Below are 71,435 nucleotides of genomic sequence, written 5' to 3' on the forward strand. Positions count from 1 at the left end.
CTGTAACTTCCACAAACAGCCTCCAATTTGCCCGAGACTGAACATGGCAATGAACAATCATGCCCTTTAGCCAGTGAGGCACAAACGGTTGGTGAATGTTATATAATGTCACCAAAGCTGACCTCAATGGGACTTTTCTGTAGTTGGTCACAGCGCCGTCTAGTTAACTTTAACCTTCGGGAACTTTAAAAAACATGGTCAAAATAGCATTAAAGTTGGCCACTGTCATCACACCACCAGTGTGGCAAAGATGGGGTATGCCCTAGTGGTGAGACGTGTAATATAATGGTGGGCTCAGAGGGGATGCTGAGTCAGGGTGAGGTGCAGACGAGGTGACCGTTAGCGGTTTCATGTGTCGGGGTGGTCGACGTTTCTGTTCCGGGGACGTGCCCTGGTGCCCCTGGCTGCCGGCCAGGCCGGAGCGGCGCGGAGCTGCGAGGGCCGAACGACGCTGCTTGCAGCTTTAATTAGGCCCGAGCAGCGAAAGCGCTGCGAAGGCCTCTTGTTTTTGCTCTGTTTATTATTATTTTTTTTATTTATTATTCCGGTGCCGCTTTGAATGGCTTTTTGGGGACCTTAACATACCCCAAAACTCACAATATTTTGCATACTTGTCAGGCCTGGTGAAAAATTTGATATTTTAAAGGTCCCAAAAAAATCGCAAAGAAATTGGCTGAACAGCGCCCCCTAGAAAATGAAAAAAAACCCTCTCCATAAAGCTTAGTTTATCGTACCGTTATGAAATTTGGTACACTTATAGTACTCAATAGTCCGCACAGAAAAGTCTCTTGCAAGCATGGTCAATATCAAACAGGAAGTCGGCCATTTTGGGTTGAAATGGCGATTTTTTGCCGTTTTGGCCGTTTTTAGGGTCCGTTTCTGATTGGATTGCTCGATCATTTTTTGCACGATCATCTCAAAAATTCTGTAAAATTGCTCAGAAGAGATGGGCGAACAAAATGAGACAATAAAATTGACTTTTCTTAAATACTGAAGGGGCGGGGCCAGGCCTCGAAGTTTGACTACTCGCCAAAAATTTTTAAATTGCTATAACTTCATAACTGAATGGAATAGAGTTACCAAACTTTCTGTGGTCATTCGTCATCACCTCACAAAGTAAATTGAATGGTCGCATGATGACATCACACAAGCCCCGCCCCCTCAGGACCAAAAAGGTTAAGTTTTACTGTGAAAGGTCCCAAATTGCCCCATTTCACTAAATCACCACAAATTTGTAGCTGGTAACTCAAGACAAGTGGGGGTTGCTTGGTGTCACATTATGTGAGTTTTCGGCAGAGGGCGGGGCTGTGGCGGCGCGGCGAAGTCAGGCGTACCGCCGTGGCCTTACGTTTGCCTCCCATTTCGTCATTTCTAAAGATATCATCACGAAACTTCTTGTGAGTGATCCTAGTCTGGCCCCCCAAAAGATCTGATGTGAACATCCGGTGGGCGTGGCCTATTTTCTGAAATAGCGCCCCCTAGGACCATTAAAACTGTCAGCCCCAAGCCATGCTTTGACTGAGGATTACGAAATTTGGTACACTAATGTGGTGTCTCAGGACCTACAAAAAAGTCTCTTGGACCCAAGTGCAAAGTCGCACAGGAAGTCGGCCATTTTGGTCCAAGTACGCGATTTACTGGTTTTCGCACACCTTGTTTGGAGAGTGATGCTCCGTCGCCCTTTTCACCAATCTCCTTGAAACGTCTGCTATATACTCTTAAGACAAAGAGGAAAAAATTCAACCGTCGGATTTTTCAAAAGTTTAACTGTGTGGGCGTGGCTAAGCCTCAAACTTTGACCTGTCGCCACGCCACTCATTTTTTCACAGCTCCCTACTGGACTCCTTTTACCCAATCAGCAGGAATCTCTGGCAAACAGCAGTAGACAACTTGAGGTCACTTGGTATCCAGTACTGGCAGGTTTCAAAAAAAGGCGGGGCTTCAGGAGCATGGCAAAAATCGCCATCACGCCATGGAAGTATGTTTGCCTCTCATTTCTTCAGTTATCGTGATATTGCTACGAAACTTCTGGTGCGTGATCCTAGTCTGACCCCCAAGCGACATAGATATCTGAATTTAGTGGGCGTGGCCTATTTTCTTAAATAGCGCCCCCTAGGACCATTTAAACTAATAGCCCCAAGCTATGCTTTGACTGAGGATTACGAAATTTGGTACACTAATGTGGTGTCTCAGGACCTACAAAAAAGTCTCTTGGAGCCAAGCGCAAAGTCGCACAGGAAGTCAGCCATTTTGGTCCAAGTGCGCGATTTAGTGGTTTTCGCACACGTTGTTTGGAGAGTGATGCTCCGTCGCCCTTTTCACCAATCTCCTTCAAACTTCTGCTATATACTCTTAAGACATAGGGGAAAAAATTCAAGCGTCGGATTTTTCAAAAGTTGAAAGATGTGGGCGTGGCTAAGCCTCAAACTTTGACCTGTCGCCACGCCACTCTTTTTTTCACAGCTCCCTACTGGACTCCTTTTACCCAAACACCAGGATTCTGTGGCAAACAGCAGTAGACAAGTTGAGGTTACTTTGTCTCCAGTACTGGCAGGTTTTGAAAAAAGGCGGGGCTTTGGGAGCATGGCGAAAATCGCCATCACGCCATGGAAATACGTTTGCCTCTCATTTCTTAAGTTATCGAGATATCACCTCGAAATTTGTTGTGAGTGATCCTAGTCTGACCCCCAATAGAAATGGACAGCTAAAATTTGTGGGCGTGGCCATTTTTCTGAAATAGCGCCCCCTAGGACCATTAAAACTGTCAGCCCCTAGCCATTCTTTGACTGAGGATTACGAAATTTGGTACACTAATGAGGTGTCTCCGGACCTACAAAAAAGTCTCTTGGAGCCAAGTGCAAAGTCGCACAGGAAGTCGGCCATTTTGGTCCAAGTACGCGATTTAGTTGTTTTGGCACACGTTGTTTGGAGAGTGATGCTCCGTTGCCCTTTTCACCAATCGCCTTCAAACTTCTGCTATTTACTCTTAAGACATAGGAGAAAAAATTCAACCGTCGGATTTTTCAAAAGTTGAAAGGTGTGGGCGTGGCTAAGTCTCAAACTTTGACCTTTCGCCATTACTTTACTTGACTTAATAACTCCCATGTGCATGATCAGATCTTTTTCGAACTTTGTCTGTGTGATCATTGACCATATCTTTAAACAATGACAATGTGGACAGCTGACATCACCTAAGCCCCGCCCCCTGAATACAGGAAGTCTATTGTTTTATGCTGAAATGCCCATATTTGTCCCCTCTAATTTAGTCAACATGACACTAAGGTCATGCACGGTCTTCATGATGCTGTAATGACCATTCAGATCTGATAGCTTTCCAGATAGGGAGGGGCTTTGATGCCATGGCGAATTCTGGCGTAACGCCGTAACCTTACAATTCAATTTAATGGTGAGCTCAGAGGGGATGCTGAGTCAGGGTGAGGTGCGGACGAGGAGGCCATTTGCGGTTTCTGGTGTCGGGGTGGTTGACGTTTCTGTTCTGCCAGACGTGCCCTGGTGCCCCGGGCTGCCGGCCAGGCCGGAGCGGCGCGGAGCTGCGAGGGCCGAACGACGCTGCTTGCAGCTTTAATTATTTTTTGTTATTCCGTGCCCCCTTTGAACAGCTTTTTGGGGACCTTAACATACCCCAAAACTCACAATATTTTGCACACTTGTCAGGCCTGGTGAAAAATTTGATATTTTAAAGGTCCCAAAAAAATCGCAAAGAAAATGGCTGAACAGCGCCCCCTACAAAGTGAAAAAAAACCCTCTCCATAAAGCTTAGTTTATCGTACAGTTATGAAATTTGGTACACTTGTAGTACTCAACAGTCCGCACAGAAAAGTCTCTTGCAACCATGGTCAATATCAAACAGGAAGTCGGCCATTTTGGGTTGAAATGGCGATTTTTTGCCGTTTTTGCCGTTTTTAGGGTCCGTTTCTGATTGGATTGCTCGATCATTTTTCGCACGATCGTCTCAAAAATTGTGTAAAATTGCTCAGAAGGGATGGGCGAACAAAATGAGATAAGGATTCTGAGTTTTCGTATATGTTGAAGGGGCGGAGCCAGGCCTCGAAGTTTGACTACTCGCCAAAAATATTTAAATTGCTATAACTTCATAACTGAATGGAATAGAGTTACCAAACTTTCTGTGGTCATTCGTCATCCACCCACAAAGTAAATTGAAAGGTCGGATGATGACATCACACAAGCCCCGCCCCCTCAGGACCAAAAAGATCAAGTTTTACTGTGAAAGGTCCCAAATTGCCCCATTTCACTTAATCACCACAAATTTGTAGCTGGTAACTCAAGACAAGTGGGGGTTGCTTGGCGTCACTTTATGGGAGTTTTCGGCAGAGGGCGGGGCTGTGGTGGCGCGGCGAATTCAGGCGTACCGCCTTGGCCTTACGTTTGCCTCCCATTTCGTCATTTCCAAAGATATCGTCACGAAACTTCTTGTGAGTGATCCTAGTCCGGCCCCCCAAAAGATCTGATGTGAACATCTGGTGGGCGTGGCCTATTTTCTGAAATAGCGCCCCCTAGGACCATTAAAACTATTAGCCCCAAGCCATGCTTTGACTGAGGATTACGAAATTTGGTACACTAATGTGGTGTCTCAGGACCTACAAAAAAGTCTCTTGGAGTCAAGTTCAAAGTCGCACAGGAAGTCGGCCATTTTGGATCAAGTACGCGATTTAGTGGTTTTCGCACACGTTGTTTGGAGAGTGATGCTCCGTCGCCCTTTTCACCAATCTCCTTCAAACTTCTGCTATATACCCTTAAGACATAGGGGAAAAAATTCAACCGTCGGATTTTTCAAAAGTTGAAAGGTGTGGGCGTGGCTAAGCCTCAAACTTTGACCTGTCGCCACGCTACTCTTTTTTTCACAGCTCCCTACTGGACTTTTTTTACCCAATCACCAGGATTCTGTGGCAAACAGCAGTAGACAAGTTGAGGTTACTTGGTCTCCAGTACTGGCAGGTTTTGAAAAAAGGCGGGGCTTTGGGACCATGGCGAAAATCGCCATCACGCCATGGAAATACGTTTGTCTCTCATTTCTTCAGTTATCGTGATATTGCTACGAAACTTCTGGTGAGTGATCCTAGTCTGAGCTCCAAGAGAAATAGACAGCTGAATTTTGTGGGCGTGGCCTATGTTTTGAAATAGCGCCCCCTAGGACCATTTAAACTATTAGCCCCAAGCCATGCTTTGACTGAGGATTACGAAATTTGGTACACTAATGTGGTGTCTCAGGACCTACAAAAAAGTCTCTTGGAGTCAAGTTCAAAGTCGCACAGGAAGTCGGCCATTTTGGATCAAGTACGCGATTTAGTGGTTTTCGCACACGTTGTTTGGAGAGTGATGCTCCGTCGCCCTTTTCACCAATCTCCTTCAAACTTCTGCTATATACCCTTAAGACATAGGGGAAAAAATTTAACCGTCGGATTTTTCAAAAGTTGAAAGGTGTGGGCGTGGCTAAGCCTCAAACTTTGACCTGTCGCCACGCTACTCTTTTTTTCACAGCTCCCTACTGGACTCCTTTTACCCAATCACCAGGATTCTGTGGCAAACAGCAGTAGACAAGTTGAGGTTACTTGGTCTCCAGTACTGGCAGGTTTTGAAAAAAGGCGGGGCTTTGGGACCATGGCGAAAATCGCCATCACGCCATGGAAATACGTTTGTCTCTCATTTCTTCAGTTATCGTGATATTGCTACGAAACTTCTGGTGAGTGATCCTAGTCTGAGCTCCAAGAGAAATAGACAGCTGAATTTTGTGGGCGTGGCCTATGTTTTGAAATAGCGCCCCCTAGGACCATTTAAACTATTAGCCCCAAGCCATGCTTTGACTGAGGATTACGAAATTTGGTACACTAATGTGGTGTCTCAGGACCTACAAAAAAGTCTCTTGGAGTCAAGTTCAAAGTCGCACAGGAAGTCGGCCATTTTGGATCAAGTACGCGATTTAGTGGTTTTCGCACACGTTGTTTGGAGAGTGATGCTCCGTCGCCCTTTTCACCAATCTCCTTCAAACTTCTGCTATATACCCTTAAGACATAGGGGAAAAAATTTAACCGTCGGATTTTTCAAAAGTTGAAAGGTGTGGGCGTGGCTAAGCCTCAAACTTTGACCTGTCGCCACGCTACTCTTTTTTTCACAGCTCCCTACTGGACTCCTTTTACCCAATCACCAGGATTCTGTGGCAAACAGCAGTAGACAAGTTGAGGTTACTTGGTCTCCAGTACTGGCAGGTTTTGAAAAAAGGCGGGGCTTTGGGACCATGGCGAAAATCGCCATCACGCCATGGAAATACGTTTGTCTCATTTCTTCAGTTATCGTGATATTGCTACGAAACTTCTGGTGAGTGATCCTAGTCTGAGCTCCAAGAGAAATAGACAGCTGAAGTTTGTGGGCGTGGCCTATATTCTTAAATAGCGCCCCCTAGAGCCATTAAAACTTTCAGCCCCAAGCCATGCTTTGACTGAGGATTACGAAATTTGGTACACTAATGTGGGGTCTCAGGACCTACAAAAAAGTCTCTTGGAGCCAAGCGTAAAGTCGCACAGGAAGTCGGCCATTTTGGTGCAAGTACGTGATTTAGTGGTTTTCGCACACATTGTTTGGAGAGTGATGCTCCGTCGCCCTTTTCACCAATCACCTTCAAACTTCTGCAATACACTCTTAAGACATAGGGGAAAAAATTCAACCGTCGGATTTTTCAAAAGTTGAAAGGTGTGGGCGTGGCTAAGCCTCAAACGTTGACCTTTCGCCATTACTTTACTTGACTTAATAACTCCCATGTGCATGATCAGATCTTTTTCGAACTTTGTCTGTGTGATCATTGACCATATCTGTAAACAATGACAATGTGGACAGCTGACATCACCTAAGCCCCGCCCCCTGACTACAGGAATTTATTTTTTATGCTGAAATGCCCATATTTGTCCCCTCTAATTTAGTCAACATGACCCTAAGGTCATGCACTGTCTTCATGATGCTGTAATGACCATTCAGATCTGATAGCTTTCCAGAAAGGGAGGGGCTTTGATGCCATGGCGAATTCTGGCGTAACGCCGTAATCTTAATATTCAATTTAATGGTGAGCTCAGAGGGGATGCTGAGTCAGGGTGAGGTGCAGACTAGGAGGCCATTCGCGGTTTCTGGTGTCGGGGTGGTTGACGTTTCTGTTCTGTCAGACGTGCACTGGTGCGACGGCAGACCGGAGCGGCGCGGAGCTGCGAGGGCCGAACGACGCTGCTTGCAGCTTTAATTGACATTTGTTTCCTGGGCTCTTTGCAGCTGATCCAGGCAGACGTCTGATTCTTCTGTTCCTCCATATGTCAGTTTAGGCTCTTAGAATCGAGGGCAGGAGTCAAATCCATGGGAACAATAACTTTGGTTTTGTGAAGGATATAAATCCTACAAAGGAAACAGAACAAGAATAGAGTTATAAATGAGATCATTCCAGTGACTGAATCTGAGGGCGAACAGGCAAAGTCATTCAGATCAGGCAAATAACAAGCAAAGGTGAGAAAGAAGTTAAAATGCCAGATAAACGTCAGCACAACTTAAACCTTTTCTTAAAAGTAAGTGAACTATAAGGTAAAGATGCTGACAAAGAGATCAAAGACATGATCTGCACTGGGGAATTACTTATTTTGATCAACATCTTGGTTGGGATTCAAAATATACTAAACAAATAAAGGCCAAGTATTCCTTTAAGTTATTGCCAGTAGTTATTTCATACTAGGGCTTGTCACTTTATGTAGAAAAATGATGGAATTATAATTGTTTTGGTAAACATCTTTACACACATTCAAAGAATGTGTTGTTAACCACTCAGCTACATAGCGGAGAGTGGTTCATCAAACCTTTAAAAATGAGTTAGCCAATTTTATTTCCCTCTCTTTAGTTTTGCTCCTTTACCACAGGAGAAGGACATTTCTGTCTCTCCCTCCAAACATCTGCAGTTTGTTTCTCAATGAAACGTACAGTGTGTGTGTCAATGCCACAAAGTGCCGACTGTCAGTAAGATGCTAAAAAAGAAACAAAAGTAGCTCCTGATCAGTTTTCTCGCCTGATTAAAGCTTTGACAGATGTCGCTCTCCTTGCATCCATCTGCGGGTCATCTGCCTACCATTGTCACAATGTTGGATCCACAGAGATTAGGATCATTAGCTGCTGTTGTCTTAATGGAGCCAGTCTTAAGCCACTTAACTTCTGCTGATGAAAATACAATAAAAGCAGCTAGCATCTTGAATGCAATGTCAGAGAAATTTAACATTTTCTAATAGACATTATGCATTTTTGATTTTTCAGATCCAATTAGGTTAAACACAAAAAATTAAATATGTTGCAAAACACTATGGCTTTAGGACCAAACATTCAACAGCAATGGCAGTAATGGATTTAGTAGATAAAATATCATCAGTAATAGACAATAAAAATTTTATTTGTGTTTTTATTGACTTAAAGAAGGCATTTGATGTCATTGATCATTCAAGGTTACTTCTTAAATTACATGGGTATGGAATAAGAGGTCTGGCTCATCAGTGGGTTAATAGTTGTTTAGACAATAGGAAACAGCTTGTTCAAATAAATGATGCCAGGTCTGAATTGAAAGATATTCATTATGGTGTGCCACAAGGGTCGGTCCTTGGACCTAAAATATTCATATTGTTTATTAATGACCTTTTAAATGTATCTCATCTACTTGGCACAGTTTTATTTGCGGATGATACCACATTGTTTTATTCAGGATTAAATATACATGAAGTAACTCAAGTAATAAACAGTGAACTGACTAAAGTTAAAAAATGGTTTGATATAAATAGACTGTCACTGAACCTTACTAAAACAAACCTTTTACTGTTTAACAACAAAAGAAGCTGTGATGTATCTTTAATGATAGACAGAATGGAAATTCAAAGAGTAAAATAAACCAAATTTCTTGGAGTCATGTTTGATGAGAGTCTCACTTGGAAATCACACATCAGTTATACAAAGGGGAAAGTTGCCAAAGCTATAGCAGTATTATATTGAGTTAGGTTTTTACTCAATTGGTCTGGGTTATTAACGTTTTATCACTCACTGATTGAACCATATTTAATTTATTGTTTGGAAATTTGGGGAGTCACATGCAAAACTTTTACTCAACCTTTGTTCGTTTTACAAAAAAGAGCATTGAGGATCATTAATAACAGTAACTATAGAGATCACTCAAATCCATTATTCATTAGATATAAAATACTGAAATTTCCTGACTTGGTAGAGTGGAAAATATCGCAAATAATGTACAGAGCGAATACGAGTAATTTACCAACCAATATTCAGAAAATGTTTCGTAAGAGAATAAGTGGGTAGATGTTAAAAGGGGCTGATGTCTTTAAAAAACCTAAACTCGGAACCAAAATGAAGGAATGTAATATTCTGTAAATGGTATAAGATTGTGGAATGCCTTTAACAGAGAAATTAAAGAATCAAACTCACTTGCTATATTTAAAAGAATGTATAAAATCAAATGTATTAAGTAATTATGAAAAGGTAAATTAAAATGTCAGTGATTATATGTAAAAAGTAGAAAGGGACTGAGGTTATGTTGTGTATTTTTTACAGATAAATTTCTTTTGTAAAAAGGGGCAGAAATTATAAGTTTTTCTTCTATCTGCTCCTTTTCATTCAAATGTAATTTTTTTCAATATGTTTATGAACTGTTTTTGCTTGTGTTTTGAATTTTGAATGAAATAAAAGTATTTAAAAAAGTTCCTTTATGTCAGTAATTCAACTTAAAATGTGAAACTAGTACATGAGGTGGACTTATCACATGCAAAGCCAGAAATTTAAAGCCTTTATTTGTTATAATTGTAATAATTATGGTTTACATCTTATGAAACCCCCTAAATCAAAATCTCAGCCAATTAGAATAATATGAAAAGGTTCAACATTCTAGACTCAAAGTGCCAGTGGCCAGCTTTAATCAGCTAATTAATTCAAACACCTACAAAGGGTTCCTGAGCCTTTAAATGATCTCCCATTTTAAACTGGATTAATGAAATAAATGAACTATAATCAATTTTTTTGTTTCGCCTTCAGAGAAAATTAGTCCCTTTGCTAGTTAGTCTCTATTACCACAGCCAAAACAATGGAGACTTAAAACGTGTAAGAGATGTTATGAATCCATGCTTTCGTTCTTTTTTAAACACAGAAACAGTTTTGTTTACCTGTTTGTAAGTGACGCGCCACCATCAGCGTCAGCCTGAAGAAGCCGGCAGCCGTCGGCGAAACTGTATCTACAAACAGGTAAACAAAACTGTTTCTGTGTTTAAAAAAGAACGAAAGCATGGATTTAGAAAGACACAGCAAGAACACACCTAAGATGTTCAAAGAGATGTTATGAAGATACTGTTGGCAGAGTAATCCTGTACTTCCCAAATTTTTCAGTTTCTGACCTACAAATTAACTACAGCAGAGACTTGTGACACCATCACAAGCACATACTTCTAATAAGCCAATAATAAAAGCAGAATGACAACACAGCGATGACAACAGCTTCAATGGCATTTGGAGCTTCAACATAGTTTCCACGTTCAAACGCACACCACTGGGATCTTGCCAGTGTATTCGCATTCTCATTCAGGCTATTTTTATTTATCTGCACCATAGAATTAGATTCAGGGCTATACAGTCTTACATTTCAGCTCTATAACATGTAGGACAGTTGTTTTGATTTAAAAATCCAGAAACATTTATAAAGCCTGACACATTTCTCACTAGGTTTTGGACACCAGTTTTGCATACTTGTGGTCCCTTAGTGATACATTTTCCAGTTAACAATGTGGTTGACCATAGTGGGACCAGAGGGACATGTATGGGATGGTACATGACACACAAGCTTCAGAAAGCACTCTTTTTCTCTCCTCGAGTCCTGTTCGGCTGTAAAGAACTGATGTCCAGGTGCCGAAAACAGGCCTTACAGTTTTACTGTCCCAGGCGGAGTGTCATAGATTCAGCTACGATACAGTACCCGACCTAATAACCAAACTTTATTAGAAACGTTTTTGGTTGTTTTAAATCCCAACGGACACAGAGACGAAAATGAAAGAGAAAGGGGGAGATGGAAGGAAGAGGTGTGTCTGTGTGTGTGTGTGTGGGGGGGGTGGGGGTGGGGGTGGGGGGTGGGGGGGGATTTGCTTCTAGATCTGCAGTAGGAGAGAGAGAGAAATAGAGAGAGAGAGAGAGAGAGAGAGAGAGAGAGAGAGAGAGTGAGAGAGAGAGAGAGAGAGAGAGAGAGAGAGAGAGAGAGAGAGAGAGAGAGAGAGAGAGAGAGCAAGGGAGCACACAAAAATACAACAGAACCAAAATATCACTGTGCCAACAACATGAGGATAGATAACAGCAGCAGTGCATTTAGTGCCAACCACAGCCTTAGTTTATGTGTCAAAAACATGAGTCCATATTTGTGAGTGCACCATGTGAGCACCTGTGTGCATACACGTGCTTGTGTATGTAAGGTTTCTCTATAGGAGTGTCCAATAGTGAGTGTGGGGAGCCACAAACTTCTCCCCAAAGACCTGCGGAAGATGGAGAAGATCCAAGCCCCAGACATCCAGAGGACCCCCGAAGCCCGGCGACCCCAGGGAGACCTCCGCCGAAGCAGCCCCCACCTTTCCTCCCAAGTGGTGCAGATGATCACTCAGAAGGGGGGCGGCAGCCACACCAGAGGCAAACGAGATAATACTGCAAGTCCCCAGTCCCGCCTGCAACTGCCCACCCCAGGGCAGGCCAAGTTCAGAACTCAGTGGCCCAGTACCAAAGGGCGCCCAAACCCGGCGGAGAAAGATCAGGCTTTCAAGACAACTGTGGACAATGAACAGGATCTTGCACTGCTAGTTAATTTTATTTTTTGGCAGCTGTTTCTATTTCTTGAAACATATATGACATTTTTAATGAAAATGGATATCACATCAGGACCTTCTTAATGACGCACAGCAGGGTCCTGACTCCAACTTTGGTAAACACTGAGCTACATTTCCATGGGCAGGTGTCTTTTTCGTCTGGAGTGTGGAAATTCAATCTATTCACACAGTGATACTATGGAAACAGTCTTCTTCAAAAGGACAAAAATTAAACTCATCTTTACAGAAAATTTGGGTTAAAGTTAGCTGCGTTTAAAACTGGTATAAGACCCTATTAATACACCTTGTCTTCTAAATATGTGGGAACATGATTCTGCTAGTGTGCATTTGCAAGTGTGTGTATGTTTGGTTTCGTACTGATGCACAAGGTGTTCTGATTTAACTCTATTTGTGGAGGTGGTGAGCCCGATTTTCAGCCATGGAAAAATGTCAAACAGACAAGAGGAAGTGTCTAAATGACACACCTGACGTCACCTCTCCAGTTTATTTACCTAGTCTAACAACTATGGGGGCAGTAGGCTGAGCCAGATACACGTTACAAGAGGTAAGAGGGTTTACAACATTATATAAAGTCCTAGACAGTGACTGAAAGGAAAGGGAGCTACAGGAGACAGAGAGTTATGACTTAACCAAAAAGCTGACACAGATCTCTGCAGGCAGAGTCAGACCCTAAGGGGCACTGGGATGGGACTTGTCATTGTGCATTCCCAGTGTGACAAAAGCTGAAGCATTTTGCTTCATTAGTTTGTCTAAAGTAGGTGTTGCATAACAAGCTGTTTATGAAACATTTACTGTAAAGAAAAATACAGACTTACAAGGAAATGTAAAGAAATCTACAGAGATTGACTGTTGAGCCTGTTTAAATGAATGTGCAGAAGGTGTACACAAACATAAACGCACACTTTTACACATGTTTACCCTTGAATGATAACCAGATTATATATAGAACTGGTTTAATGCAGAAACCAGTTTTTCTGCTATTGCAGCATGTCAGGGAGTGTTTCTGCTCCCCAGGATTACGTGTCTCAGCAAAAATCAGCATGTTTACATCTACAAACAAAACTATTTTCGCCTGTTTAATTGTGGTGGAGAAGCATCTAATCACATCTAACACATTAAATATTAAATTAAGTGACTTGTCTGAGTGACCCATTAGTGCTTTTTAATCATGCAAATTGCTGAATTACTGCTGTAATGAATCACTGACACATTATGAATGATGGCTGAATGTGACTAAAAGCAACAATAATAATAAAATGAAAAAGTTAAGTGGACATCATTTGTACAACAGATGTGAACTCGTCACTGGACATTTCTTAGCTTTTCTTCAGGTGATGAATTCAGGCAGAACAAACTAAAATAAAAGCAGAAACTAAATAAAACAGTACTTTAAACAATACATCAGATATGTAATTGGATTGAGAATAACCAAATTTAAAGAAAAAAAATCACGTTTCAGAGACTGAAACAAGGGAAATCTCAAATGTATTTCCTGCTTTATAGTTTCAGCATGTAATATTAATCAAATATGTATAATTTGATAACAATACTCACTTTTTTATGTATTATTTTTTTAATTCTATGTCGTTTTTGACTCATCTCAGTGACTTTTATTCCCGTCTTTTTAAACTTTTATCAGATCTTAGTCATGAAATAAACAAAACATGTCTGAACAATTCACTGTCCACATGTGAAGGAATTGGATTTAACTTGGATGTACAAATCATGACATTATAAGCTGAACACGCCAAAATCAATCTCTATAAAATGTCTCCTGTTGCTTGAGAATGCAAAGTAATAGTTATTTGATACACCATTAGTATTTTTCTGATCTCAAATGTGTTTGATGAACATAAAACATGGTTAAAAGTGTTTGGCAAAAATAATAATAAAAAGAAAACAAACAAATAAATAAATAAACTGAGTTTCTCCAACTAGGAATAAAATAGGTTTGCAGGTAAATCTCCTACTCTGAACTATCTTATCAGTGCTTTAATTTCCCCAACACCAGTCATTTTTCATCTTGATCCATGCTTTTGTTTTCTTTTCTACCCAGTTTGGACAGAAGAACAATGGATGTGTCAAGAGAGACAAGAGGGAAAACCAGAGACTTGGAGTGGTGCAGGCCAGGTGGTTAGATAACTGAGGGTCAGGAGCAGAGCGTTCAACATGGCTGAGTTGCAGCGAGCTCTGAAATACCGCAGGCCAGAGAGACTGGGTGTGATCTCGGCCCACACCTGACCTCAACACCTTCTGTATCCGTCCACTGCACTGTTTCTATTGTACAGCACCAAATGTCCTGTGTATTCTGGGATATTCTTTTTATTACAGCATGTGTTGTTCAAGAAACTGGTTTAGAATTATTATTATTATTATTATTATTATTATTATTATTATTGTGTGCAAACATGCACGTAGGTGGAGTTCTTTACCATACATCTATACATTCATCCATTCATGGTCACAGCACGGGCCTTTACTTTAGAGGAAATGGGATCTTACAGCCTGCAAGCTAGCAGATAGTTAGATCATCATTAGAAAGTGATATTAAAATCAAGTGAAGTGGTAAAGACTTTATTATCACACTTCTACGGGCAGATTGCTTTTACGGAATGAGCAAAGGCTCATCAGAAAGAAACCTGAAAGATTATCCATCCATTCGTTATTCTCCGCTTATCCGGGGTCGAGTTGCAGGGCAGCAGCCTAAGCAGAGAGGCCCAGACTTCCCTCTCCCCAGCTACTTGGGCCAGCTCCTCCGGGGGAATCCCAGGTCGTTCCCTGGCCAGCCCAGAGACATAGTCCCTCCAGTGTGTCCTGGGTCTTCTGTTGGGTCTCTTCCCGGATGAATGAGCTTCTCATCACATCTCTGAGAGAGAGAGCCCAGACACCCTGCAGAGAAAACTAATTTCAGCCGCTAGTCTACGCGACCTCATTCTTTCGGTCACTACCCAAAGCTCGTGACCATAGGTGAGGGTATAGGAACATAGATAGACCGGTACAGTGCCCGCATCACTGCAGACGCATCACCAATCTGCCTATCAATCTCATGCTCCATCTTTCCCTCACTCGTGAACCCAAGATACTTAAACTCCTCCACTTGAAGCAGGACCTTGTCCCTGACCTGAAAAAGGCATCCACCCTTTCTCCGACTCAAGACCATGGTCTCGGATTTAGCAGCAAGATTAAAAGTGTTCTCATGTTATTTGTTTTTTGAGTCGGATGATAAAAACAACTTTTCATCAATCCAATAATTGACACTTCCACATCCCAAGTTCTTTACATCTGAAGCCCGTGCTGTTTTTGATGGTTGCACCTTTCCTCTTATGTTTGTGTGAATGTATTTTAAAGCACTGAGTAGAACTGCTGAGTGTAAAAAACGCTCCCATATAGAGACAGGAAACGTTGAGAAAAGGTTTAACCCAGGATCTGAAGGAAACTGCAGCAGAAAAGGTTGCTTTTCTTTTCTTTCTCTTTCCTGCTGTGTTTTTCTCCTCTTTCTTCTCTTTAGAAAAGCTTAAGTTTAATCTTTGTTCAGAGCTGCTCACAGTTGAAGGTAACCTGTTGTTTACAGATTAAGCCTTGTTCTTCCAGCAGAACATGCTGACCCAAATTGTTGAGGTCATAAGAGTAAAAAAAACAAACAGATGATACGAAATTGTTATGATCCTATTTGTGTGAATGTGTGTGTATTGAAAACACACACCTGCTTGGGTGTAAGGGAAAGTGTTCCAGCTCTGACCCTCGCAGCAGTCTCTGGGTCACTGTCATGTGTGAGTGTGAGGGGATCCTGTTGTGAGAGCAACGTATTGTGTTCCCATTTTATTTATTAGTCTCTTATATAAGCACCAGCGGGGAAGGGAACATGCTGAGACAAGAGTAAAGGGCACCGAGCGATGAAACACAAGCAGGGAAGGCTGTTTCTGGTGGAGTTAGTCAAATCTATACAATTAGGTGAACAAGAGTCAACGCAAGCTTTAACTTTGATTCGACTTTAATTATGACTTAGGAATTCATTTAGTCATTTTTTATTAGAATAGCCCAACTTTATTCTTACTGAATTCATCTGAAGTAAATAATAATAAAAATGAAAAAACTGAGTTATCCCTTTTTGGTTTTGCAAATGAACTTTTTATTCATCATTTCCACAAAGTAACAAAGAGGCTCGGACATCCCGCACTCCAGGAAAACTCTCCAGCTCTTCTTGCAGGATCCCAAGGCCTTTGCCGACCACAGGATCAATAATCTCTCAAGTAAAACCTGGATTTGCTGCACCCAAAAAAAATCGCATTCTCAGGTTGCATCCTAGTCAGATGCCAAAACCACCTCAGCTTAGACCTTATGGGGCTTCCCCAGGATGAAGGAACTCCTCATCCTGTCTCTGAGGCTGAACTCAGACATCCTGCTGAATAAACTTGCTTAATCCTCTTGTATCCCAAGATCTAGTGACCATAGGTGAGGGCTGAAGCTTGGATGGATCACTAAACCAAGAGCTTTACCACAACAGAGCTGGCTCAAAAACTTTGATGAAGCATGACCGATAGAGTCAAGGCACCTCGCCTGGATGAGGGAGACCAAATTGGAATCCATTAAAAAAGAAAATCCTGTTCAATTTTTTAATGCAGCCAGAGACTCTACAGCTCTTTCGGTGAGCAAAAGTTAGGACAACGACAAAAACAAAGTAAACAACATAAAGATGTCTGGTACCTGTGTGCATGCTCCATTAGGTAAACATGAGCTTGGCTTTCAGTGATTCCGGTCGGGGTTTTCCAGCAGAAAACCTGGCCTCATGCTGACCCAGCTGATGCCTCTTCTGAGGTCTAATTGGTGGATCACTTGCCAATTTAGCTTCAACTCACAACCCACCATCATGTTTTAATGTTTGCCTGCAGGACTTAACCCTTTCTGTTACAGAGTCTTAGTCCAGAACAGGCCAGTTATTGGATTGCTGAGATATCTTTTACAGACAGCAGGGAAAAAAGATAAAAGGAGGAGAAAACCCCCTAAAAGAGCTTAAAATGCTGCAGCCCTCCCTCTTGTTTCACCCCTTTTAGTCAGTGCTGACTGTAGCAGTGCCTCTCCCTCCCTTCCCCACTCTTCACTGTGTAGAATTGGGTTTACATAACACACTGCAGTCTGTGAAAGTGCAGCACACCACTGCTGATGACACAAGTCAGCATGCATGCACTTACAGTTTGAATTGGGGTGAATTTAACTATGAAATGAGTGTACGTAACAAACTAAAAATCATTAATGCACCCTAACCCTAACCCTACCCCCCCCACCCCCACCCACACACACACACACACACAATCACATCAGTAAAAATTTATATTCGGCTGAGTCCAGATGAGCCAAGTAAGGCAAGGCAAGGAAACGCCATCAGAGAAACTGAGCTAAAATATAATCATATAAAACTATAGTAAATAATTAGATGAAAGCTAACCTAAAAAGATGGGTCTTGAGCCTGGACTTAAAAACATGAACGTTCTCTGCGGCCCCGAGGTCCTCGGGCAGCTCGTTCCAGAGGCGAGGGCCGTAATACTGGAAGGACGCCTTGCCGTGAGTGTGTGTCCTGACTTCAGAGATGACCAGGAGACGCCTGCCAGAGGAGCTCAGAGGCCGTGAGGGTTCATATGGTAAAAGCAGTTCTGACAGATAAGAAGGCCCAAGACCATTAAGGCACTTAAAACCATTAGAACCTTAAAATTGATCCTGAAACATGCAGGGAGCCAATGCAATGGTTCTAAAACTGATTTGTGAAGGGTTAAGACAGTGGTAAAAGCTTTAATTATATTTGAAGGAGGATTTCAGCTTACTCTAGTAAATCCTCAAATAAGCATGTGATCTGCATGCTTCACTCTCTTAAAAAGGCATACTCTTCTAAACTATAACTACGGTTGGATTAGAGGACTACAAAGCCATGTTTTATGTTCCTGTTAAGTAATATATTAAGTGTGCAAACAAAGTCATTTATCCTTTATGAGGCCAGAGTAAAGAGTCAATAACCTCACTGATGCGTAGACAAACACGTAGAAATATGTATTGCATTACGTTTAAAAAGGATGTGATTTTACTGGACAAGTTTATTAATGTCAATTAGAATAATTAGATTTTTAAAGAGGACAAAATATGACTTTTTACTCTAAGTTTTTATAGTTCTAGACGATACAAAACACGTTCATTAACTCTTTAACTGCCAGATGTTTTCTGAACAGAAAGCCTGACTGCCAGACTTGTCCCTTAAAAAACACAATTAACAAGTGTAGTCGTCAATGGCAGCAAGCGGTTGGATTTAAAACGATTACTTTAGTCATCAATGGCAGTTAATGAGTTAATTTAGTGATGTCCGCAGTTTTATTGACATTTTCAGTATCTTCCAGAATGAGCCATTTCAGGGCTCTGTCACTTTAATGGCGATTACACATTAGCGTCGGCACAGCCCCAGAAGGTATCGAACGGCACCAGAATTTGGTTTTACACACAGGCCAGATTTGCGTTTTCGGTGCCGAGGCGACTCTTTTTCTCAGACCTTCTCCTCAGTGGTCAGACTGGGACTGAGGCGACACTACGGACTGATTAGCCGGCTGAAATTACGCCGACAGCCTCCGATCTGCGAGAAGAATGAGCCAGCGGGGGGTTTCCCGTGTGCGCGATTCATTTTCATGCTGTTGAGTAAACTTCTGTCTGTAGCACAGAGCTGCTGTTCTGGAGCTGCCGTATTAGTGTGGGAGTGGGAGAAGAGAATAGCTCTGTGCGCCTGTTCTCCGCATCGGAGCTCTAGCCCTGGGGAGCAGACTGCTGCTCAGGGGAGAAATCGGTGTGTGTGTGGCACACTATTATGAAGACGCAGCAAATTAATAAAATAATGTGGTTAAGAGTCTCAAAAGCAACACAGCTCATGCCCGCCTTTTGTTTGCCTTATGGAGCGGACTTGCCCGCGCGTATTAAACGCCGCCCACAGGCTTGGGGATTTCCACATTCCTGGGAAGTCCCTCGGAATTATATGTGAACACTACACAAACCATTTGAGACTGAACTCATGCCATCCAACCCGACCAAACCCCGACTGTGCCGACGCTAATGTGTAAGCGGCAAGCTAGAGCTAGTCACGCCCACCCATCCCTCACTCAGGCTGCATTAAGCTGAGAAGCTCCGACTTTGAGGAGTCTTGCACATGAGAGGTGGTTGTGTTCTACATTTCTTTTTGTGACATCACAAACAGGGACTTTTCTAAACAGTTTGTTTTAGGCACATAATTTCTAAAACTGAACAGACAGAAAACTTTTTTCCCCAAGTTTGGAGTTTTTCTAGAGGCAGCATAGATCCACATGGGAGCACAAGATGCAAAACTTACATTTTGCACAGTATGTCCCCTTTAAAATGTCCCACAAGGCACTAATTCTGAGATAATTATACCAGTGTGTACTAGTAATTAGCAGTGTTTTAAAATGAATTGTTTATATTTTGAGAACATGGGATGATACTACTGTTAACTGTTACTAAACCAGATGTGTTTCTGCAGGTTTGTAGTTTTCCTCTGGATTTGCAGAAAAGGTCAAAAAGCATCTTCCCTCCCAGAACTACAGCCCCTTTGTCTCCAATCCCAAATCCTATAATCTCCTGCCTTTCCTGTCAGGTGGGTTTCATCAGTTCCTTCAAGACCCCCACCTTCCCACCAAATACTTTCTCCATTGCTTTGCTCAAGGGCATCTTCCATTCTCAAGAAACTTCCAAGAGCTTCAAAGCTAAACCCAGCAGACGAGTGAAGCTGTATTTGTTACACAAGTGAAACAGAAAGGCAGCTGTAACTTCTGTTATTAACCCAATTTAATTTTCATCAACCAACAGCACTCAACTAATAAGTGTTTCGTTTGGAACCTGAACTAAACATAATGGTTCATATTCTCACAACAGCTGCATGATTCATTAAGAATATAAAAAACAAGGTCCCTGGAAGGTTCTAGTTACATAACCCAAGGGTTTATTTCTCACCTCTGCTGTACACATCATAAACAAACAAACACACAATCTCACACACTCACCCACACACAGGTAGTAAGAAAATTTACAAAAACAAATTGTGGCCATTTATAGGCCATGTGGGCTGAACACTGATATTACAGTGGGAATGAAAATGTCAAAAATAGTACACTATTCATCATCCTCTTCCTCATCCTCTTCATCACTGATGACATACTTCTTGGCCTTTTTAGTGGCTGTCTCTTCATCGTCTTCCGCCTTCCTCTTGACTGATCCCTCACCCTCCTGTGAACAGCAGAGGATGAGCTGAGATTATACAGTACCGACAGCGGCAGACTTTCTATAAAACTTTTCAGTGCTTTCATGCCATCGGGTAATGTTTTGTGTGTGTGTGTGTGTGTGTGTGTGTGTGTGTGTGTGTGTGCGTGTGTGTGTTGTTTGGAGGACAAACAGTCATAGTACATAGAAATGCACGCCAGTTAGAATGACTGTTGTACTTCATGTCTTCTGTTCACAATGAGGATGAGTGGTTAGCTTTTAACCACCAGTGTCTTGTCTCACACTGCCCCCTGTCTGTTCTCCAGGAAATTGCACCTACCTCATCACTGTCCAACTTCTTGGCCTTCATCAGCCTCTGGGCTTTATCATCATCAGAGCCTTCATCGCTGGAGGAGTAGATTCTTGCTCGCTCCTCTGAAGTGGGAATATTTTTATGAGATTTAAGTTTGTCTAATAAATAATCTAATGAAACAAAATAGTTAAGACATCCTGAATGAATTTTATGAAGCTTATGGTTGCCTTACCTCTCAGGCCTCCTCCTCCCTTGTATTTGCTCTTGATGGCTGCCAGGCTGATCGCCTCCTCGCCCTCCTCTTCATCATCATAGCGGTCTGGCTCCAGGTAGCTGCTGCTCAAGCCCCTCAGGTGCTGCTTCTCCCTCATTCTCCTCTGCTGGGACTCTCTGCGAATCGATGCTCGCAGCCGCTCCTCCTCTTTCTGCCAGAAGAAACACACATGGGAATTGTTTGAGGGACAGAAGGTGGCATTTCCACACTGAAACCTTCTAGGGAGAAAGTGCACCACCAAAGGCTGCTGAGGTTACAGCGGGTAATGAAAGTATTCAGACCCTGCCAATTTTTCAATCTTTGTTATATTGCAGCCATTTGCTAACATCTATTCATTTTCTCCTCATTAATGTACACACAGTACCCCATATTGACAGAAAAACACAGAATTTAAAACATGTATGCAGCTTTATTAAAAAAAAAGGCAAACTGAAATATCACATGGCCCTAAGTAATCTGACCCTTTGCTGTGACATTTAACGCAGGTGCTTTCCATTTCTTCTAATCACCCTTCTGGCCAAGGTTACTATATATATATATATATATATATATATATATATATATATATATATATATATATATATATATATATATGTACAGTGAGGAACATAAGTACTTGAACACCTTGCGATTTTGCAAGTTCTCCCACTAAAATCATGGAGGGGTCTGAAACACATTGTAGGTGCATTCCCACTGTGAGAGACAGAATGTACAAAAAAAATCAGGAAATCACATTGTATAAGGCCTAGTCCACACGTAGGCGGGTTTTTAAAAAAAACGAATATCCGCCCCTCCAAAAACTTGCATCCACACCACCTTGTTTTAAAAAATAACTCTGTCCACACGTACGCGGATAAATACGTTGTTAAGGACATGCCAGACCTGTAGGCGGCAGTACTTCCCCCGTTCTAAACCTCGTCCTTCGTCTGTGGTCTTCCGCAAGGAGCAGTAATTCCGCTTGCAAAAATAAACAAGCAAAAAGCGCTTGGACAATTGATAAAGCGAGCGCAGCTCTGAGGGCATCCATGCTGTCGGCTAGTGTAAACACAGGTCGCACACGTGATGTCAGCATTTTTTGTCGCAGAAAGTGACGTTGTGGGCCTTAAAACTCCGGTTTTGTCTGTCCACACGCAGACACCCAAAACGGAGAAAACGTAGATCTTCACTTTGGCCGGAGTTTTTAAAACGATCCGTTTTCGTGTGAAAAAACTCCGTTTTCGTGTGGATGACAGGCCAAAACGTAGAAAAATATCTACGTTTTGGCAGATCCCCGGCTACGTGTGGACAGGGTCTAATTTGTAAAGAATGTATTTGTTTTGCACTGCTGCACATAGGTATTTGAACACCTGGCAATCAGCAAGAATTCTGGCTCTCAAAGACCTGTTACTCTGCCTTTAAGAAGTCCACCTCTACTCTACTTAGTAATCTTAATTAGTAGCACATGTCTGAGCTCTTTAAAGACACCTATCCACTCCACAGTCAGTCAGACTCCAACTACTACCACGGGCAAGACCAAGGAGCTGTCAAAAGAAACCAGAGACAAAATCGTGGACCTCCACAAGACTGGAAAAGACTACGGGGAAATTGCCAAGCAGCTTAGTGAAAATAGATCAACTGTTGGAGCAATTGTCAGAAAATGGAAGAGGCTAAAGACGACTGTCAGTCTCCATCAGACTGGGGCTCCATGCAAGATCTCATCTTGTGGGGTATCACTAATGATAAGAAAGGTGAGGAATCAGCCCAGAACGACATGGGAGGAGCTGGTCAATGACTTGAAGAGAGCTGGGACCACAGTTTCAAAGGTCACTGTTGGTAGAACACTATGCCGTCATGGTTTCGAATCACGCATTGCATGAAAGGTTCCCCTGCTCAAGTCATCACATGTCCACGCCCGTCTGCAGTTTGCCAATAACCATCTGGATGATCCAGAGGAGGCATGGGAGAAAGTCATGTGGTCAGATGAGACCAAAGTAGAACTTTTTGGTCTAAACTTCACTCACCGTGTGAGCTAACAGAGACTGGGGGCTAGCTGGACTCAAACTACAGTAAACACAATTCAAGACAACCTCGATAACCTCTGATATATTATTATACCTCTGGAACAAACACAAGAGTAACCACAGAGAGAAAATCCTTCATAAGACTCAACTTTACCAAGGATGGACTAGAATTTGCCAGTAAACCTTGTCAGACACCCAACCAGTTCTGAAAGGGCAAACTTTGTACAGATGAAACTCTAAACAACAATCCAGACACAATCACACTAAAAACACACACACAAAACACAAGCAAACACACAAGAATCAAAATCTGCTGCAGTAAATGTGAATTCAAGTCTTTCTGCACAAGATTTTACACTAAGTGTTAAAAATAAACCTTTTTCTTTATTATAATCTGGTCAGTTAGATTAATGTCAAAACTGAGATTTGAATGCAAAGTGACTCCAAACTAAACGAGACAATCTAAAAAAATTATTTTTATTAACCTTTGTGTCAAACACAAACTGGCAATACCGCTTACTTTTCTACTTAGTATTTATTAGTTTACAGTATTTATTAATTTTCATAACCATCTATATCAAACTGAGACATGCAGGTGCAAGGGTAACTTCTTTGATAGCTGTCATCCACAGTGATCTTTGGCTGTCAGCTGGGTTCTTGTTAGCTGTTTTTTTTTGGTTTTTTTGCCCTCGCCTGAATAAGCTGTACTTTTAAATCAAAGCAGCTTTGCAGATTCACTCAAACTGTTATTAAGTTGTTCACTGAAAAACAACAGGCCCGAAATATAGGAAAATCCAAGTGTTGTAATTACCAAGTACACACACACACACACACACACACACACACACACACACACACACACACACACACACACACACACACACACACACACACACACACACACACACACACACACACACACACACCACGGGGTGTTTGGAACTTTAAGCACAGCAGTTGTGCAACTTCTTGTCTTGTCTCAGTCGAGGTTTAAAGAAGGGAAAACAGAAAACGATGCTATCAGTGATGTTGGTTTGTGTTGACTCCTGCAGTTCTGCAGACCTGCTGACTTTGTTTCTGTCTCACTGACTGACCTCCGTATATAAGCATGTTAGTTGTGCTTTTATGTAACCTGGCTCCATGCTTGTCAACAACTGGCCTTATGCAAACTTTTTTAGCCTCTGTAGAAACAAAAGAATTCCTGGACATGGTAGACAAAAGATGAGTAGAGCAGAACAGCAGAGAGGAACTGAAAGTTGTTACTTTGATCATTTCGTTGCGCTGAGACTCAGGATCTCTTCCAGCCATGGGAAGGATTCTGATCTTCTGTGTCTTCGAGCAGCGATCGGCCAGAGACAGGGTCATCTTCCTGTGGGTGGCGCTGTCTGTGGAGTGAGGCCTAAAAACAGAATAAATGGTAAATGGCCTGTATTTGGTATAGCGCCTTCTAGAGTCCTGGAACCCCCCAAGGGGCTTTACAACACAATCAGTTATTCACACACTGGTGGGCATGAGCTATGATGTAGCCACAGCTGCCCTGGGGCGCACTGACAGAAGCGAGGCTGCCGAACACTGGCACCGCCGGTCCCTCCGACCACCACCAGCAGGCAAGGTGGGTTAAGTGTCTTGCCCAAGGACACAACGAAAGTGACTGAGTGGGGCTCGAACCTGCAACTTTTTGATTACGGGACAAGCACTTAACTCCTGTGCCACCATCCTCCCTAGAACAACAATTACACTCCATAACAGCAATCAGGGGCAGTTTTTACTCATATTCCTTTAGCCAGGAAAAGGTTTTCAATATTCTTTCAGCACGTATCAAAGCTACATCATAGAATTTTTTCTCTAAAGTTGTTTCTCAATATGCTTACTCGTCTTAACGTTGGCCCAAGTACTGTTCCAATCTAAGTACTCTCAAAAGTTCCCGGATGTGTTCTTGCTTCGCTCATTGTATCGAGGGTGCATTAATGCATCCTTCTGCGGGCTTGGGCTGGCAAGGTATCCCATAATGGTTTTTGTCGCAAACCGATACCCCAAACAGAAAATGGCAGAGAGAAAAGCTCATAACTGTCATGTTTATAAATCAAAACTACAAATAATTCTGTCTAAACAGATAACTATAAAGTTGTATGTTATTGTATTTAATTGTGCGTAGCCTGTAAAATTTGATGTGTGTTTGGTTTTTTCATGATACCTCAAAGTGCTAATTAGCTAGCCCACTATCAAAATAAAAGCAGCATTGCCGTAAATAAATGTTTTAAAGAAAATAATAACATTTCTCTTCATTTAACAGTGAGAAATGCTTGTATTTGACCAGTTTTGATAAAAAGCTGACCAAACATTATACAAATATAATGTATTCACTCTGACAAAGAAACATTTTATCAAAAATGCTAGTGTGTTGAGGTTTGACTTAAGTTAGCACCTATCAATAAAACTTTATTCACACGAGTGCTCTCGCTCGCTTGCTTTTTTCATAATGTATTAATTGTTATTTAAGTAACAAACAAGACCTTTATTTTATTTCAGGTCATTTTTTAAAAGAGAAAGTCACCCCCAAATCAACGTTTTTTGCTGATAAACTATATAAATGAGTGTCTAATCATGCTGTAGACACGTGCAGTCAATAATTCAGCACTTTAGTGCATCTTAAATAAAATTTAAATATTCTGCCTAAAACTGTCAGTGCTGCACCGTCTTCAGGTAAAAACTCAGCACTACATTTGAAATCTGCCATTGTTATTGGCTAAAAGGTTCACTGTGACGTTAGCCGTTGCATTATGACATCACAATGTTGTTGTGAGCCTGTGTGTTTGCATCTATTAACGGCTCCACCCTCTTGGTCTGCCAGGCAACAACATTTGTTGCATTTTTCAAATAGGAAATAGAAGTGGAGTAAGACTCAGATAGGTTGCAGGTACAAACCCCCCTCAGCCTGTCACTGTCGTTGTGTCCTTGGGCAAGACACTTAACCCCCCTTGCCTGCTGGTGGTGGTTGGAGGGACCCGTGGCCTGTGTACGGCAGACCCGCCTCTGTCTGTGTACCATCACCTCCAGGGTGTGAATGTGTGTGGGAATGCATGAATAACTGATTGTGTTGTAAAGCGCCTTGGGGAGTTCCAGGACTCTAGAAGGCGTTATATCAAATTCAGAACATTTGGTGTACTAGGGTATTGAGAAACGGCCTAACCATGTAAACACAGAGCAGTTAAAGATAATAAAGACATGAAACACCAACACTTCTGTAGGTTTTGGTATTGAAATATCTTTGTGTTGTTTCAACACATAAACCGACAGTCAGAGATTCTGCTATTAGCTAGGTTAAACTCAAAATGGCAAAAGAAAAGAACAAAGCATCATCCGTTTTTTACAATGTGGAATTTGGGGCATTGTGCATCAACAACTATAATAAAACAAAGCTGGCGGAAGGAATAAAAACTGCAGGAACCATCTCAATAATACAGAGATTATTGTCATAGTGCATGAAAAAACTCTGAAGATCCCTGATAATGGGAAGAGAAAACATTTACATTTTCTCCTTTTAATTGTGAAATTAAGATTTTTTAACATCCAGGAATATCCATGATTTTCATGCAATCACTGTTGTAATTATGATAATGATGAATGATAAATGACCCGCACTTGTATAGCGCCTCTCAGAGTAAGGACTCCAAAGCGCTTTACACTACAGTGTATCATTCATCCATTCACACACTGGTGATGAGCCACAATGTAGCCACAGCTGCCCTGGGGCACACTGACAGAGGCGAGGCTGCCGAGCACAGGCGCCACCAGTCCCTCTGACCACCACCAGCAGGCAAGGTGGGTTAAGTGTCTTGCCCAAGGACACAACATCAGAATTCTCTGTCCGGAGCCGGGATCGAGTCTGCAAGCTTCCGATTACTGGACAAGCCGCTCAACCTGTTGAGCTACTGCTGCCCCATTAATTCCATGTTCCCCTTATGATTAATGCATTTGTACCAGGCTGTAATCATGTTTATTTCAGCTGTAAAGGTAGCATTTTAACATGGGAGTCAATGGGAACTTGCTGTTTTTGGAGCCAGCCCTTAGTGGACGATGGGTGAACTACAATTTTCTTCCATTGCAGTTTTCTCCTGTCGATAAATCCCAAATTTAAACTGTTTTACTTCTCTGTCTAAGGCTTTGCTTTCAGTACTTTTGTAGGTTAGAGCTTACATGAAAAAAAAATGTGCACATTGAGAAAAGCTCCTTGTTTAATGCTCAATCAAAACAGATCATAGCTTGTGTGTGTGTGTGTGTGTGTGTGTGTGTGTGTGTGTGTGTGTGTGCGTGCGCGCACGCGTGCCAGTGGATCAGGTCTGGAAGATGTCTAACTAGGCCCATGTGGCCTGTGAAGACAGAACATTCAAGTGGACTAGCGGGAGCTAAGAGGCTTAGAGGGTTCTTACTCAGAGGAACCTGGGCAGCTTGCACAAGGTGATCCGTGGACTTATGGCATAAAGAACATGTTTAAAAAGAGCCTGGATGAAGGGTGCCACTATTGCTGTTGCAGGTGCTCTAGGGTGGTGGTTTAGAGCAAAATACATGAGAAGTAGCTATTCAAAAGAAATAAATGCCTCTGTGTGAGGCTAAGATCCTAAAAGCAGGCTGCCACTGATGCTGCATGTTGGCATTTTACCTGAATGTGAGTTTGGTTTTGAACACAGCCTGCCCCTGCAGTCCAGTACCCTGCCGGATAAACAGGTGGTTGTGGTCTCCCTGGAGAGGAGCTTTGTAAACGTCGAATACTTCGTTCCCCAGGTGGAGGGACATGCTGTGGTGAGAACAGAAACCATGAGCACAAAGCAGAACCTGCTGACAAGTCCTACATGGAGCTGCTGTAACACACACACACCTGCCATCAGACCATTTGACAATACGTGCGTTGCTCTCTCGCATTTCATTCCCCTCCTCGTCTCTCTTGACTCTCCATCTGATTGTGTTTTCCACCTGATGGGAAACAGAAGACAATCGTTGCAAAACTTAAAACATAAACTTCAAAAGTTGCCATTCCATTTTATTTAAAGCCTGCCTTGAGTTTGAGCCTGGTTCGTCCCTCCTCATCCAGCATTTCTTCATCCTCAAATTCATCCTCATAGTACTGAGGATCAAAGGGTCTAAAAAGGGAGATTCAATAGAAAAATGAAGTTACGTTTGTGGTTTTATCGTTATTAAAATCCTTAATATTTTGATGTGTTTATCTACGTCTCTGACCTGGGCTCTACAGACAGGAAGTTGGGCAATTTGACAAAGTACAGGTCTGATCCCAGGTCTGTGCTAACTTTTGGGATTTCTACTTCTATACGAGTTTCCGGCGCAGGCTCCTCTTCTGCCTGCTCCCCCTCCATCCCATCCTCTCCGTCCTTCACAAAGACAGAGAACATTGACTTCAGCTGTAGCCATGACACTGATGAAAGGGATAAGCACAGAACAGGCTTAGCAAGACACAAACGAAGAGATAAACACCAGAGGTTGTCCTGGGGTTGGCGGCTTTTCAGCATCGCTGTCTGAAGAGATGTCGTCAGCTTCTCCAAACAGATCGTCTGCTGCGGTTTTCTTTGCTGCGGAACAGCATCAAAGAAAATCCACTGTATAGCGAATAAAAACAACAAAATATAAAACCTAACAGACTTGAAAAACCCCACTTTTATTTGTTTCTCCATCACTGTCTGAATCTGAATCAGAGGCGGCTTTCGCTTTGGTTTTCTGTCTGATGAAGTCATCTTCACTGTCGCTGCCCTTTGCAAAGTCTGAAAAATAAAAACGGCAGCAGCTGATTAGAACAAACCAAATTCTTCATGATGGCATGTTTAAATAAATAAAAAGTTCTTGTGTACAAAAAGTAAACTAAAACGTTAATCTCATATTAACCCCATGCTCACGTTCGACACTAATCCGTACAACATTTGATGTCTGAAAGCTAACGTGTGAGCCTTGTGAGCCAGTTCATCTGAAACAGTCCATTCAGCACCGCCGTACCGGATTTCCTGTTCCTCAGCCCCTCGTCATCAGAGTTCTCCCTGTCTTCATCAGAATAATGACGCTTCTCCTCCTCATCCTCTGACTGGTCGCTTTTAGCACCTCCTCCCCACTTCTCATCGTCTGATTGGTTCTCCCTTCCAGAAGCTTCCCCATTAGCATGAGGGGTGCCTGGTCCAGACTGGGGAGTCCCAGGATCACTGTGCAAACTGGTCCAAAACAGAGACACAATTAAAAACGTACATAAATAAACTGACCATGTGACCACACAAAGGTGTGACAGAAATTATTGGATGAGTACGGTAAGAGATTTTCTAATTTTTACCCGGCTTAATTGGTCAACACTCAAATTTACTGGTTGTCTTCTAAATTTGTCACATTTCTACCAGGTATGATCTTCATTTGGTACAGCTAATAAAAACCTTTCATCATCAGAGACACAGACATGGTTAGACCTCAGTAGTTGTCTTGTGACATAAGGTTTGGAGACTGCATTTGCTTTGAATTGGACTCATTTTAAATGCAGATTTCACAGATGCTTAATTAGACCAACAGCTGGGATAACATTTGGATGCAGATTCCATACTTAGATATTGTAGGAGCCATTTATTTGTTCTTTAATTATATTTTGTTGGTTGGGCTTTCATCTGTGGTGGTGGTGTCGGGTGCGTCACATGCTATTTAAGTGGGTCCTCGGGTGTTTCGGATGATCCGATTACACATGGGTGGCGGGATGAGCGTACGGTCTTTACCGCGTGCCACACCATGGCACGAAATATTTCTTTTTTGTGACGATCAGCCTTGAGAACTACTAACCTTAGAACAACAGCATTGTGTGAAATGCCAGCTAGTGCTTGTGAAGAAAATAAACAAGACAATTGCACAGCCAAAAGATGTTTGATTGATGAATAGAAGCGCGTCAGAAGCCCTCTCCGCCCTCACCCAGCTGGCTGACAGCAGGAAGTGTAAGCACAGATATAGTCCTCAAACTATTTCTGAATGATTTTTACAGCTCGCAGGATGAAATTCTGCCAAAAAAGGGATCTGCAGGCATGCTTTGCAGCAATATTTATTTGTTTGATGTTTGTCAAAAAAAAGGTCTGTTGGGATTCCAAACCTCAAGGTTTTTCAACACACCTTTGGTTACAGAATCCCACAGTTCCCAGTACAAAACATCATCTACAGGATCTTTGGATGTATACACCATCTGACCACATGTAGAGCTCTGGCTGTTCTGAAAGTCACCCAGACATCTGTGTTTAGTGGATTTTTCTTCTTTCAACACATCAACTAATGGGACTTTTATACATTCAAGCAGCTCAGATATTTACTGTTCGTCAGTAACGCTTTGGAGAGTACTTGAACTGAATTTAAAACATGTTACTTAGTTGACACACAACAGTAAATGTGGTCTAATTGGTTAACAAACAATACAATGAATTAGACTCCTTCATGATACCTTCTGTCTGAATGAGCACTGCCCCTCTCAGATCGAGGGCTTCCTGCTCCAGACGCTCCACTGCTTGCTGGGCTTCCTCCCTCTGACCTGTTGCCTACATCCTCCTCATCTTCATCGTCATCCCGCTGATCTCGCTCTGATCCACTGTGCTGCTCTGCGTCCGAATGATCGTTTTCCCCCTGATCTGAGTGCATGCTGGCATCTGACTGGTTCCCGGATCGTTCGGACTGGTTGTCACTGCCACTGTGCTGACTGCGTTGCTCATCTTCACTGTCGTCACCAAACAGCTCCTATTGGGAAGTAAACATGATGTTACCCAAATCACAAATGTATCTGGTAAATAACAAATAAATATCAGACTCTTTTTCCTACTATAATGTTAATGTATTTGTTTGATCTAACAACTGAAGCACTTTTTTCAGTGTTTTAAATCACACTTTACTTCTCAAACAACATGCCAAACCCACAACTATTTATTTATAATGATTCCTACAACTTAATTATATTGGATGAGCGCCTCGAATGGCAGCTCTCGTGGTCTGCCTGTATCTGTTTTGTTCTACATGTTTTGTGTATATAACCTTTGTCAGGCTGTACTGCGGAGTCAAATTTCTGTGCTTTGGGATGCTGGAGCACTGACAATAAAGCTTATTCTGATTCTGGAAGAAGATATGGGTTATAGAGAATATAAGCCAAAGGCTGTGGGGTGTTTTTGCCTTTATGCATTTATTTTCTGCATTTACTCTGTTGTTTCACAAAGAGCAAAGTTATATATAACAGAATATCACCACTTTAAAACTCAGACTTCATTAGAAGCACTAAAGTAACATTAACTTACATGCAGACTTATTTATTACATATTAATGTATGGTGTTGAACTCAATGGTTAATGCCTAAAAATACAACAAAAGCTAGGAAAATGTTTGTTTTTCACATGTTTTATTCATTTAGAGCAAAAGGGATTAAAGGACTTACACAGCAGGTAGAAATAAAAAAGTACCCACCTTATTCATACTGGGCTTCCCTGTGTCCTGTCCTTCATCGTCGTCCTCATCGTCCCGCTCCCTCTCGCTGCCTGAGGCGTTACTAGCTGATCGAGGTCTCTCCTGCTCAGAATCTGAACCCGAGCCAGATTCTGCAAAAAGTGATAAACAAAATGATTTTCTTTCGACACACAGAACATTAACATTGGTAATAATTTTCTCACAGCAAAACAATGGTTTTATTCTTTGCAAACCTGTCTGATCAATGAATAAACTTAATTTCAGGTGATTTTGTCCTTGGTGATAATAATCAATTTAAGTTTGTTGCTTGGTTGAAAATGTGCCAGTGAGATCTTCCAAAAATTAGCTAAAATATTAGTTAGAGATGTCTTTACGTTCTTTGTGGTTAATATGTATCTGTGAGAAGTTGCAAGCCGTATGTAAACTGCTTTTTATCACTTAATCTATTACTATAAAACACAGCCATCTGCTACAGGTAGAGTGAGATTTCTGTTTGTAAAATAAACTACTGATACTCCTCTTATCAAGTTTGCTGACGGCACCACCATCATCAGACTCGTTTCTGACAGGGATGAGTTTGCCTTCAGAATGGAGGTCGAACGGCCGGTGTCCTGGTGCAGCCACAACAACCTGGTGCTAAACACCCAGAAGACAGCGGAGGTTGTTGTGGACTTTAGGAAGCACACAGCCCCACTCCCCTTGTTAACCCTGTCTGACACTCCCGTCACGATGATTGACTCATGTCGCTTCCTGGGCACCACAATCACCCAACACCTTAAGTGGCAGCCCACCATCACCTCCATCATAAAAAAGGCCCAGCAGAGGATGTACTTCCTGAGGCAGCTGAAGAAATTCAACTTGCCAGCACAGTCGATGAGGCAGTTCTACATCGCAATCATCGAGTCCATCCTCACCTCCTCAATCACTGTGTGGTACGCTGGAGCTACAACCAGGGACAAGAAGAAGCTGCAGCAGGTTGTACACTCTGCTGAGAAGGTCATTGGCTGCAAACTCCCCTCCATACAGGACCTGTACACCTCCAGGACATTGAGGCGGTCAGGTCTGATAACAGCTGACCCATCTCACCCTGGACACATTCTTTTCGACTCTCCCCCATCCAGCAGGAGGCTCGGATCGATTTGGACCAGAATCTCTCACCACAAGAACAGTTTCTTCCCCTCTGCTGTTGGACTCTTGAATGACAATCTTAGGGCTGCCCACTCCAGTCACATGACCTGGTATTGCGATTGTACCTGAACTGATCCGCTCTGATTCGTACCTACAGTAGCCATTTCTCTAATTATTGCCACTTTGTATTATTATTTTATCATGAATATATTCTTACTTCACTTAATTTTTGATAAAAATCCTAATAAAAAAGATCAGATTGTATGAAATGTGATTAAAACTGCTGTGTCTCATCGGTCTGGCTAAGTAACACCACTGAGAAATGGTTTTAGGTATTCAGACTGATTTACCTAGGAGCTATTGAAAAGAATCTCGTCATTTTGGATAAAAATTATAATACAAAAGATCAGATTGTGTGAAATGTGTTAAAACTGTTGTGTCTTGTAAATGTAGTTTAGTAACACAACTCAGAAGTAATTTTGAGTCATTTGGGCAATTATTCTGGAAGTTTTGTATTTTTTTTGTCCTCGTTTACAAAGGACTACAAATTGTTGATAGTCCCTAAGTGAACCACCGTTCCCATTGGCGAGTCCTCGGAACTCAGTTAACCGCTGTCTGTACCGGAGCGCACAGCATGAAGACTTATCGCTGACCGGGAGGACCAATGTCTGTCGAATATCCAACGTCCAACTTCAAACTAACTTCACCGCGGTGCACAGTGACATTAAAATACGTATTTCACAGGGTATGGCATAACAATAATCACAATACAATACAATAATCGTAGCGTTATTTGCAGCTGTTACTTTTGAATATATTGAGCTCTCCTTCTCTGAATTGATTAAAAAAACGTTTATCGAAATGCATTTTTAACGGTTTTCACTTTAATTCATACTGTCGTAGCATTTAAGTGCCACTTTACCGATCATTAAACGTTAAAACTTGGTTCCAACTTCAATTCGTAAAAACGACCGACACAACGAATACTATTACTATACAATTAATTACAAAAACCATCATATGAGAAACATAATTACCTCTTTGATCATTGTCACTGTCTCCATCACTCCCGAAAAGCTCATCCATGTCCGCCATTTCTTCTAAGATGTAATAAACCGGAAATTCATTTCCACGAAGGCTTTTACTTCCGTGTCAAAGTAGTGTTGATGTTGTGATATATTTCAGACAACAGGGGGCGATATAGGGTAGCTTTACAGCCACAGTGAAATAAAAACATGAAATGGCAAGAAGGAAATATATTTAGCTCGCTTTCAAATTGGTTCCGCCTTTTCTAAGATTTGCTTTGGTAAAGCTTATTTAAAATATTTTTCTTTAACAAAATAAACCAAAATTTCACTGTACGTGGAAATTCATTAGTTCACTGACTTTTTTTCTTATCTTAATTTCATGACGGTGTCCCGTAGTACATGTACAACCAGAATTTGATTAGTTCTATAAAGTGTATTTTTGAAAAGTAATCATTGAAAATATTACAATAAATAATTATAACGAATACTGCTTAATTCACAAAGAAAACCAGTTTAAAAAAACAGATCACGATTAAACGTTATGTGTCACAATTTATTGTAAATGATGCAATAGCCTACTACAACAACAAAAATATCCAATTTCAAAATCAATCTAAAAACTGCATATAGCAGGTGTCTTATCTTATATTATGCTACAGTGATTGAGTGAAAGCATTGCAGACATAGGTTACTACATTTTTCACATTTTAAATTACTTTGTAAATCAGATATAAATATAAAAAGATTGCATTAAAATTCAATAATTGGATCACAGGCAGAAAACATTTTCTGGAAGCAAAGAATATTAACCATATTGACTCTCAGATGCTTAAAGAGGAAGTCACCCCTAACAAAATCTTACACCACTCCCACCTCCTGTTTGAAAAATGCAACAAATGCTGTTGCCTGTCAGACCAAGAGGGCGGAGCTGCTAACAAATATTCACAAATACAGGTCCACAATGCCATTTTGACATCATATGGTACCAGCTAACATCAAATGATACTTCTTAGCCATTAGCAATGACAGATTTAAATTCAAATGCAGTGCAGAGTTTTTACCTGAATATGTCACAACACTGACAGTTTTAGATAGAGTATTTAAATATTAACTAAGATGCACTAAAGTGCCAAATTATTGACTACACATGTATTCAGCACGACCAGACACTCATTTATATAGTTTATCAGCAAAAAAAAGTTGATTTGGGGGTGACTTGCTCTTTAACAATCTCGTGATTACAATAATTACAATCTTTTTTATCAAGCAGCTACGGATATATATATATATATATATATATATATATATATATATATATATATATATATATATATATATATATATATCACTTGGCACAAAAAGGCAGAGCCCTCTATACCCTCACACCAGATCCTCCTTGAATGTATTTTTGAGTGCAAAGAGAAAATCCCAGAGGTCAAGTAATCAGCTGATAATTTTACATGACAGATGAAGCAATAAACGTGTAATAGAATGCAGATTGAAACATCCTCCAAGTAGAATAAATTAACCTTAATTTGAAATGTTAGATTATACTAAGTAGATATTTAATTTACTTCCTGCTTTTTCATTTAAATCACCATGTTAAAATTCATGGCACAAGTATAGTTTATAGTTTTTAAAACAATACCTAAGATGCTGTAGTTATCAGAATCGAAAACAAAATAAGATTATTTTACAGAAAAATCAAAACTTAAGAGTTGTAGCCATACTGTGGAAGCCCATTCCTGCCACTCAGACATAAACAATTATTATGTCATAATTATGACTTGGCTATCTCATAATTATGAGATAGCTAAGTGATAATAATGAGATCATTATTATGAGATAGCTAAGTCATAATTGTGAGATAATAATTTTTTTATCTGAGTGGCGGGAATGGGCTTCCATACTATTCTTATCCTTCAATACTTGCTCAAAATTATTTTATTTCACCCTTTTTTTTTTTTACTGTTGAGCTCATGGGGCGGGATAAGTCGTTCCATTGGTCTACAGTTGGCACACTATCATCTTATTGGTCCACTCAAACGTCACTCACAGACCTCTTAGTGCTCTCTTCCTGTGTTACCGCCCTTGCTTGCTAGGGAGTGGACTGACAAGCCCAGTTCAGAAGCAGGCGCAGCTGCATTCACTTGGAATTCTGCTGCTATTCGGAGTTTTTTCCTTGAGAGGTCTCTTTACCCTCAGGTAAGAAAACTAGTAGACATGTGCGGGTTTCAGACGCCATATTAATTGTGTTTAGTATAACCCGATGTCACAGGTTTCCTTAGCTTTCTGGTCTAGCCTAGTGGCTAGCGACTTGAGTCATCTGCAAAAGGTTAGCGTGTTAGCCTCTGCCTCTCATCCACAATGAACCGCATATAATAACATGTAGCTAAGTTAACAGTGAAATGGTGCCGTAAACGGCCACGTCCGCCTGTAACAATTACACAATGAAAACCTGCACGCTTTGCATCATGGCGGTGATAATCGCTATCAACATGTTGCCAGTTTCAAGTCATAAGCATGATGTCAATAACGAGTTAGCTAGCTAACGCCTTCCGATGGACTGCCGTACCCTCAGAAGATGATGACATTGACAACGAAGGGAACGCGAACGTAATACTGCTAATCTGCCCCTATAACTCTTTCTGAGATAGTTAATGATAATAATAACTGTGGTTTATCGTTCAGTAATCTGAAATTATTTGAGTCCTGTTGATTGCATCTTACGTGAAGTGATTTTATCTGCTGCCCATCCCCGTGAGTCAGTCATTACGCTTTAAAGAGTTCCATCTATTTGCCTTTGAGGAAGGTTTCGGTTATTTTAAGAGATAATCTTGGTATGAACGAATAGAAAATGGTACGGTTTCAGGAGCTTAGTGAAGTACAAGGACAGTCTAGCTTTGTCAGCCAGTGTGACACACTCCTGCATTATTGTGTGTGTTCACAGAAGACAGTTTGACCTGCAGGGCTCAGTTGTGGATGATGGGTGTGGTTCAAGTCTTAAGAAAACCCAGAAGCACAGCGGCTTCACTGTAGTCAGATGCTGTTGTTATGGTTGCTGCAGACTGTTTTTGGTGATACTTTTACTGCAGATAAACAAATAAGACATTGATTTCGCCACATACCTCACTGAAGGGTGAAACCTGGCAGTGAGCCAGAAAAGTAAATAGTGACTTTAGTTTTAGTGACCTGAAAGTTACAAGCTTTCTTAAACCTGCATTATTCATGCTGGACACTCCTTGAAGTCTGTCTCAACTAAATCGTAAAATAGTGTGTGGCTGTGCAGCTACAGGGAAATAAACAAATCATGTGTGTTTGTTGAATGAACGCCTCACTTCCTGTCTGGCCTCAGTCAAGTTGGTACAAGACTTGGAGGGACACGGTTGTTACTGTCTGTGACTAATGTAAAAGCTGTTGTTGGAAAGATTGATAAGTTACAATTCAAACGTGTTCATTTTATCTGTGTCTCAGATATGTTTTTGAGCTGCTATTTTAGTTTCCTCCCATCTGTTTTCTATAATTTCTACAAACTCCGGGGACACAAAGCCACCGGAGAGAAAAGAAATGAAGTGGTGAGACAAAAACCAGAGAGTAAGACTGGAGGAGAGCAGGAGGGATGAGGATAACATCTCATGGGCAGCATTAGCTGGGTCATTCCAACTACAGTTGTATTTTTGTGTTGTTAAAGAATTGTTCTGCAGTAGCTTAGCTTTCTGTATCACCTAAAGAAGAAAGAAGAAAATATCATTTCTATAGCGCCTCTGAAGCTAAAAATCACGAGGCGCTTCACAAAAACAAAAAAAAAAAGTAAAAATATAAAAAACTTTTAGAAAGTGTTTAAAAGTATATTTAAAATGAGCAACAATAGACAATTGTGATTAAAAAAGTTAAGAAAGAGAGAGAGAGTGAATAGGAAAGAAGGAAATCAGTGGATCCTAAGGAAGGTGGAATAGGTGGGGGGAGCAGAATAAAGAGAGAGTGGTGAAGAAGGTCATACAAAAGCCAGCTTGAACAAGTGAGTCTTCAGCTGCTTTTTGAAGGAGACCACTGAGTCCACTGATCTCAGGCTCAGGGGGAGGGAGTTCCAGAGTCTGGGGGGCCACAGCAGCAAATGATCTGTCACCTTTGGTCTTTAGCCTGGTGCGCTGCACAACCAGTAGGCTTTGATCACTGGACCTCAGGGATCTGCTGGGGGTGTAGGGACTAAGAAGATCACCAATGTAGGATGGTGCTTGTCCATGTAAGGCCCTAGAGACCAGAACCAGGATCTTGAAATGAACCCTGAAGTTGACTGGCAGCCAGTGAAGCTGGAGGAGAAGCGGGGTGATGTGGGTGTGTTTGGAGGACTTGGTCAGAAGCCGAGCACAGGCATTCTGAACCACCTGTAGACAGTTCAGGGAGGCTCTGCTCAGACACGTGAAAAGAGATTTACAGTAGTCTAAGCGTGAGGAGGTGAAGGTGTGGATAACTGTCTCAAGTCCAGAGCGGGACAGAATGGGACTCAGCTTAGCAATGTTCCTGAGATGGAAGAAGGAAGAGCGAACAAGAGAACTGACATGAGAATCCAGGGTGAGAGCTGGGTCAAAGGTCATGCCAAGATTCCTGACGGAAGGTTTGGTGAGAGAAGCAAGTTGACCAAGAGTCTCTCTGATTTTGGGAACCAGCTTGTCTGGGGCACAGATGAGGATCTCAGTCTTATCTTCATTCAGCTGAAGAAAGCTCCCAGCCATCCAGGTTTTGATAGAGTCTAAGCAGGTGTGTAACAGCTGCAGCTCAGACATCTCATGGGGCTTAAAGGAGATGTACAGTTGGATGTCATCTGCATAAAGATGGTAGGAGATTCCTTTGAATGAGCTCAGGATGTGCTGAAGAGGAAGCAGAGGAGGAAGAGCAGAGGCCCCAGCACAGAGCCTTGTGGGACACCATGGGTAAGAGAGGTGGTGGAGGACCTTAACTTGGAGTCGGCCACAGAAAAGGAGCGCTCAGAGAGATAAGAGGAGAACCACTCCAGAGCAGATCCTGATCGGCCTACCCAGTCTGTCAGCCTCTCCAGTAGCAGGTGATGGTCAACAGTGTCAAAAGCTGCAGTCAGGTCCAGCAGGACCAGAACAGAACAGTCCCCTGCATCAATGTGAGTCAGAAGGTCATTAGAGACCCTAAGAAGAGCTGTTTCAGTAGAATGAGCTCTACGAAAACCTGACTGGAAGCTATCATAGATGTTATGTTCATCAAGAGCAGCTGTGAGTTGTTTAGCCACAACCTTTTCCAAGATCTTGGAGATGAACGGAAGTTTAGAGATGAGTCTGAAGCTGCTATGGAGAGAGGGGTCAAGACTCGGTTTTTTAAGAAGCGGGTGGATTACAGCATTCTTAAAGTAAGCAGGGACCTGACCAGAAACCAGAGAAGCATTAATTATAGAGAGCACGCTGGGACCGATGGACTGAAAAGCACTTTTAAACAAAGATGAGGGTAAGATGTCGAGGGGGCATGCAGAGGTCTTCATAGAGTTTACTAGTTTGGTTAACTCAGGCAAAGAAACAGGAGCAAAGCTATCTAGGATGATGGGCCTGGTTGGAGTCGGGAGAAGCAGCGATAAGGCTGAAGGAGAGATGCTAGATCTAACCTTATTGACTTTGTCCTCAAAGAAAGACAGAAAGTTCTCACAGTCTGCAACAGAGTGGATGGAGGCTGTAGGAGTGGCAGGGGAGACAATGCTGCTGATGGTGTTAAACAGCACCTTGGGGTTCCCTTTGCTCTGGGACACCAGGTTGGAGAAAAAGGAAACCCTTGCTTCTCTGACTGCAGAGTTAAAGGATGTCAGAAGATCCTTTAGGTGCAGCAGATGGACGTGGAGATGGGTTTTCTTCCACAAATGCTCAATTTTTCTGCATTGGCTCTTCAGGCTGCAAAGGCTGTCATTAAACCAGGGAGTAGGGTTCACTGCAGGAACTGATCTGGTTCTGACAGGACAGATGTTGTCCAGAGTGGAGAGGCAGTGCTCGTTAAACTGAGAAGTTAAGGAATCTGGGTCATTATCAGAAAAACAGGGTGGATCAAAAGCAGCAGAAAAATTGCTAGCTGTGCTCTCATTAAGAAAACGAGAACTAACCATACGGCGAGCAGGAGGTGGGGACGCAGAAACTGACAAGTTAAAGAAAATGCAATGTTGATCTGAAATATAAACGTCCTCAGAACAAACACTGTCAGCATTTAGACTCAGGGTAAAAACAAGGTCCAGAGTGTGTCCCCTGGTGTTTGTGGGGCCAGAAACATGCTGGGTAAAGCCGAAGGAGTCCATAAGGCTGGAGAAATTCATGGCAAAGTGATCGGAGGGATCATCAACGTGGATGTTAAAGTCACCAACAATCACCAGTCTGGACAGCTTCACAGTGGAGGATAGAAAGTCACTAAACTCCTGAAGGAAAGAACTGTTTGGACCAGGTGGACGATAGACCACAGCACAGTAGAAGGGGTCCTTACGCCCGACTTTAATCAGCTGCAGTTCAAAGGAAGCAAAGTGACCAGAGGTTGTAGAGCTACATGGAAGATGGTCTCTGAAAACAACAGCTAGGCCTCCACCACAACCAGAACCCCGGGGCTGGCTAAGAAAAGAATAACCACTCGGGCAGAGTTCAATCAGACCAGAATAATCAGATGTTTGCTGCCAAACTTCAGTCAGAAACAGAAAATCAAGGTTTTTAGAGAGAATTAGATCATTGAGCTGGAGGGACTTATTGTTAACAGAGCGGGTATTAAATAAAGCCATGCTGAGTGAGGTGGAGGAATCAGAAACTACAGAAACAGCTGGAGTTAGTGGACGTAAATTAGCAGGGTTAGATCCACGGTGTTTATAAAAACCACTTATGGAGGGAACAGGAGGAGAAACCACTGAGGATGGAGGATAAACCGACCTTAAAAAACTTGGACGGATGAACCGCGCTGCAATGCGGCCTGGCGGGAATGCGGAAGTGGCGCTCAGGTCACCAAACAAAGGACAAGAAGCTAGAAGATCACGCCGATGTTTACTAGATAAACCACGCTTTAAGAGAAGTCTTATTCTCACCTGGATTCCTGCTCGTTTACCTCTTTTCCTCCGACGTTTTCCCGGGACCGGACAAACATCGCTGGAGGCGTTGTGGTAGGAATCATCGTTTGGCTCCGGGCCAGCGTGCCGCTCAGGTAAACAAACAGGAAGGTACATCCTCGGTGCATCTTGGGTGATCATGAACGAACGGAAGGACAAAAGAGTCTGGCGATCATAGGAGATGGTAGGAGGGACACTACTGAAGAGGATCGCAGACAGGAGCAAGGTGGAAAAGAGGAGGTTAGTGGAGAAAAGTTTGAAAAAGTGGCCGGTGACTGCGGCTAAGCCAAGCACAGGCGCCATCTTGTTGCTGACCGGAAGCGGAAGTGCAAGCAAATGGCTTGTATTCCTCTATGAAAATGTAAAAATGATAATTAGTTTGTTTTTACTGACAAGGATCAGAAACACTTATAACAGAGAAATCTGATTCTATCACATAATTTCATGTTTTTGAGTCTGCAGAGGAACAAAACCACTAAAATGTGTAACTCTTCAAATAAAGTTAAGTTGTGTTTGTGGGACTAGTCCGTGAGAAATAGCTTAAGGTGAGCATTAAGTGCACATTTGCCGTATAATTGGCTTGGAGCCATCTGTTGTTGAAGGATTAGCTGAGAGGAGAGGGAGAAAGGAATCAATCAGGTTGGGTTAATGTATCGTCTCAGTGTCTCCACCTCAGCCGGAGTCCAGGCACTGGCATCGTTATCCCTGTCTGCATGCTTCATTACTCTAGTGTCTTAAAGTGCTGCACCTGACTTAAGACAGTGGCTGTTGGAAGATGGGAGTCATGTATCAGTGAAACTGAGCAAGAGAGAACATGGGGCAGTATGTAAATGCTGTTCATTTGAATTAGTAATTGCATATGTAAAAGTGAAGAATTTAGATTTGCCTGTTTCAGGCACTTCCTAAATAGCCTCAGTTAGAACAAATCAGGTCTAGATCTGTCCGGCTAATCAGTCAGCGGTGGGTTTGTTGGGTCAGTTCAGTCCGAAGCAGATTGTCGGGAGAGGAGGTCTGAAAAAAATGTTGTTTGAAAACAGAAAACACACAGGGTACACAGATGTGAACATAATATACCCTAATGGCGTTCTCACGCCTGGGTCCGCACAGACCCAGGCATGAGAACGCCATTAATGAATCTACCCATGCCACAAAACTGTGGTTTCTGGCCAGCAGAGGGCTACAGCATGCTGTCCATTGTAAAGTTGGTAAAGTTTCTACCTACAAGACCACTGAAACCACTTTAAAAGCATTAGCTTAAGTGCCAAAAACTCTTTATAGTGTTGTTTTAATGTTTTGATGTATGGTGTAATTTCCTGTCGTGTTTGTAAACATTCCAATATATTAGGGGTACAACGGATCATCATTGATCGGTGATCTGCTTGAATCTCTCTGTGGTTTGGAGCGGGCATGGTCTGTGGATTGGTCACATGGAGGGCTGAGGTGCCACCTGTTCAGTCCAAACAAGTAAAGCACAGCGGTGGTCATGTCAGAGGCGGAGATGAGCTTGAAAGAAACCACCTGTATTGTTTAAGGCATGTATGGGAGTGTTTTGGCTTCCCTGTGAAAGACAATGATGATACAAAATGCAAAAATGAACACACACATGCACATGCCTCCAGTTTGACGGCGCAGTGCAGCACATACGTACCACCTATCGCTGTGGGGGGTGCACGCTAAATGCCTCGGACAATTATTACATTAACATGATGGACCTGTAAATATCGTTGGGGACAAATATGTAAGAGAGGAGGAAAGAAAAATAAACAGCAATTCAGAAAGATGAGGAAATTTGTGAAAGCAGGACACGGAGAGTGAACGTGTCTATATAGGGCAAGTCATTTTAACATTTAATCAGCAATCGGACCTCTCTATAATTCCTATTTTCATAGCAAGTTGCAAATTGAACAGAAAAATGTCGCACTAAGTGTTCTACAAAAAAATAAATAAAAAACAAAGCTATTTGTCTTTTCTTTTTCTTTCTGTTGATCCGAAAAATGATCCAATCTTTGACAGAAAACCACGATCCGATCCGAACTGTGAGTGTCAGTTAAATAATAGCAATACATTTGGGACCCATTTAGAACCTATGTCTTCAGCACTAATGGACCCAACTCCCAAAAGTTCCTTCATGTGGATTATATGTTGTAAATAAGTTCAGTATTTCTTCCTATTACATATTATTTCTGTCTTCATATTAGACTACATCAGATTAAACTTTTCATATATGATAACTAAACAATAATATAAAAATCTAATTCTGGCATTGTTCCCTAAAGACAGATGACTGCTCATATATCTGTCATGCATAGTCATTGTCATGATGCAGGAGTTGTTTTAAGCCTGAAAGTACTTTCCTAAGGTAAAACAATGTGTTTGATTTATCTTATTTCATTTGAACCATTTTACCATCACTGAAGGTTGTTTTGGGCGTTATTAGCTCGGCTTCTGTCGGATCTGCTAATTTCCTTTCTCTCTGACAGAAGTGATGATATCCTGTATAACATGCTCTTAATTCTTTTGCCTCTAACCTGATTTAGCTCCAGGACAAATTTTTGATTTTGATCATCGGGGCTGTCAATAACTCAAAAAAACTATCGATATGCAAAAAAGGGCAAATAAAACCTTCAATAAAACCTTTTCTTTCATTTTTCCATTATAGCCTGTCACGTAGCTTAATACTAGAGTCATTACTTACTCCCAGGTTCCAACCAATCATAAACACCGACCTGGGCATGCTCCATCGCCAAGCCCTCCCCTCTCAAACCTAAACAGAGAGCATGTGACTTAAAGGAGATGAGGCAGCAAGAGGTGGAATGAATAGTCCCGTAAAATGGTTGCAGTAGTTCACCAGCATGGCAATATTTCAATCGTACAAAAACAATAGTTTGCTAAATTTGAAGAGAATAAAAAAAAAACAATCTGGTAACACAACCAACTTGTTTTTCATAAAGTAATGACATAAAATGGCCATGATGACTACACTTAAAGTATATATTCTACATATATTTTATAGTTATCACTAATTATTGATATTTATTCATATAAATTGTTTTACCAACATGCTTTTTTTTCTCTAGCATTCAGCCATATTGGTCACTATTTATATCCTATAATAAAGATTAGGATGATCAACATTTGAGCTCCGCTTCATGTGCTGGTAATCAGCTTCCCTTGTTTTCACTCTAATCAGATAAAAATGAGTGTAGATGACAAATTCAGGAGGTGATGGGGGAAATAAACGCCGGACAAAGGCTGGATTGAGACGGTGCAAGACACAAACATCATCCGACTCCTGAAACATTTCTCTGGAGTGGAGAATTTGGAGAAACGGGCACTTAGTGTTGGAGGAATGCTCTCCAAAATCACAGGGTTGAGCATTTTTCCTCTGCTGTCATTTTTGTTTTCATCTAATTTACTTTATTTTTATAGTAAATGTAAATAATCAAACAATAGTAGCAGCAGTCAGACTGATTATCTGATGCAAATACTGTACAAATAGTTTTGTGAGAACTTTTTTCTTTCTCTCATCTCAACAGGTGATTGCTATCAAAGACTAGATGTTTTGGTTTATATATGTGTGCATGCGTGGTAAAGAAAGGCCATCTGTGTCATTCTGCAGGCAGAGTGGACAAAGACAGTTCTTGGAAGGCTCACGTCGTTTTGTGTTTGACAGAACAACTCTAGCTCACTCGTTATCTGATGTTTATTTAACGTGAACTAGCCTGCGTGCAAGTCCTCGCACCAAAAAGAAAAGGTTCACATGATGTTTAATATTCAGTTAAAAGCTTCTGCTGTTTCTTCTTGGATGGTGATGTTTTATAAATGTATGAATCACTGGAGAACATGAAGAGTTGTTTACCCTTAAAGGAGGAGTCGGAGGATTTGTTGGAGCCTGAGAAAGTTCATCCTTTGTTCCAGTTGTGTGTGTTGCATCACTGCAAAGCTGTTCTGCAGCCCAGCTGTGTTTGACTATTGTTTCACATGGATGAGATAAAAGCTGTTTACCTCTGTGTCGTTAGATTTTACTGAAGGATTTTTCTGTGCAGTTCGATGTCTTAATGTATTCCTTATTTTGTCCTCAGGCGTCCCCCTGACCTGGAGCAGAAGCAGGACCAGTGTGGCTTCAGTTTACTGTTAGTGTTGCCTAGGAAGCTATAGCCACCATGGCGTTGTCGTACAAGAAGGATCTGGGCAAATACAAGGATATCGATGAAGATGAAATCCTCAAAAATCTGTCAGCGGAGGAGCTCAAACAGCTGGAGTCGGCGCTCGCAGAGATGGATCCTGAGGTCAGAGTTTAGGGAGGGTTGGAGGAGCTCCAAGGCTCCTCAACAGGGAGAAGTTCTTGCACCATGAGGATTTATTTAACCCTCCCACTGTCCTAATGGATGTAACCCTGTGAGGAAAGTGTACCATTGAGCAGAGTTGATGGTTTATCCCTTGAGGTCCAAGTGGCAGGGGTGAGGAGTGAGCACCACCTCACCCCTGCCACATGGACCTCAAGGGATAAACCATCAATCCTGCTCAATGGTACACTTTTCTCGCAGGGTCACCCACAAAGACAGTGGGAGGGTTAAAATGACTAACTTAGTAAACGGTTGTTTATCCAATGTGCTTATAAATGAAATGCATGGTTTGCAAACTTTGGTTCCTTCTTTAACTAAAAGACACAACTACAGATGGTAACATGAGCTGAACATCGTGACGTTAAGTCATAATAAAACCTACATCCTTCCCAAAGCATTGTAACTTTTCACACAGATTTTTTTTTAATAACGATGAAAACTTGAACTCTAAAACCATCAGAGTTGAGGAAACAACTTGGATGCAGCAGCTCCTTATGAGTTTCAGAGAGTTTTTATGCTTTTTCATGAGAACTGAAAGAATGGAAAACCCCTTAAAACTGTTAGAAATGTGTTTTAAAGTTTATCTTAACTTACTGATACAACTGACCACACACAGCCCACAGGAAACGTTCTGCAGCAGAGGGAAATGTTTGGTTTTCATGGAGATAAAAAGAATAAAATGACAAGCCTACAGTAATAAATAAAGTTGGTTTCAGGAGCCGCAGGGTGACCTGACAAACACGTTTAGGTTTACACACATCCTCATTCCTTGTTGCCAGGTTTTTCATCTGTGACAAAAAATTTTCATTTTGTGTTTTAAAATGTTTCCCATTTCAGCTGAAAATCCAGTTAAACTGGCTCTAATGATCATTTTTCTTCCTGTTATGTTGACTGTCAAACTCTCACACACTTAAGGTCACACACAAGCCAAAACAGCCAGGAAATATTGTTTTTCAGTCGGACAGGTTTGGCAACATGGCAGTGTCAAGATTAGAATAGCAACTCTTTTAAAAACCATAAACATGCTTTTTTAACAGAAAACTGACTTTTATTTTCTAGAGAATTTTTTCAGAGATTCTCTGTGTTGCCAAACTGAACAGGAGTCTAGCTTTATCAACATTTTCTCTTTATTTTTACTTTCATGTGTGAACAGTTTCCCAAAGTGTTGCCAAAACAGTTTATTTTAATCATGAAAGCATTTACTGAGTAAAAATGTGGTCATGACAGCAAAGTTGAACTATCTTCCATCTTTTTACCTCAGAATGCCCTCCTTCCAGCCGGTTTACGACAGAAAGATCAGACCAGTAAGGAGTCTACCGGACCGTTCAACAGGGATCGTCTGCTCAAATACTTGGAGAAGGAAGCTATGGAGTATAAGGACAGAGAGGATATTGTGCCGTTCACAGGAGAGAAAAAAGGTGTGTCTGTTTGTCTTTATTGTCTCCAAAGGGAACGGAAAGAGTTCCTCGCTTCATGATGCATGTTGGGATGAGAGCATGATCTTGTGAGAAAGGAGCTTGTGTTACCTGCGGTTTATGATCATTGTTGCCCGGTTTTTATTTATTTAGTCAATTAGAAAATTGACTAGATGGAAAATTGAATAGAGAGACAGGAAGACTGTCACATGAAGGAACTGAATCACGCTGTCAGAGAATGTGGAAAACAACACGGATGAGTGGACTGGAGTGGGATACTGACCCGATGTACAACCTCTGCTCACACTCGTTCACATTTTACAAATCCAGCTGAGCTCCTGAGAGCTGTTTCTGAGGCTCGGTGTAAGATCTTCTAATTAACTGGCTGGTGTTGTGCCAAATTCTGATCCCCTGCAGAATTCAGCCCCCTTTTTTTGGCCCATTTAGAAACGTGAGCCAGTTATGGATTTTTCATAAACCTTCAGCTATTTGTTCCACCTAGCTGGCTGTGACCCCTCCTTTCCACTGCACGCGAGAGTGTCGTAAAACAGCCGCGAAACGTACTATGCAGCGATTAGCCGCCATCATAGTGGATGAGTTCCTTTCCACTGGCAGCTGTGATGTTTTGGATACGTCCCAGAAGAAAGGGCATGCTGTCATTAAGATTTAAATCTATTTCTGACGCGCTACGCTTCCAAAACACGTCAAACTCCACAGTTTAGATCGAGCCAGACAGGAAGTCCAACACAAAAGCAGTGTAGAACATCTGGAAACTTTCATAATAAAGCTCACATGCAGTACGTCATTTCCTGTGACTGTAACCGATGTAAACAGAGCATAAAATAACCCACAGACATTTTTTCTTGCATGCAGTTGTCTCTCTTATTATTGTGCGTGGATTTGTGGAATCACGAGTAGTGTTGCAATTCTCTCGTGATTTCGTGATGTCATGGGATCAGCGGTGTGGAATGCTTTCGCCCCCGTTTCGCATCGGAATTGCTCTCGGTTAGGAACGAGCTCGCGGGTGGAATGCCGCTATTGCGTTACGCGACTGCTTTCACGGCCAGTGGAAAGCCGGGGTTACTGAGCCTTGGGCATTTATTTATTTATTTCAGCATTTTGGGTGAGTGAAAGTATTTATTGGGTAAAACTTGTGATCCAGAATTCTGTAGCATCATGGAAACGGGACCCTCACGTCAAGTATGGACAACAAAAACCATCAGCACCCAAAATGTAGCATGGCGTGATGTTAACTTTGCTTTTTACCAGACTAGTACTTGGAACAATAATAGTTACCAAAACCATCAACATTTACAGGGAGTTTCAATCAAAACTGTGACAAATGAGAGAAATTAAAACAAGTGCATCGTTTATTTGAAATAACTGTTAAAGTCTATTGGATCCAATTTTACTTGATGGTTTTTAGTGAAGCTGCAACAGAAACTTGCCTTCAATAATAAGATGCAGGATCTTCTTTAGTTGTATCACCCAGGGTATCCGCGGGTCCTTAAAAAGTCTTAAATTAGCTTTCCCAAATTTAAGGTCTTAAAAATCCTAAAAAATGACTAATAATCCTTAAATACAGCTTTCAAAGGTCTTAAATTACCAAAGACCTAATAAACAAGATTCCTTTATTTCTATAAAATTTTCCTGAATTTCTAGTTAGTGTTCAGCTTTTTCTGTGTACGATGTTGGCGTAAGCAGAATCGTACACATTCAGTTGGTTGTGAAAGGGGGCTTTTTAGATGAGGACATTAGCTGGTTAGGCTAGTGGGAGCTTGTGCCATGGGGAAGTGCAAGTTTAATGGTAACTGGATGGCTAATCCTTGCGACATAGGTTAGCACCGGTTCCAGGCAATAGCTGGAAATTATAGCTTAAATTTAATTTAAAAAATAGCTTAAATTTGGTCAAAGAGGCCTTAAAAAAGGTCTTAAAAAGTCTTAAATTTGGCTCCCGTAAACCTGCAGATACCCTGATCACACGTCAGTACTTTAATAGCCCTAGAGATTTGGATTCTTGTTGTGTGTGAATCAGCAGTACACACAGCCGTGTTTACTGCTCTGTGCCTTTGCAGGTACCATAACACACATCTGCTCTTACGCAACACACAGAAGGGAGGAGTGGAGTAGGTGGTGAGGGGTCAAAAGAGGAAGAGAGTTTAGTATTTTAATATCTTGAAGCTGTTTTTTATTGATTGTTGTATAATGCGCCTTACACACATACCAATTTATTTATAAAGCACCGTTTAAAAATAGCATGGCAGCAAATCAAGGGGCTGCACAAAAAGAGCCAGAGGCTCTGATACACCAGCAGAAACATAGCAGAAAACTGTGGAATTAACTAAAATGCATAAAAGGCATAGCATAAATAATTAGACATAAAAAGGTCATACTAAAATAACAGAATAAGAGAACAAGTAAAAGCTCTAACTAAAGTAACTATGGAAGGAAGTGATAAAAACCAGTTAAAAGACAATTAAAAACCAAAAGAGGTGTAACAAAGTGAGCTACTAAGTCATAAAAACTAATGCCAGCTCTTGATTGATCCTTTGATGATGAGAGTAGCTAACCTGCTGGTAGACTCGTGTAACGTTGAGTGATAGAAATCTGAAACCATCACTTGAACCACTTTACAAGTCTAAACTGTAGAAGTCTCTTTTATGGACAGAAACGCATGAATTGTGGTTAAATGTGGATTCTGATTCAAGACAAAGACAAAAGTGAAAACCCCATTAGTTGTCACACACACTGGTGTGTGTGTGTGTGAAATTTGTTCTCCACATTGACCTATCCACTGGGGGATGCAGTGGGCTGCAGACACAACCGCGCTCCAGAACCATTTGGTGATTTAACCTCCCATTACATCCCCTTAAAGCTGAGTGTCAAATATGGAGGCATTGGATCCCATTTAAAGTCTTTGGTGTGACCTGACCATGGATTTAAACCCACAATCTCCCAGTTTCATAGCAGACACTCATACCACTAGGCCACTGAGCTGGGTTATGCTCTTTGTTTATTTACTGACTTAGTTTCTCTTAGAAATGGTTCCACCGATTGTCAATTTGAACAAATTTCAGCTAGAACATGAATATATTTCATTTTTGAGTGGCGGATCATCAGCGATGGTCAGCTTTGTCGTACAGGTTCACCTCCAATGCCCATGTGATCCTGCTTTTCTTAACAGCTTTACAATAAAACCCAGAGGTGTGTAACACCAGATCCTTGTAGCTGCTTTTATTGTCTTTAGTTGTGTTTTTTTATAACCACAGCAAGCTTTTTCTGATAAGGTTATTATAATGTTATGCAATGCAAAGAAACGTTAGCTCTGTCGAGACATTTACAAATTTGTTATACCACATTTAATGTCTTAATCCTAAACAAATGGCAGATTATGTGAGCTGAACTCCTACAAATAAAAGGACAGATGTGTGGATGATTGCTGCTTGGACAGATTAATGAAACCAAATATTGTGAAAAGGTCTTAACTGTTACTGGCTTAGAGTCCAAACATGTATTAATCCCACCCTCATGTGCTTGAGGCTGAAACACAGTCCGTGTTGTTGTTTTTTTGTGTTTCGTTTTTTCCATAATCGGCGATGCAGATCTCAGCCTACAGCCCTTTTCAGTACAAGAGTTTTTGTTTTGCTCGTTCTTTTCAGACGTGTCTTGCTGTGGACAAGTCTTACCTGTATAAAATATATATTCAGTATTTTAAAAATACTTTTAAACTAGTTAAATGTTCTGTATGACATTCTAAGTGCTTAACATAACATGTTTATTCTCTTTAAAGACCGATCCAGCGTGGCAGAACCAGGTTGGGTTGTAGTTTTACCATAAAAACTTTAAACAGCCTCACCTTAAGATGTACTCACCCTGTTCTAGCATGTTCCTTGGTAAGCGTGATCTCGCTCAGATAAACTTCTATGGCTGCACAGTAGGGAAAAACAAAACAAAACAGGACTAACTACATTGTTTAGTAAGTTTTGTTCCAACAGGAAGGAATTTCCTCTCAGATCTCTAGAGATCCATAAGCTACTCCCTAACCGCAGAGGAAATAGTTGACATCTTCGCCGAGATAACCTCACCGTGTGCGTGTGCGTGTGTGTGTGTGTGTGTGTGTGTGTGTGTGTGTGTGTGTGTGTGTGTGTGTAAAGGAAAAAAAAACATGGCTCTCGATGACAGCATGGAAAGCTTAAATCAGAGAGGTGGTGGTTCTGTGGAATGCAGCAGATTCTCCTCCCCTTGTTGTACTCACCCCCTGGTGATAAATGACGTGGTTTGGAGTGTCTGGGTCTCTTGTTTCAGTAATGTGCGTACTGTCGGTGGAAAACAACATGCTTAAATTCCATGGCAACCACTTAAGCCCCTTTAACTATTTAATTTAACCATATCAGGTCAGTATTTATTGTGGCTCTGTTTATTGGTTTTGACGCCCCTCGGGGTGCGTTGGTGGCGTTTTAATGAATAGTCCTTTTTGCTGGTTATTTGGAGTTGGAGGCATACCACAGAGCCTCGTAGACGATCAAGTTCGATAGTTTTTGTTTCTTTGATCCGTTAGGAGTGAACAAACCAGTTCTTGGCCAAAGTCATGTTTAAAAAGAAAAATAAGGTCAAGACCAAAATGTGTAACTACTTTCTTTACCTACATCATTTTTATGTTAGTTCAAGTTGTTTCAAATGAACATTTATGCTACCCTAGGTTTTGCATTAAAAGTTTATTTACACCATGTATATAATGTGCTGAGACTAGCCGTTAGCAAATCAACCCTGTGATGCACAAACGGTTTCTCCAGAGTTTTTTTCAGGAAGATTTACAACATGTAAGGTAGTAATCATTCACTTTAATGTGGAAATCCTCTTAAAATGGCTGAAAAATCCCTTTAAGCAGCTAATTCTCAGGGTTTACCAACTGTGGTATGATAGTCCATGTTTGTACCTAAAAGAAACCTAGTTAATAAAATTCCCAGGGCTTCAGCATAGTCTCCCTGTCCATGAACCACCTGGGACCTTTTGGGTGTGCCGGTTCGTTTGTTTGTGCCGACTGCACCCAGAGGCCCTTTTTTATCACAATATTTATAACAGCTGTGTTTTTGGTACACTAAGTTTAGGGCTGCACATGGTCACCCACAGAGAACGCTGGCTGTATTACCAACAAAAGGCCCATCCAACGTTCCCCATGATGCTGTAGAAATCATGAAGCTTTAAAGGAACTGTAAAAATGTAGTTTTAGTCTTTTCATGTGTTGTTAGCAGAGTTATTTGTGATGCTCCTACTTTTGTAATGTTTGTGGAAAGAGTTTTCTATAGAGCTAAAAGGTTTAGAGATGGTGTACGGTTTAAAATGTTTGAGATTATCTGCTCTTGGAGCCGTAGAAGAGCTGGTTGATTTTCTTTACTGAGGTGGCTGAACAGAGAAAGAGTTACTGAGGCTAATTGCTATTTTTAGTTTGTAGGACAACTACTAAAGCTGAATTCAGTTAGAAACGAGGTATTTTTGTAGTGGTACTGCTGACTCAGTGTTTGTGGGCTTTAAGGTCCCTTCTTACATCACAGGTATCTGCTGCTGCCGGGGTGTCTGCCCTGACGCTGCTGTTAGACACTGCTCTGTTTACTGTATGGATCTATCTTTGTCTTTTTTATGTCCGGTGTAGACTTTCTCACTGTGCTGATGTGTCCTTTTGTGGGATCGTTGACAGCCTCTTGGCGTCATTCCTTGTGGCCTCCTCCGGCTCTGGGTGCTGCCTAATGACTATTTACTGTTCACTGGCTTTCAGGAAGTGCCAGAGCCCCCCCACTGGGGACCAGTTTAAACAACTTGAGTGACTTGGAAGGAAGTGAAAGAGGGAGGGTGTTTTGGGGTGTGTGTTGGGCAGCAAATGGCACCCATTGTATGGTTTCTGTGTTAGCTTCAAGTCCTTGTTGCCTCAGCATTGCACTCTAGTAATTATTCCATGCCTTCTTTTGTTCTATCCATTTCTTTCCTTTAACAGGTTGCCACGGCAATACTGTAGTTGTCAAGACAGTCGTGGCTGCACAGAGTTCAGCTTGTGTTTGGAGAAAGTTGTGTAAAATAGCAGGAAGCGTGAACATAAGTATGATGGGTGATCTGTGATGTTAGTTACCCGCTGCATATATACTGGTACTGGTTTATATCCTTGTTGGAAATGAAGAGTTGGACTAAGCCAATATGAAACATATTGGAACCGTTCTTTGAGCCTCTATAAAGCATATGAAACACTGTTGGGGCTCAAAATGGCCAAAGAGCCCTGATTCATAATCAAATAAAACCAGTTAATAAAGCCTTACAATGGAAAGACCGGTATGTTGTGCCTTCTCGGCCAGAATATGAATGTTGAATGAGCTTCATGCTGATTGGCTGATTCACCCCGATGGCTCATTGACGCTACCTGAAGCTAAAACTCCAGATAACTCAATAGGCAAGCTCTGATAATCCACTTAGTTGTTTTCATCTTGTAAGAAGGTTTCTGTTTGCAGTATCTTGACCTTTGTTCTGCAGTTGGTATTAACACCACCACCAACGCTTCCATGTTGCTGATGTAGAAGTGGGTTAGGACATTAAAATGTAAGTGGGTGTGTCTCCAATGACATTTTAGCACATCTCTGCTCAGGTTGAGCTGTTTCTCTGTGGACTTTAAAGAATTACTGATTTATATAGGAAACCAGGTCGGAAACGGCACAGACGTTTTGGGATGCTACATTTGACACTTAAAGCTGCCTATATTCAACAACAAAAACAAAGTAAATGTGGTTTTGAATTCTAGAACCCCCGAATCTTTAGTTTGATGCCAAAGGAAAAGCGTCTAAGTTTGAAACTTTTTTTGAACCCAAATATAAATTAAACCTTTTTCAGGTTGTGTGAAGGTTCAATCATTTATTGTCTGTTTAATAGGTAAACATTTATTTTTTGATTGTGGTATGAATGTAATTCCTTCCTTCTCCTTTCACAGGAAAAGTATTTGTTCCTAAGCAGAAGCTGATGGAAACAAGCCAGGAGGAAGCCACAACCCTTGATCCAGAATTAGAGGAAGCACTCTCCAGTGCTACAGACACTGAACTATGTGATCTAGCAGGTAAGCTTGGTAGGACTGATTTAAAAGGAAACTAGTTGAAGCTAAGAAGAACTTCACCCAAGCTCTCCTTGGATGGAATAACAGTCATTTCACGCAGCCTTTTCCATCACTCCATGACGATGGATGATAGAAATCAATGCTGACGGAGAAACATGACACCTCTTGTCTGCGCTGCTCTCCTGATTAGATCTACAGAGCCTACACATCAAGTTACTACTTATTTCTGACCTTCTTTTGTTTGCAGCGATTCTGGGTGTTCACACACTGGTCACCAGTAACCGGACATTTGATGGGACAGGAAGTAAAGAGGGTTACAACAGTGAGTACAATAAGGAGTTTTACTCTTCAAATCCCCCAAAGAATCAACATTGAGACGTGTGTTTGTCTTTTCCAGATGTGATCAAAGGAGAGAAGATGAACCCAGTGTTTGATGAGCCTCCCAACCCTACTAATGTAGAAGAAACTCTGCAGAGGGTGAAAAGCAATGACAGCTCCTTAACAGAAGTGAACCTGAACAACATTAAGGTACACACAAGCACAAGTTTTCTGCACGTGTGTGTGTGATTGCCACCTTTTCGCTGAAGCCAGTGTGTCTGTTGATTCCTCAGAACATTGCCATTCCTACGCTGAAAGACCTTGCCAAAGCTATGGAGAAGAACACACACGTCAAAAAGTTCAGCCTGGCTGCCACACGGAGTAACGACCCGGTCGCCGTGGTGAGATGGAGTGGTTTTTGGGCGTTTTAATAGGTTTGTTGACACATGGAAACTGCCTATTTATGCCTTTTTTTCTTCTTCTTGCGTTTCCTTCCTTCCCCTCTCCTCCCAGGCATTTAGCGACATGCTTCGGGAGAACAAAACATTGCGGAGTTTAAACTTGGAGTCTAACTTTATCACTGGTGCTGGGGTGCAGAGTTTGGTGGATGCTCTGCGAGACAATGACACACTCACAGAAATCAAGATCGACAACCAGGTAAATAAAAAGATGTAGATGTGTGCTCCTTATTTAGTTGTGGGTTGCTGTTGCCCTCGCAGACTTATGGCCTCGACACACGGGAGGCGACAAACGACAGCGATCAGCGAAATTTGTCGCTGTCGCTTTTATTACCTGACACACGGGAGGCGATCCGCGGCAGCGGCCAGCGGCAAAGCCGTCTACGCTTTCTGTTCCATGGCGAAATCGAAACTTCCGTTGTTTTGCTTGGCTGTGTCAGGTTGGAGGAAATTAAGGTTATTTAAGCGGTTCAGAGTTAATAAAGCGGTAGATATGATGTTTCACAAGGTGCTGCTAGAGTTATGTGAAATCTTACTTCTGATTTTACTATAAAACATAATAATAATCAACTTCTCCTCCATGTTTGCTCGGAGATGTACGGAGCATCCTGTCCGCTCATTGGTCAGTGAATGAAACCTCCGTTGATTGGTCCTCGTCCGAGCGACAGCGATGAAAAGTTGAAAATGTTTCAACTTTCTGGGATCGCATCGCTGGGTCGTCCGTGCACGACACGTGCACGAGCACAAAATTTCACACGCACGTTTTTTGCGTTTCGCTTAGTAGGAGGGAGACCCGCGATTATCGCTTTGTCGCGCATGTCTCATTGAAAATGAATGGAGGAGAGCGATGTCGCCTCCCGTGTGTCGAGCCCATTAAGCAAACAAAGACGAGCTTCTTTTACGGAGTTTTGAATTTTTATGCTCGTGATTGCCCCCTCAGGCCATAAGCGTAACGGCAGCTTCAATAGTAGGCTCGTGCACGAGGCGTGCCTGCTGTACGTGCACACTCCTTAACGAAAATAACAGCTGAGACAGTCGTGTGTGTGTGGGGGTGGGGGGACAGGAGAACGTGCAGCTAATTAATTAAATAATTTGGTTCTGTACCTTTCTCTTCAGCACAGCCGACAAAGGTTTAAGATGGGTCAGTCCTCCTGCATGCTCAGATCAACCCACATCTTTTTTATCTGTGAATTCAGCAGCCTGCTCGACCCGAGCAGCTCTCTTTTTCTGTGATTTTAAATAAACACAGGCAATCACAGTAAAAATGCCAGGGCTCATTCTACAGGACCAGGACATTGCAGGAGAATGTATGAAGAAGAAATTTATTATTTCTATACATGTTTTGGCTGTCAAACTTCCATAATGCCCCTTTAAAAAATCAGCAGATTCGTAATAAAGAATTCCTCTGAATCGGGTCTTTGGTTTTTGTGTTTCAGTGGGATGCTTTAAGATGGCAACATTGCAGGATGTGTAAACACAGTCGAGCCCACTTTTAACACCAATTAGTTAAACTGTGGAACGGTGGCTCTGAACCAGCCTCTATACTATAGGATGCGTTTTAATTCATCACAGTCAAACATTGTCGTATCACTCAACTAAAACGACTCAATCAGGGTATAATCTATGTAAAAAAAAAAAATAAATTATCACATCACCCTGAACAGAAACGGATACAGGGTGGATAAATATCTGAGTACTCATTAACTTGTAAAGGTTTTTCCCAGCTGTAGTATCTGTATAATTTATAGTAAGTGGTTATTTTTGGTAGAAAATGTCAGCAAACACAAACCACTAAGAGTCTCCAGCTGAAAGTAAGGAAGTGGAAGTATGATTTGGTCAGAGTTCCTTGTTGCTCCTGCAGAATAAAGTGAAGTTGTAACTGTTGTGTTGACCTCGGTGTTCTTGTTCTTCAGAGGCAGCAGCTGGGGACCTCCGTAGAGATGGAGATAGCTAAAATGTTGGAACAGAACAAAAGCATAGTGAAGTTTGGCTACCACTTCACTCAGCAAGGACCTCGGTCCAGGGCTGCTGCTGCCATCACCAAGAACAACGATCTAGGTAGGATGCACACAGAAATGTTTATTCTCTTTTAAAGGAAACGGTTGAGTTTCTTTATTTCCTGTAATGAGAATGTAAATCAAATTGTTATCAGGGTTTGACTGAACTGTGAATTTCCCACAAGCCATCAGTCTCCAGTAATAAACTCTCCTCTCTCTTGTAGCTCCTCCCCCTGTCAGAGCTGCCATAGCACAGGTCTGGTGCATGGGTGTGCCGAGACGTAGACGATAGCAGACTTGTTTCACAGCGTTTGATCTGAGCATTCACGGCTTTAGCTGTGTTTGAAAATTGCCACCATGTGGTCTTACAGCTTTGAGAGTGATGACATCACACTTGCATCTTGTACATGCTGACACACGCTGTTGAGACCGTTTGAACTCTGATCACACAGCTCCCGACGACTCACTTTGTTTCCTCAGGATAAACTAACAGGAATGTGCGAGGATGAGACTAGCATTCTGCATAGCATGTTTCATTTGGTTCTGTTTGTTTTGTTTTAATGCTGCGAAATCTGTTTACTGACATGTTTTTTTTATTTATGTTTTTCATTCTAGTCCGCAGGAGGCGAGTGGAGGGGGACCTGTAGTGAAGCGGTACAACCTTTTTCCGAGCCAATCCTGCTTTTCATCTCGTGGTGTGGAATGATTTCAGCCAATGCCCTGGTCTCATCTCACTGTGTGCAAATTTTAGTCCTGTGCCAAACTACAGAGCAAGGCGCGCTTAAGCTGAAGATGCATCTGAGAAGAAGGGAAATAACTGGAAATGCCCCCCCACCCCTGTGTCTGTTCTTTTATTTGTTATTAAGTTGTTATTGAAGATGTACATCTTATTAGTTTTTAGACATTTCATTTCAGCTGATCCTATTTTGAGCCTTTATAGTAGCTGTTTAGCCTTTTTAATTTGATTTTCCATTTTATGTAATGATTTGAACTAATCATGATCATCACCAATAACACACCATTAGAACGTAACGCTGAGGAACATCTGGGCTTGCGGTTTGGGTCCAGCTTTGAGTTGGATTGATGTACTAAAGCAGCAGTTTGTTTGATTTTTGAACCATCCTGAAGTTGATGCTCAGATCTAATGACTCGCCTGAAGGAGAGCATGCCCGTTTTACATGAAATGTTTGCAGGAGGGGCCTTGTGAAGGTAGCACTCTCGTGTTGGTGTGTTCCAAAAGGAGCAACTTAAAGCTCGTCTTTCTCTGCAGTCCAGCCGAGACTACAAGCTTGATCACAAAGTCTGCTAAAATACCATCTAAACACCTGTTTAATTCCCTATTTGTATAATATAACCTGTAACTAATGTATTCTATATTATTTTGTTTGTTAAATCTAACTAAAGGTTTTCTTTTGATACGGTTACAACTCTAATGCAAGTTTCTCTGCCTCTAAAAAACAAGCAAACTCATTTTTGATGTTTTTATTACACAAAAGTGGGATTATATTCCAAAAAAGATCTTGTTCCAGTTAGAAAAGGTTTTAATCAGCTGCATGTGCTTTTTGTCTCTGATGCTCAGTTATGCCAAAGACTAACGAGGTGCAGAAATATCAATACTGGACTTTGTTTTCCTTCATAGTGCAGATCTGAGGATATGGAGTCCGTTTGTAAAAATTACAAAGATATTTTTTACAGCCTATTCGTTGCCCCTTTCTTTCTGGCCTTTCACAATAAAATCATCATTTTAGTCCAGTAGATGTGACACTTTCCTCTCAGGTTGCTTATGAAATGCCCCATAGGACTTCATCTCACAGACAGGTTTTAATTCCTTCACTTGCATGCCTATAATGCTTTGATTCTCAGTTTTAGAACGTGTGCATCAAATGAAGTTCTCGGTTACACTAACCTGCTTCAGATGGTCAAAACAGAACTTATTCAGGAGTTACTTGAAGCTTGTACATACTGTTTATAGGAACTATATGCTGGCATGAAGTCGTCACTTGTGAACACCGTGTTTCTGTAAACCAAAACCGTGTTTTCTTTCCTCTTGGCCTCACATTCCTTAAAAATAGATTTACTTTGGGGTTTCATATCTGTGCACTTTTTCCTATCTGCTACTTTCAGGTGAAATATTTTGTTCCTACATTCCTGTTTTTTAATTATTTTCTCTAGATGCTCACTTAAAGGTGGGAAACTTATTTTGTTTTTGTTTTTTTGTTTTTGCTTGGGCTTGTTAGCATTCTGTGGTTCATACTATGTATATTAACTGTAAAATGCCATCTCACATGGAAGTTATGCACACAGATACACACGTGTAAACGCATCACTGCTGAGATTTTGTTTTAAACTTCAAGGTGTTAACACAAAGGAATGTGTATTATAAGAATACCCCACAAGACTGGGAAATGAAAAGCACTGCTTAATATAAAACATCCTCATCAATAAATGTTTATACATATTCCTTGTGTCTTTTTTTCCTAATTCACAAATGTGAATTTTTTGCTTGTTTGTTATTCCGCTAAACAGTTTAGACAATGTGTTTATTATTTTTTATTTCCATATGTATCAACAGAAGACTGATGGTAATAAGTGTGAATTATATGATCCTATTTTCACTGAAATGTTTTGCTGATGTGGAAAAATATAAGTGAATTGTTAGTTTTAAGCAGTACTGAGGTCCTCCACCAGGGGGAGATGACATGTTGAAGGGTTTTGGAGGAATGCACCAATCCTGTTAGAGGCAGAGATGTAAAAGTGTTTGTTTTTACTCTCCATAAAAAATGTGAACTGCTTTAAATCATTGAACAAACAAGGGAGACTTCAAAAATCACAAATTATAGATTTATGTTCCTGTTTAAACATTTAGGAGCTAAATTTGCTCAACTGTGTCTGAAATTGTGCTCATTTTCAGTTTTGCGTTTAATGCATAACTCGTTTGCTGAGACAACCGGACTTGCGTTTCAGGTGCAGAAATTCTTTATAAGAGCCGATCAGTCATAAAACGTAAAAACCTGGTGGTAACGGGGAGAAAACAGGGAATATTAATAGTTAACAGGCCAGCAATCAGAGATTTGTGTTGCTGTTTTAAGCTGGTTTATAAACCCCTGCATGCCTTTTGTGAAGTTCCAGACCTCCTGTTAGAGTTTTTAATGACTGACAGGCCTTGTGGTTCTAGAGGATCCCCAGGCGGTGTACATCTGCAACCTTTAATCGGATCCAGTTTTCAGATTGTTTGCGCATGCCTGAAAGATGATGTAATCCACAAGACTCCATCCCTCTGTGAGTTCCTGTGCCAGAGGGCTGCGGTGAGATACTGTCAGAGGAAAAATTGCTGGCAGAAAACTCGAGTGTGAAGGGGTGAATGACTCAGATGTTTCCACTCAGTGGAGAAGAAAGAAAAGATTTCTATCGTTTCTGCTGATCACACAAAAGTCCTCATCTCATAGGAAAAACGGATCAGAGTAAAATAGACACATGAGCTGTTATGGAAGCTCATCTGGTCCATGAAGTTCTGCCTCCACATGTGGAAAAATGAACTGAATGAGTCCAAGTCTTTATTTGTGGTTTGGTTTCATAAGTAGGAGTCCATGTGTCTTAGAAGATTTTCACCCAGCTTAGCTTGTAATTTAAAAGCAGAGCACGTAAAACAGACATTTGAGCAAATAAATCCAAGCCTGGAAAATCTAGCTGCATATTATGTGCAGCATAGGATCAGAATCAGAGCCAGACCTGCAGGTGCTGCCAAGAACAAAGCTTTTAAGAGTCTCTCTAATATGACCCTCATGCACTTCAAAGGCTCACTGATTACAAGAAAGACAAAAGAATGGAAAGTCTGCAGCACATTAAAAAAAAAGAATCGCTGAATGAAGCCTCATGTAACACATGACTTTAATTTTAGGGGACAGAAAGGGATTGGGTTTCTTCTTTCTAACACTACATCTAAGGCTGTGTAATAAATGAATCAGCATCTGTGACTATTTGGTCTCTGACTCTAAAAGCCCCAATAAATGGAAGATGCATCTAAATAATCACAGGTAACCCAAACCAGAGCCGCTTTGTCCTTTGGTCATAACAGCTTTAAAGTCTCACCTGGGTAACCTGGTTGCATAGAAAGTAAAACAACTTTTGTGAGGCAACAAACAAACAATAAAGTGCTCTAACTTTAGATAAACAAATATGTTGTGTACAGCTGAAACAGATCTACACAGCCACTTCCCTTCAGCAGAAAGGCCAGTTTTCTATTTTTGAGATGAAAAAAAAACTCTTTTTTTAAACATTTTTGTTTGGATATTTTCTTAATTCTTTAATTTGTAATTTGTAAATGTAATGTAACAAACTGTCAGTTTGGAAAACTTTTCATATAAACTGGTGGTTTATCTGCGCTATCTGCTGGGAGAAACATGCAACTTCAATCAGGAGCATGTAAAGACAAAAATGTCCAGCAGGGGTCAGTAAGAAACTGACTAAACTGGCCCAAAAATTACGAGAGAGACAGTCTGGTACGTAGACACCATGTGAGGGTGGTTGCTACCGTGGGCTGCGCAAGAAGGGCATAGTAACTGTTGCCCACTCTACATAGCCTGGCCTGCCAGACTCACCCTCTGCCTATTCTACACAGAGGACGAGACTTCCCATAAGGAAGCATTGGCATGGCTGGCCAGGCTACACTCTTTGGAGAGTAAGGAGACCCATCCAATATGGCGGCGACGCTGTTACGCTCTCCAGCGTCTACGTACCCACGTCTCTAAACCATAACTGAAGAAAAGTGTAGAACAATTTGGAGGAGAGTAACAACTCCCCACCTTCCCTTCTAGCGTGTTGTTCTAGCTTTTGCCAGCGGAGGGCGCAAATTCCCGTGTCTTTGAAGGCTAACGATAAGGTTTAGTTTAGGGACCTTACAAAATTACATTAACCAAAATCAAGGTAAAATAAATTAAACTAGTTAATGAAAAAATGTGTACTTGGATTTCTGTATTCTGAATCAATGTTGCGGATTTCTTTAAATTTGTAGTAAAATTTATCTTTTTGTAAAAAAAAAATCTAAGTTTTGCTTTCCTTGAAAAAAATATTGACAAAATTAGGCTAGTGTCTCTCACAGCAACAATCCAAAATCTGAAAGAGTAAATTCAGTTTACCCACAAACTATAACCTATTTATTAGGCTGATACGGCTCAGGACGCAATCTCCCTCCTTAAAACCTGTAGGTGTGGATGGATTTGGAGGCTGATTGTTGTCATGGATACCACATGGCAGAAAAACTGGTCCATCTTATATTTTGATGTTTTAATGAATTTTAAACTGATGAAGCAGACCTGTGTCCTTGTGTGGACTAAATTACTAAAACTACATCATGCACGTTTCATGAATTTTAAACCGATTTGCAGTTCAATCTAAACAGCCACATGTCAGGATGGGAACATGATGAATAATTGATGTGCCAAGCTCCTTCTCCCTGCTCCGTCATTGTACCCTTACACAAGTTTAATGACCTGATTTACATCAGAAAATGTCAGGTGGTGCGATTAGCTCTGCTACAAGTATAACCAGGAAAGACTGATTGGATAAATAAACTATTCATTGATCTGGAATCCACTTGTTGCCTCCAGCGATGGTTCCTCACAGCTTTGATCGAAGTGCAACCTGAAGTGCATGTACCTGCAGCATCCTCTTAAATAATGACTCTTTCTTATGGGTAACTTTGATCACTATTGTTATCATTAACACTTATTACCCTATTACAAGCCAGTATTTGTTAAAACTGAACGAAAAGTTATCCCTACCAAATTAAGAGAGCCATCTTACTTTAACCAACAATAGAGAAAGGACAGACTGCATCAACAGGTGATAGTGAAAATGTACACTCTCAGTCCATCTAGTAATGAATAAGTGATGCGACAAGCACTGGTTTTCACAGCTTCTTACACTGGTTGTCAAATATCTCTGGTGGGATTTGTTTGTTTATTTGGAGTCACAAATGAGTCATCACAATAGCCACATAAAAGAGTCAGATTCAGATCTTGTAACAATGCAATAACTGAGACTTTGACAAGTTAAAAGTACTAATTTATGTAAAAAATATTATTTGTCACTTTGACCTATTTTACAGCGTAAACAGTTCTCTGTGGGATTGTGTGTCCATTTACAAATCTCTCTGACTGACCTTCTTGCACATCCAGCACTACTGAACATGAGCCATGCATTTCCTGTTGCAACCCTTGTCATAAGTGACTCAGACCTGAGCTGCACTGCTCACATTAAGGCTATAACTAGATCAGCATTTTTTCATCTGCATCAAATAGCAAGACCCAGGGGTCTCATGTCCAGACAAGACCTGGTAGAACCTCGGGTCAGAACCAAACAGGGTGGAGCTGCTTTTAGCTACCATGCTGCCCACACAGATGTAATCGATTTCCTCATTGCCTCAAATGTGTCCCAACTCTAGAAACATGTACATCAAAATTAAAAACCTTCATGTATTCATCAGCCTTTGAATGACTGTTCTTATGCTGCACCTTCTGTATTTGCTCACCCTTTAACTTTAATTTAGTTTATTTTAATTTTTAAATTGTATTTCCTGTCACGTTGATTTTAATGTTCTTGCTAATGGAAAGCACATCGAATAGTCTCTGTGTATGAAATATACTATAGAAATAAAGCTGCCTTGCCTTGCCTTAAACAAATGCAAGGTAACAATGACATGACAATGAAAAAATCTGACAGTGAAGTGTTATGATGTGAAATATGTACATTTATTAATGTCACACTCAAAACATGAGGTCATACCAGAGGTGGAGGGAGAGATGGGCGAGAGATTGTGTGAAATAAATTAGATTTATTTCATAAAATGTAAACCAAAGAAGAAACAACATTTCCTAAGAAAGTGAAAAAAGAGCCCCAGTAGCCAGATGTTCCTATTGGTTGTCCAGATCTAAAACCTCATGATCCAGTTAGTTTGGAACAAGTAGGTTCTTTTATTTTTCTCTTTGTTTTAACATTTTGTTTTGACTACGGGGGTTGTTCAGTGCATTAATATCTGTTCTTAGTTAAAAATTGTCCACTTTAGGAAAATCCCTGATACTTCTCTAATGTGTTATAAGTGGACAATATTTGTGTTCTTATTGATCATAGGACTTTTTAACTTGCCTCATGTCATTACTCTGAGCTTTGAGTTCAGATGTCACATGCAAGGGTCAGAGTTCTCAAAGACCTGATAAATGTTTCTACTCAGTGTGAATTTACAGCTTCAGTCTTCCAGTAGAGGAACGGTGAGGGGACATCTTCACCCTCTCAGTCAATATAATGTATTGTTTGATAAAACTATCTATTTTAATTTTTTACAAAAGTTATTTAAATGTATTTTGTCATAGTAACACACACACATGCACGCACACACACACGCACGCACGCGCGCACACACACACACACACACACACACACACACACACACACACACACACACGTTCCCCATCTCACCCACCACGGGTGGTCTCATCCTTCCAAGCTTGGGTCCTCTACCAGAGGTCTGGCAGCTTGAGGGTTCTGCAGTATCTCCGCTGTTCCTAGAACTGCACTTTTCTGGAGTGAGATGTCTGATGTTTTTCCCGGGATCTTCTTTAGCCACTCCTCCAGTTTGGGGGTTACTGCCCCGAGTGCCCCAATGACCACGGGCACCACCAATGTCTTTCTCAAGTTATTCTTTGAGGCCCTGGTACTTCTCTAATTTCTCATGTTCCGTTTTCATGAAGTTGCCATCACTTGGTATTGCCACATCAACCACAAGGGATGTCCTCTGTTGTTTGTCCACCACCACAATGTCCGATTGGTTCGCCACCACCATTTTGTCGGTCTGGATCTGGAAGTCCCACAAGAGCTCGGCTCTCTCATTCTCAACCACCTTAGGGGGTGTTACCCACTTTGACCTTGGGGCTTCCAGTCCATACCCTGCACACATTTGGTCGTGGCGTTCCAGGTATGCTTTCCCTGCCAGCACCCTGTAGGTATGTGGTGGATTGTCTCAGGGGACTCTTTGCATAGCCTACTACACATTGGGTCTTGTCTGGTGTGTGTGTATATATATAAAGCGGTAGCTCGTTAAGTACAGGGTTGTAGGTTTAATAATAATAATAATAATGGGCTGCATGGTGGCGCAGTTGTTTGCACTGGTGCTTTGCAGCACGAAGGTTGCAGGTTTGAAACTCGGCTGCGGCCTTTCTGCGTGGAGTTGCGTGTTCTCCCCATGCATGCGTGGGTTTCCTCCGGGTACTCCGGTTTCCCCCACAGATCACAACATGCCCTATAGGTTATAAATTGTAAGTCGCTTTGGATAAAAGCGTCTGCTAAATAAATAAACATAATAATAATAATAATAATAATAATAATAATAATAATAATAATAATAATAATAATGCTGTTGTTGTTTTAGTAAAAATGTCTATATTTAATGAAGCTACGCTTGAGATATTAATTTGTTGTTGTCACTGCAATTATTATTACAGGATTCCCATTTTCTCTGTGACCTGTAAAATATTTTGAAAGAGTAACCGGAAATTGTCTCTACCAACGAGTGAACGTGCGTACGTCGTTACGTTTTTACGTCAACATAGCGGCTCTATGCTATGACAGCAGCGGGCTGCGTGAGGTTGTGCTCCCCAAACATGTCTCCTGTCCCCAGGGCTGATGTGTCCGATGTGACCCGGGATGGAGCTCTCCCTGCGGCCTAAACTACCTGTTTAGCTTTAATGTAGCGAGTCGTCGGGAGCGTCAAAGCCAGCGGAGGTAACTAACGGTGCTCTATTTATTCAGCCGAAGATGGCGGAGTTCTCACCAGTCCTACCGATGCGGGATGGAGGAGGACGGTTTGCCCAGCCCATCTTCCCACGGTCCAGGTCCGGTTCCGAGTCAGAGAGCGAACTTTCCCAGAGCTTGGCCCGAACCAAGATCCGCTCGTATGGAAGCACAGCCAGCGTGACGGCCTCGCTGGGGGAGAAATACATAGAGCATCGGGTTACAGACAGCGATACTCTGCAAGGGATCGCCCTGAAGTACGGCGTCACGGTGAGGCAGCTCTGGTAGTTCGGACTTTAATGTTTCACTAATTACGTAACTGTTAGTGTAACAAATCACCCTAAGTGATAAAATAACGCAACCACGTCACCACACTGCGGTCCTCATAGCTGGACACTTTTAGTTTTGTTTACAGAAATGTCAAAGACCATCAGAGTTTAGATGTTTGCAGCTGTGAGGAGTTTTACACGGTTTTAGTTCTTGACTTTACTCCCAGTTTCTCAGCTCCAGAAGCTGCTGCAGATTAGAGGACACACAAAAGCAGAATGCTGGTTGTGGTTAATAAATAAGTGTTAAAGCATCCAAGTTCTAGGGTTTGATTGTCTTTAGTGGCAAAGGAGGTTCCTGATCCATGGTGTGTGAGCTGGATATGTAATTTGATTACTGTCATATTACACCTCAGCAGCCTTTTGTCCCACCTTTTCTGCAGCACTGAAAAGGAACAAGATGGTGTCCTCTTTACATCTAAAAACCCTGTACCTGCTTCCTGTTCTGATGGCACTTCCTCATTTCCTTCATCACCCACCGCCACAATCAAACAAAACCGTTTTCACATCCCTGTAAAACTTTCCCTTTGTTGTTGCACCAATCTTCCAGATGGAGCAAATCAAAAGAGCCAACAAGCTCTTCAGCAACGACTGCATCTTCCTGAAGAACAGCTTGAACATCCCTGTGGTGTCGGAGAAGCGCTTTGTTTTTAATGGACTGTCTCTGGAGTCTCCTGACGGGGACGGTGAAGCAGCCTGCCAAGAGACGGGCACGCCCCATCTCATGATGAATGACATTGAGGGACCCTCGCCGCCCTCTTCCCCTCCCCATTCCGACGACTCCAAACCCATTCAGCCTCAGCCAGAGGAGCTTTCGGCCAAAGACTTTCTACACAGACTGGACTTGCAAATTAAACAGTCAAAACAGGCGGCGCGCCGGCTGAAAGAAGAGGAAGTAAGGTGAGGTGACAAACAACCACCAGCTGCATCTTTCACATCACATAACGCTAGAAAGTTTCTGAATTTGAAGTGTGTGTGTGTGTGTGTGTCACATTTTATTTCTAAATCCGATGTGTGTTTTTTCAGCTTCCTCAGATTGTGTTTACCATGGGTGTGACGACTGGCTTTTATTTTGTGGAGAGTATAAGCAGGAAATTACTTTTTCTTAATCTGGTGAAGGCCAAATAACTAGCTTCATGCTACAATCCAGCTCTGATTGTAGTCTTTAGTTTGGACAGGAGCACATCAAGGGGAGTCCATGCATGAATGGATTCTGTGTTTTGCCACTTTATAGCTTTTTAGCCTAAATGGTAAATGGTAAATGGCCTGTATTTGATACAGCGCCTTCTAGAGTCCTGGAACCCCCCAAGGCGCTTTACAACACAATCAGTCATTCACCCATTCACACACTGATGGTGATGAGCTACGATGTAGCCACAGCTGCTCTGGGGTGCACTGACAGAGGCGAGGCTGCTGAGCACTGGCGCCACCGGTCCCTCCGACCACCACCAGCAAGCAACGTGGGTTAAGTGTCTTGCCCAAGGACACAACGACAGCGACAGACTGAGCGGGGCTTGAACCTGCAACCTTCCGATTACGGGGCGAGCACTTAACTCCTGTGCATCCGTCGCCCCAGCTGCTGATCCCAGCTCACCAACCTACAGGTCTACTCAGATAGCCCCTGGCTTGTGGAAAACAGGGCTCAGACTTTGGTTTTGAGCTGAGTGGGTGATTGTCAGGAGAAGGGCTAGATAGACGGATATATTGGGCAGATTACTGTATTTAGTACATCTGCTAATAAGTCAGGCACATCCTCGGGCATTTTTATGTTCACTAATAACATCTGCATAATAAATACTCAAAATGAACTTTGTTCAGGTGTCTGACTTTAACACTGAGCAGTGCACAAAGTTAAGATTTAACAGTTAAATTCAGTGTTCAAAACCTGATTCAGCTTCAGAAATTTTGTGCATCAACTGATGTTATTAGTAACATTTTAGCATGAAAATAGAGTGGAAAACTTCTAGAAATCGTCCAGGGAAATCAGCCTATATAAATCGACAGTACGTATCGGTCATCGGTTGACCATGTCTCCAACATATCGGCATTAATAATAGAAAAAACAAAATCGGTCAACCTCTAGTCGGGAGTCCCACTCAGGAGGAACCGTGTGTAGAAACCTTCCAGCAGAAGGACTGAAGCCAGTCTGTCACACTAGGCTGTGATGATGCAACAGTCGGGTATTTAGATTTGCTGTGAGAGTGTGTTTTGTGTTGAGACCGAACACACTCATGCCTGCTCAGCAGTGAAGTAGTAATGGGCTTCTGGTATGGGTCCATTCACAGAGATAAAGCTGCAGTTGGTGCTATTTTGTATTTAGGCCTGAATCACACTGCAGCATACACTTCTACACACACACACACACACACACACACACACACGCACGCACGCACGCACACGCACACGCACACGCACACCCACACACCCACACACCCACACACCACACACCACACACACACACACACACACACACACCATCTTTCCACTTCAGGCTCCTCAAAGTGTTTAATTTGGTTATTTTAGGACCAAGTTGTTCCCGCTGTAGGAGCTGTGCTGCTTCCTTAGAGTGGTGGGAGACATGACCTCACACCGGACCGCCTGCCAGTTAAAAGATTTGTCTCAACATGCTTTTCACAATCTCTCTCTTTGTGACTCTCAAACTCTAAATGTGTCGGACTTACAGGAAATATGTTTTTCATTTTTATTTAGGTGTTATTTGTTTTTACGTAATGCAGATTTAAAGGCGTAGTTCACTGATAAACCATTTATTATTATTATTCCTGATCATAATCTGTTGCTCTGAGTTTTTCTTGCAGGGTGAACATGAAAACAGTCTCTTACACCTGTCTCCTGCATTAGCTTCTGATAGAAAATGGATGGTGAAAATCTAGGATTAGAAAAACCTGACAGATCTACATCACTTTGTCACTTTGCGTTCATGGACTCACCCATCTCGACTCACGACAGGGAAGGCTGTTGGTTTATCGTCCAGGGAGCTGCAGAGAACTAGCCTGGAAAACCAGACTAAATAAATATATTATTTAGTCTGGGCGTCTACGGTTCTCGGTCGTGGGGCAGGTTCTACCGTTGTAACGATCTCTGCATGCTACTGGACAACAAACAATGTGACTTACTCACCGATGTGTTGACATCTCGGTCAATGTGGCAGTGTGTAGTTGAAGAAGGCGACAAAACATCTTTTTTTCTAAATAAAGAACTTAAATGCATCTATCTGTCCCTGATTCTAATAAAGCCCAAGTGCAAATAGTCCAAAATTTATGTAAAAGTACTTTCAAACAAGCTGTCGCCATTTTGTTTCGTTCCGTCGCATCATCCCGCCCACCAAACCAATAGAGCGCCTTGACTGGCCCACAAAGCTGATAGAGTGCTGTGATTGACCCTCAAACTTGATAAGAGTGTTGCAATTGGCCTACAACTATGGACCAATCACAGCACTCTGTCGGTTTGAAACCCCAATAGAGAGCTGTGATTGGCCTGCCAGAAGGCTGCTAGGGGGAGGTTCCGATGGAACATTCTTTGCAAAGCAGGAGTTTGGTCAAGTTCACTAGGCTAGCAGGGTACATCTCGGCTAGTAGAAGCTAACTGTTAGCATTAGCAACTCCATCACATGACAGATCTCCTCCAGGCTTGTTTTATTTGTGGAGATAAAACATGAATGTTGCAGATTAAACTGAGTCAGTGGTAGAGTCGTGTTTCTGTTAGCCAATTAGAGGTGAGATGTCCAAATATCAGGAAGTAAGGTTCCAAATCCCGCTGTCTGAAGCTCTCCTCTTATCTGACAATCTTCTAGTTCCTGAAACAGGCAGAGCAGGGCTTTGGTACCCAGAGTACGACTTTCAAGGCATCCATTCCTCCTACTAAAGATCACTGCAAATGTATTGATTAAATGAGCAAACCACACCTCTAAGTTACATTTTCATTGTGTTTCCAAGCATCAACTATGTATAAAAACACGAATAGCGCACTTCCTCCCAACTGTGACATTACAGCAGCGTTGTCTGTCCATGCTTGGGTCATGTGACTGATTGATCAAGTAGAAAAAGAAGTGTTTTAATAGCAATCAAAATATCTCTTGGACACTTATCCTAAATTGTCCTAATTTTAGGCCTATCTATGGTGGCCTAGTGACAAGCGTAGTATCTGATTTTAACTAGGGGCTGCGTGACTTAATTTTTTTTAAAGTCAACCGTCAAGTAATGAAAATCGAGTCGACTTCGACTAGTTGGTTGGTTCCCTGGAGTTTTTGACAAGTGAAATTGCGCCCACATTTTCTAAGTTAAACACATCTCTTTCAACAACGATAGTTTTTGCATCTTACTGTTCCCTGCTTCAGCCCCCCCCCCCCACACACACACACACACGTAGCGGCCACACTGATGCGCCGGCAGCCTCTCAGAGTTTCTGCTGCTCTAAACATTAAAATAATTATTTAATTTTCTGTTCCTCACTTCTGATTACCTGTCCTGTGGATGACAACCACAACTACATAAATATGGTGACATATAACAAAGTGTGTTTTATCACTAATGTCTAAAGCACTACAGCAGTACAGGATGGACAGAAGAGCTCTGTGCTGTTTGGGTAGCCTCATTTATTTTTCCACACATACACGCACGCACACACACACTGTGTGGACCCGTAAAACAAAGTTTTAACCTTCCATGTAGACCTGATACCTTTGTGTTTCCACGTTCACAGGAGCAAAGAGGAGAACTTCATGACCCCTGAATCAGCTTACCAGGAGATCTAGATGAACAGCACGTTTACCTGAAGCAATCGCCTGGATTTACACAAAATCAACCTCATGCTTGTTTGTTTCTTCCATCTTTTTGTGTTTACCAGTTTTGAACAAGTGTCATGTTTGCCTTCTTATTTATTGACCTGTTTTGATGTATTTTACGGTTCACTTTGTTTTTTAAAGTTTTACCAGCTGTCTGAGGACGTGTGCCTGCCCAGCGTGCATCTGTGAAGCTGCTGTACAGAACACACACCTGCTGCACTCAAACGTGGTGCGCTAAGCGATTCCAGTAAGGATTAGCTCGACCTGCTAAACGCTTCTGATGTTCTAAAGCTCCTTGTAGAATAGGATCACTGGAGGGTATATTCAGGCCTTCCTCATCAGTGTTCACCCATGAATGAGCTCAAATCCCCAAAACAGAGGCGACAGACTCTCGGACTCGAACCTTTGAATGTGTCTCATTTGCCTCATAAAAGCTTTTTTTTTTTTTTTTTTAACAGAGGGCAGAGAGCTCTATTTTTGGAGTGTGAATGCATTATTTATGTGTGTGGAGAACTGTCTGTAACAGCTGTTTTATTGTGATTTTAACTTTTTGTTGTATTCGAGGGAAATAAATGTGTATTTAAGTCAAACACGTGTGTTTTATCCTAATTCAGATCTTTGTTTTGCCCACCTGAGATCTTGATAATAGATTCTTCGTTGGGGGAAAAAGTCACAATAGCAAACAAAGAAAAGACAAAGTTTTATTAGCTGTTTAGAACCTTAGGAAAACAAAAATCACAATTATTTACAATTAGAAATACTTCATCTTGAGACATGCAGAGGTGTGTCAGACATCGTCCTCTAGTGGGACTCAGGTGAATTACAGCTCAACAGAAAGGGCTCGTACAAGGTGCACAGACATGAAAACACCACAACGTTCATTTTGATAAAATTAAAAAGCAGGATTACATTAAAGTCAAACATATGCACTGAAATAAGTATGTTAGGCTTAGTATCATTTGGTTGGTGTGTGTTTGCACTACAAGTGGATGAAGGAGGGTATTGCAAAGCTCCTTCATACTCCCAAACCTTTTACTCCTACTAGTCTCGTTGGAGAAATTATACTTCTGATAGCTCATCGTAATACTCTAGTAAACAGTAATCTTAGGGTGTAAATAATAACAGTTGGGATCATTTTTATAATCTATTTTGTTGGTTGTCATATCTAATCCTATGTTTTGGGACATTTTGAGATTGTGTGTGAGAGCAGTTTTAAATACACAGCATTTAATGATCATACTGTTTGAAATCACTGAAAGCAGCCGAGGTTTTGGAGGGAGACCTCGTCAAACTCAGTTCTTTGTTCCAAAATCGGATCTCTTACAGGCTGCCGTAGATCCTCTTGATTGTGTCGCCTTCGTCTTTGGCGATGATTCCCTTCTCGATATATGATTCCACCTGCTGATCCATGAAATCCTTCAGCTTGGACAGGTCATAATCTGGAGGGCGCAGGAAGATGAGTA

The 71,435-nt window shown here is 41.6% G+C and overlaps 4 protein-coding genes across 6 annotated transcripts in view; 2 read left to right on the plus strand and 2 right to left on the minus strand.

Moving 5' to 3' along the window:
* Positions 1-19,718: 19,718 nt before the first annotated feature.
* On the minus strand, positions 19,719-33,474 carry leo1 (LEO1 homolog, Paf1/RNA polymerase II complex component). Its single transcript, XM_015953912.3, has 14 exons — positions 33,363-33,474; positions 31,198-31,328; positions 30,194-30,483; positions 28,735-28,943; positions 28,401-28,505; positions 28,222-28,316; positions 27,970-28,118; positions 27,788-27,872; positions 27,611-27,705; positions 27,395-27,529; positions 23,998-24,133; positions 20,693-20,885; positions 20,488-20,582; positions 19,719-20,174 (listed from the first exon to the last, which is right to left on the minus strand). Exons 1-14 carry the CDS (start codon positions 33,418-33,420, stop codon positions 20,061-20,063), a joined length of 1,890 nt encoding a protein of 629 aa, XP_015809398.3. The 5' UTR covers positions 33,421-33,474; the 3' UTR covers positions 19,719-20,060.
* A 1,952-nt stretch (positions 33,475-35,426) lies between these two features.
* Positions 35,427-57,417, plus strand: tmod2 (tropomodulin 2). Of its 2 annotated transcripts, none has more exons than XM_015953911.3 (10): positions 35,427-35,558; positions 44,523-44,729; positions 46,048-46,204; positions 53,169-53,291; positions 53,536-53,610; positions 53,686-53,816; positions 53,900-54,007; positions 54,120-54,263; positions 55,978-56,122; positions 56,677-57,417. In XM_015953911.3, exons 2-10 carry the CDS (start codon positions 44,604-44,606, stop codon positions 56,706-56,708), a joined length of 1,041 nt encoding a protein of 346 aa, XP_015809397.1. In that variant the 5' UTR covers positions 35,427-35,558; positions 44,523-44,603; the 3' UTR covers positions 56,709-57,417. The 2 variants fall into 2 exon arrangements, with proteins under 2 accessions (XP_015809397.1, XP_054588317.1); XM_054732342.2 differs by lacking the exon at positions 56,677-57,417 and adding an exon at positions 56,286-56,580.
* Positions 57,418-64,668: 7,251 nt separating this feature from the next.
* Positions 64,669-70,171, plus strand: lysmd2 (LysM, putative peptidoglycan-binding, domain containing 2). The gene is made up of 3 exons (XM_015953910.3): positions 64,669-65,115; positions 65,722-66,071; positions 69,891-70,171. Exons 1-3 carry the CDS (start codon positions 64,870-64,872, stop codon positions 69,940-69,942), a joined length of 648 nt encoding a protein of 215 aa, XP_015809396.3. The 5' UTR covers positions 64,669-64,869; the 3' UTR covers positions 69,943-70,171.
* Positions 70,172-70,659: 488 nt separating this feature from the next.
* The window catches only part of scg3 (secretogranin III), a 13,449-nt gene continuing 12,673 nt past the window's right edge, over positions 70,660-71,435 (minus strand). For both annotated transcript variants that reach the window (XM_015953909.3, XM_015953908.3), the window contains exon 12: positions 70,660-71,411. In XM_015953909.3, coding sequence (XP_015809395.1) covers positions 71,293-71,411 — 119 coding nt within the window. In that variant the 3' untranslated portion in view covers positions 70,660-71,292. The remainder of the gene's footprint in view (positions 71,412-71,435) is intronic.

Source organism: Nothobranchius furzeri, chromosome 9 (assembly GCF_043380555.1).
Source record: "Nothobranchius furzeri strain GRZ-AD chromosome 9, NfurGRZ-RIMD1, whole genome shotgun sequence".
In the NCBI taxonomy this organism is placed as follows: Eukaryota; Metazoa; Chordata; class Actinopteri; order Cyprinodontiformes; family Nothobranchiidae; genus Nothobranchius; species Nothobranchius furzeri.

Bases quoted from the DNA above. Each gene is read 5' to 3' on its own strand.
- leo1 (XM_015953912.3), bottom strand. From the start codon at position 33,420: ATGGCGGACATGGATGAGCTTTTCGGGAGTGATGGAGACAGTGACAAT. The intron at 30,484-31,197 runs GTGGGTACTTTT...ACTTCCCAATAG, and splicing joins GGAAGCCCAGTATGAATAAG to GAGCTGTTTGGTGACGACAG. The intron at 27,530-27,610 runs GTGTGTGTGTGT...TTCTCACCACAG, and splicing joins GTCAAATGGTCTGATGGCAG to CATGTCCCTCCACCTGGGGA.
- tmod2 (XM_054732342.2), top strand. From the start codon at position 44,604: ATGGCGTTGTCGTACAAGAAGGATCTGGGCAAATACAAGGATATCGAT. The intron at 53,292-53,535 runs GTAAGCTTGGTA...TTTTGTTTGCAG, and splicing joins TGAACTATGTGATCTAGCAG to CGATTCTGGGTGTTCACACA. The intron at 54,008-54,119 runs GTGAGATGGAGT...CTCTCCTCCCAG, and splicing joins GTAACGACCCGGTCGCCGTG to GCATTTAGCGACATGCTTCG.
- lysmd2 (XM_015953910.3), top strand. From the start codon at position 64,870: ATGGCGGAGTTCTCACCAGTCCTACCGATGCGGGATGGAGGAGGACGG. The intron at 65,116-65,721 runs GTGAGGCAGCTC...CCAATCTTCCAG, and splicing joins CCCTGAAGTACGGCGTCACG to ATGGAGCAAATCAAAAGAGC. The intron at 66,072-69,890 runs GTGAGGTGACAA...CCACGTTCACAG, and splicing joins CTGAAAGAAGAGGAAGTAAG to GAGCAAAGAGGAGAACTTCA.